This window comes from Rhamphochromis longiceps, linkage group LG23 (genome assembly GCF_057381845.1).
Source record: "Rhamphochromis longiceps isolate RC_006_pf linkage group LG23, R_longiceps_female_GT1.1, whole genome shotgun sequence".
NCBI classification, from domain to species: domain Eukaryota; kingdom Metazoa; phylum Chordata; class Actinopteri; order Cichliformes; family Cichlidae; genus Rhamphochromis; species Rhamphochromis longiceps.
This window is the reverse complement of record NC_140578.1, coordinates 15,768,477-15,829,424: the sequence shown is the minus strand read 5'-3', so window position 1 is coordinate 15,829,424 and position 60,948 is coordinate 15,768,477. Positions and strand designations below refer to the sequence as shown.

Here is a 60,948-nt window from a genome sequence, read left to right as displayed (position 1 = left end):
CTTATCCTGAAATTTCTACTTCACGTAGTCCACCTAACAGTGGAATTATACACACCGTGCACAAATGCCGGCAACAGCACTGGTCACTTGCGGATTTTCAAAAGTCTCATTTAAATTTAATGTGAAAAGGGCCCGTGGTATGCGCACACTTCCTGTTAACAGTCAGACTGATCGGTGTTTGAAAACGGCCTGTTTACATCAGCGTCACTGGTACCAGAATAAAACTAGCTGAAACAAGTAGCTGCACAGCTAAACTTGCACACAATCTAACTTTAATTCTTCAAGCTAATGAAAATGGAAACTTTTCCATTCTGGGATCATCTTCCACGTTTAACTGTGTAACACTTTACTCTGGTTTCTTTGGCTCGGCCCTCTGCAGGTTTTTTTCTTGCCTCCGGCAGCACAGACACTGAAACGTGATGCCGAATTTTCTCACTCTTTCAGTCTCAGACAGCTGAAGTTGAATCCAGTTAGAGATGTTTGCAGTCTTAAAATTGCCAAATGACACCTCGATAACTGTGTGTTTGAGTTGGAAATTCCTGTTGCTGTTAAGTTTCAAAAAACTGAAGGCAACAGAAAGTTTTGATCAGCGGGGTAAAAGAATCCTGACCCGTTTTAAAGCGTGTTATCAATGCCATGTGCCTGCATGGAGGCACAGAGGGGGAACTAGAGTGTGTCTATGTATTAAGAACTGCATTTAACCATGAGGCCTACTCCCAGCTGCAAGTGGAAATCGCTGAAACACATGAAGAAGAAAAAGCCTTCGCTTTGCTGCACTGTTTGGAAATCGTGGCGAGGACGCTGCTCTTCGTAACGGTTGGGTGTGCGTGTTTGTGTGTTCGAGTGTGTCTGTTTTGTGTGTCTGTCGTCCTCCTAAACCTGTAAATCCTCACCAAGCCCCCCTCCCGCCCCGCCCCTTCCCCCCGAAGATAGAAAATATAAAAACATTGAAACGAGAGTTCTGAAATTTAAAAAAAACTAAGTGCCATCCTATTTTTGTGGTGGAGATATGTCCGCACGATGAGATCCGACTAGTAACAAAGATCAACACTTTTTTCATACTTTTCATTTTGATGACGATGAGCATGGTTTAAAGATCGAAAAAAGCAAAACAGCTTCCAAATTTTGGTACATATACGGATCTGTAACTTCTTTTTTTTTTTTTTTTTTTTGTCTATCAGTTTTGTTTTTTGTTTTTTTTGTTTTTTGTTTTTGTTTTGTTTTTTTCTTTTTTCGCCGTGTCCCTCCTGCATCTCTTTAAGAGTCTGCGCAGACAGAGAGGGCCGCTTCCATCAGCACGTTTATCCATCTGTGTCTGTCCGTCTGTCTGTTCACCCCTGTGTCTGGACCTGCTGTGTCGGGTGCTTGCTTCCTGTTCCTGTTCCCTGCTTCCTGTTTGTCGGTGGGCGGGGCCGAAGTCGTAAGCGTGAGCAGTACGCAGGGCAGGGCAGGCAGGGACAGTCATTTGGCTATGTACACATTCATGGTCGGTCCATGGCTTCCAACAAACGGCAGCACTATTTCCGAAGGTCTAATACACACACCTGGAACAGAGCAGAGGTCCATCCGTTAGACTGAATCGATCACAAAAAATCATTAAAAAACAGTCGTGTGTGGACTTACAGATCCGTCTGATGCGCTGGCTCCCACTTTATCCCCCGCTGCATTCCAGCAAACCTCAAAGATTCCCCCTGTCCCTCTGTAACTGTGGACTAAAGCTCCCGTCTGCAGGCACAGTGCAAACAAGCATTATTTTAATCTAACTACTTGTTGTATTTCAGACCTTCGAACAGTACATACACCGTCCTCCTCCTACCTGTGTATTCCAGATGTGCACGCATTTGTCAAAGGAGCCGCTAGCCAGATGGCGACCATCAGGGCTGAAAGCCACGCTGTAGACGGGCTCCTGGTGTTTGGTCAGCGTGTGAATACAGATGCCTCTATCCACGTCCCAAAGACGGACGGTGGAATCAAATGATGCGCTGTGGAAGGAGGGGCAGGTTCATAAATATCTCACATTGAGGGGAAAATGTGAACTGCGGCTTTCACTTTGGCAGAAACTGTAACACGTTTCACTCTCCTGTGTTAATTTAAAACCCGAGTGCTTTGTAAAACTTGGAGTTGATTTAGCTCGGAAACAACACAGTTCCATATGGACAAGCTAATGCTGAGTCAAATATATGTTTATTATTAGCTAGTTAGCTCATTAGCTAGTTGCACAGCAGATGATTCTACACTGATGACGGATGTGAGGCAGTTCAAGTGTAGAGAATAAAGCACTAGTAAAGACTAGAGAAGCGTTATATAAACACCAGCCCATTTTAATTTGAATGTGTATACTTTTAGCTTTCTAAACTGAGTGTCAGAGGTGTTGCTCAGTCAGCAGCGACATGTAGATAAACCAGACAGTATTAAAAAGGCCGTGCACACAATGGATCAGCTGCCACAGGCAATAGCAGGCTGTTCAACACACCATCATTTCCATTTAAATCAATGTTTAAAATCAAGTCTTGTCAGAGCTGAAGTGTCCTGATGTGTCCTTAATTACTTCTTGGGTTTCTAACACACACACACACCTGGCTAGCATGAGGTTAGCGCTGGGATTGTTTGTTCCAGGGCCAGTGGGACTCCATTTGATGGTGTAGATTTCTTTGCTGTGTGCCTGCAGGTCGTGGACACAGGCGTCCTGCTTCATACTCCAGATCTGAAGAGAAGCAAAATCCCAAAGAAAGTTAAAAGCTTTCTATTTTAGTTGAACTAATTATTAAAATTTAACCATTGCATTCAAGAAGCCTACAGAACGTCTTAATGGTTAGAAAGTTACTGTAATGCCTGAATGCTGATTTATAGCTCAGCTGTTTCCTAAATGTTTTAATCTCTTGTCATCATCATCAAGTTCTTCATTTGGAAGTGAGGAGCTGCAGCGATGCGACTCACCTTCAGCGTCATATCATCTGAGCAGGAGGCTAGGAGGTTTCCTGTGGGATCCCACTTGATTGCATTTACTTCGTTCTGGAAGCAGAGAGGAGACGAAGGTTAGCTAAAGCATTATATATGTGAGCGGTGTGTTTTGCTTTGGGAAGATGCACATGAACACAAATCTACTCACTGTGTGTCCCTGGAATGTTTTAATGGGTCGGTCCTGCCCCAGTTTACAGACGTGGATGCACATGTCTGTACTACAGGAGGCGAACGTGTTGTTACTCTGCCAGTCCACGTCAAGTGCCGGAGCTGTGGGCGGATGGAGAGAGGAATATTAGACAGGAACAAAAAAATTTTTTTAGTTTTGTTGTGTGTCTCGTCTGTTTACCTGAGTGGAAAGGAAACTGTTGTTTGGCTTCTCCTGTATGGGCATCCCATATGATTGTTGTCTGTCAGGAGACATGTACACTTAGTGTGAGTGCAGTAAAATATTACCTCGTGAGACAATAACAAACTATTCTTAAAGTTATTTCTCATTGGAGCTGATTTACAGGTTTACCTTGTCTACGCCTGCGCTCAGGATAAAATTGCCTTTTTTGTTCCACTTAAGGGCAAAGATGGGACCTTTGTGCTGGCCGAGAGTACTGGCCAGGTTACCTGTGGAGCACAACAAGAGAACAACACGTGTCAGCTTTAAATGCAAAAAAGGATTTAAAGGCCTGAAAAGAAATACAGTGCAGGGGAAAAAAATAACTGCATTCTGTAAACCTGCCTCTAGATGGAAGCATTGTTCAAGGATGAACTAAAGCATGTGGCAAACTATTCACGTCACAATTCCCAAAGCATTCCAGCGATTACACCACATTAATAAGTGTGAATGTAACATCAATTAAAGCCATCTCACCATCTTTTGTCCATATTCTGGCAAAGCCGTCATAAGAGCCCGTCGCTAACAGTGTGCCCTCGCTCTGCCAGAGAGAGAGAGAGATGTTTCCATATAAATGAGAGCCTGATTTCGACACATTTACTGACCCAAGTCCTGTTCTTCAGTTACAGTATGTGTCCAAATATTTCAGATCGAATGAGCGTCAGCTGGTGTTATAACAGAGGTCTGTTTTCTCCATCAGCGTGGATGCTTTCCAGGAAATTTCCGACTCTGCCTTTGGCTCTGGTTTATGTCCCAGAGGCTGGACTGAAGGAAGAATGCATCGTCTGATAACTCCAACGGTTAAAATACTCAGCACACGCTGACAATTCAGGACTTTGCTCTTTATATCTACCTAAATGTTGTCATTTTATAAGACTGTTAAAAAAACAAAACTGTTCAGTACCTTCTTTGGAAATGCTTTAATAGGCCTCGAGGATTTCAACACCCTCGCCACAGTCTCAATATGGTGACTGATCTGGCTAGTAAGACTTCCTGGATTTTGTGACTGCTTAAAGTTTTGGTTGATAGAGTGGGTGTGGGCATGCTGTCTTGCTGGAGCATGGAGGCCAGGCCAAAGTGACTGGAGAAACATGCGCACATTAAAAAACCTGAGTTTACTCTGTAAAGTTCGGTCAGCTGCTGCCATCCTCTGCGATCACAAATAAAGACACATGGGGCAGTTCCGAAAGCACCAACACAGGCCTCCATGTTTTACTGATACTTCCTTTCTTTAAGTTCTAATTGAGCAGTCACTACAGAACAACAATATCCCACCTGAAGCTAATGCACTGCCATGGCAACATGCTGCTTTTGCCAGAGTCGACTGATGCAACGTAATAAAAATGCACTGGCGTGTCCTGGTTGAACAATAGCACTGACAGGCAGCTGACGATGCTTAGGTTTCATCTATGATGCTGATTGGCTAATCCCACTGCTCTCATTAAATGGCTGGGATTGTGACTGCATTACATATTACCTGATAAGTAGGCGAGGCTTAAATGCTCGACCCGAGGCAAATGCTCATAGGCAGAAACGTTCAAAAAACATGAGTGAATGAACCATCCATCTACTGCCACACAACAGTGGTGACAATCAGCCTATTTCGTAAAGTAGCAAAATGCACAGCAGGAGCCTTAAATTAAAGTTGATAGTGGATTATTTTTCTTTCACATATCTTTTTATATCTTATCTAACATCAAACGTTATTACTACCACACTCTTGGAGGGCACTGCTGACAGGACTGTGCGTGGAGTGCAGCCTGTGCTTAGCCTGCTTTTGTTTTAGGATGCATATCTCGTGCTGAGGTGTTCACAACAATAAGCGTTAGCAACAAAAGTGTGTCTCTGATTCTTCAAAAAGGGGTTTAAAAATGACACCAAACTACCAGAATCCTTTTAGAAAACACATCAAGCAGCCCTTTGAAATTCGAAAATATCCCACAAACTTCTCGAGGTTACAGATTGTGACTTAATCCACACGAGCAGGGTGATTCGTGTTACATTCGGTGTGTTTGTGTGCCTGTGTGTACTCACATTCCAGTCTAGTGAGGTGACGTCTTTGTTGCTGGGGACATCTTGTCCTCCCTCTCGTATGCAATGCCTCAGGACCAGCTGTGTGGAGCTGCTTGTACTGTTCTCACTCAGGTTCCAAATACGAGCCGTCGAATCGCCAGACCTGAGACACACACACACACACACACACACACACATCAGACTGCCATCTGAAAAAGTAACCTACAACATTGCTTTGTACAAATGATATGTAAGGATGTGCTATAAAGATCTCTGTAATAAATCTGAAGCATCACTTTATTGCTCATGTATGGGCAGAACATCTGCGTTAAGTGTTGATGTGATCTTGACTGAAATTAAAATAGGGTTGTGCTGCACTTTCATGTAATACCAAGTTGTACCACCAGATGGTGCACTGAGACAACCAGGCAAGTCCTAAGACTACATTCAGGTCAAACTGGCACTAAGCATTAATTCATGTTTAGTCTCTTTTTTCAGCTTGTTTGCTTCATGACTTGAACATTAACGTTGTACAAAAGTGGAAGCAAGGCTCACCCTGATGCCAGCAGATCGCTGACTGGGTTCCAGGCACAAATAAAGACTTCTGACTCATGGCCCCTCAAGACCATGGCTTTGTTCTGAGGGATCTCTACATCGCCGTCCACTTCCATCAGGTCAGCATGATTATCTGAACACAGAGTTGATGGATCAGGCATGAAAAACCACAAAATTCAATGAGTGAATACATAAAAAATGTAATAATATTCCATCATTTTAATTAATAACATAAATACAAGTCTCTGTTAAAAGAATTCCCCAATCCCAAAAATCATACGAATCATTTCGCTCACTTGCTAAGGCATGGGCTCCATTCTCCTCCCCATTGGCAGTATTCTCTCCGTTCTTGGCATTGCCAGCGATAGTGCCCCCAGTGGTCGACGCCGGCGCTGAAGCTGCAGCCTGCTGCTGGGCCATTTTGTCCCGGTAAGCCTGCTGCCTCGTCTGAACGACATCCGGCATCACCGCATCGATCAGGGACAGGGACTCAATGGGCCGGCCGTCAAATAGCGTGCCGTCCTGCGGAGCCAGAGAAGAAATCGGGTTGGAGCGGAAACACAGAGGAAGACAAGAAGCTGGTGAAAGAAGCTGACAGGCTTCTGTCTATATTACATTTACAGATTCCCTTTGATATCAGATTAATATGGGAATGACATCCTGATAGTCCGTTTAAGAAAGACTTGAATTATTATCTGATGTTAAAGGGTCTTTGTTTGTGTCCCACCTCATTTATGCTGACTTCAGCCTCCACGTACTGCAGGCCCTTCTGGATGATGCTGATCAGGGCAGCAGGGGGAACCAGAGCACCATTGATGTTGGACTGGCTAATGTGGCTCTCTATGCCAAAGGTAAATGCTGAGTGGGAGAACCCTAAAGAGGAGAAGAAAAGAATATTAGTAAATAATACTCCCTTCGATTTCAACACAGTGAAGAACTACAAGTTGTGGCGGTTTTTTCAGTCTTAATTGCCTTTTAACACTTTTTTTATAAAAGTCAACCCTTTTTTCCTTAAGTTTTTGTGGTGATGAAAGTTACTGACCCTCCGCAGAGTCGACGTATTAATGAAGAAAATGCTCGACCTCTGACTTGTTAGTAACATGTTTGTGAAGTCGTTGCTGTTGGAGAACAAGAACTGCTGCGTCACAACCGCATGACCCCCTGACCTCTGTCAATCTGCAGGTAACATCTAGACCTAAATAGTGGACTGACCTACTGCTGAGATGCTGCGTTCACGGGAACTGGTCAGACATACAAGGCTTTGTTTATGGCTGCCACTGACATGTAGGCATAAAAGTGCTTTTGTACAAACATGGTGACATTTAAAAGGTATCCCATAAACAAATGGAATGATCTAATCCAGACATCTCCGTCTTTCTGTTCTGATGTACATCCTCTCATTAAGATATAAACGGTAATAGAAATGTTAATATTGACCATTTATGTTTGAGTAAATTTTAGCTACCTGTGTGTGGAGAAACAGGACAAAAGCTTTGACTGAAGTTAAATCTCATAACCATCAGCTCTCTTGTAATGATGATTTATCTTCATTCATTGTTGGACTATAAATACAGAACAAGAAGTTTTGGCTCAGGGTATCAGTTATCCATATATCTGCTGGCTGCAACGTTGGCCCCCAAGGCAAAATCTGAGAACACAAATCCAGAAATACTTGCCAACTAATTTCATCACCGCCCATATTTGCTTAAATGTAAGAAGCTGTGGATATTTTTCTGTTATCATGTGATTATTGTTAAGCTCATCCCTCATTTGGACAGCTGGTCACCCTTTTAATTTTAGAGCTGGTCGAATTACTTCTCCTTCTCTTAATAATATTTCTCAAAACCTCTGATTCATTAGTTGTAGATCCACAGCTGAGACGACTCTCATCTGTGTACACAACGAGTCTGATCTCAACAGGTCCCACTCTTTGCAGCCAAAGTTTTCCTCATCACTCGGCAGCAGAGCAGTTTTGTTTAAGTCTGCCTTTGTCTACATCCTCAAAGTGTTGCCTTCCAACAGATCGACTCCAGTTCAAATATATCTGATCAACCATCTAAATGATCATCCTTATGATGGTCCATAACTAATCTGTCATTTCTGCTGTGATGTCTGTAAAACGGTTATTCCAGATAACTTCTGCCTTTACTTCAAGTCAGGACCAAACTTATATAAAACGAAATGCAAATGGCTCTTAATGATCTTACTATCTACCACATTGCCAATTAACACTAAGGCAGCATTAAGGGTTAAAACCAGTCCAAATTATTTCCGCACCAATTGAATGATGAGTGCCTGTTTTCCCCGGTGTTAAAGTTCAACGTCCAGGCATTCAAAAAAAGAGGATTTAGAAGAGGTGGAAGTTAGCGGTAAGTTAGCTAGCCGTTTAACATCTAGAGCTACGTACCAGGTACTACGTACCTGAGTGACTAAATACCAGCAAAGTTTGGGCGGTGGGCGAAGTTGGGCTAGTTGACCTGGTGGCTAGCTAGTGCTGTGGTTAGACCCATATAAACACACTGGCACAAGGAAGACACTGCATGAAGGTTAAATTGTTCTCAATAATGGACAGTGACAAACACCATCATAGAACAGGAAGAAGATATACACAGATAAAACTTCAACCAACAGCACATCTGGTCCGTCTGCAGCACGAGGTCATTAGCATGTTGCTATGTAGTTTGGTTTAGTTGCCATTTAGACAAAAAACAAAAATTGCAAAGTGACACTATTCAGTTAGTGTGTATTTGGTGTTTGGGACACCAAACTGGGGGCTCATCGTATAGACTTGCTGCACATAAGCAGTAAAAACAAACTGTAGTGGCGCAGAATGTGAGGTGACCATTTTTTGTCTCTTTTTTGACAGACAAAAGCTGCACATTAAAAACTGTGATCGATACATCGCTTAACAAGCTAAGGGCCTCCTTAACCTTCACCGCTTTTCTCCTGGTTTCTCCTTGTTTCCCTAAATCCATACAACACAGGTGGTAGGCATGATGTTATTTCGACCCATCTGATTAAGCGATGGACAGACACCGGTCCGGCTGTATGATTCATTCTGACTGTGTGATGACGTCTGTCTAAAACGCTGCGGACAGCCTGTGCTGTTTGTCCTCTTTTAAGCACTCTTGTTTACAATGGCGTCATTATATTCTGCTTTTAAACAACAAGCAGCACCACACTGACCGTGTTGTGTATACAAAGTGACAAAGATGACCCAACAACCTGACAGGCAGCTCGGGCATCTGCTGACTACCCTACCGCCTATAGTACGACAAGGAAAGAAAGAAACTGATTTCTCGTCTTATAAATGTAATGAAAACAGATCCTGAAAAAAAGGATTAAATTCCACCCAAACAAATAAATGATTATATATCTTAGAAGAGACGATTTTTAGAAATATCACAAACTGTCTTCTTGCTCAATTTGTGTTTAATTCAGTCCCTTCTTTAAAAAAAACAACAAAAAAACATGATAAATTGTTGATGATAATTACTTTTTTATAACAAACTTTTAAAGAGTACTGTTGATTCATACAGCTCATTTTAATCATCATTAGTGAATAAAAACACACATTTGTTGTGATGAAAACTAAGTCTGTTAATGAAAACTATAATGAGCCATGTTGGTAGAAAAGCAAAGAACTATTACAAAAACGATAAAGCTTTTCATGAAGAGGAGAAGAACTGGAGCTGGATACCTGACTCCTGTAGGTATCTGTAGACCAGGAAGTTGACCTCATCACTGCTAATGCTCATCTTTACTCCTGTTACACCATGAGGTCAGCACACACACACCTAGCCTGGAAAACAGAGAGAGGTTCATCAGTGAAGGGGAAATCTCACCAGTTATTTAAGCTCAAACACAAAGTCAGTTTACAGCTGATGTTACTGTGGAAAAAGGAAATTACTGTAGAGCTTGCGCATGTACAGAGCTTTAAACTGGACCTCCTCGATCACACTTAATCACGTCACTGGTAGCAAAGTACATAGCCTACAGCTGCCTCAGTGCACAACATGATCACATGACCCTCGTCTTGCAGGACCTCAGATAAAACAAAGTAAGAAAGAAAGTTTAGCACCAGCAATTTGATTACATTTTAAAAAGCAACAATCACATTGAGGCACTGATTCATGTATTTACTGAGAAATAGAATAGAATAGAATAATCCTTTAATTGTCCCACAAGGGGAAATTTGGTTGTAACAGCAGCCAAAAAGACACATATACAAACAAACAGTACACAGAACAGAAACATACACAAATTTTTTTTCACATATTTACATTAAGGACAGTGGTTACTATATACAGAGAGTACTGTACAGTTATTAAATTAAAATAACTACAGGTAAGAGGCAGAAAGCGTGTCTACATGCCTGTGAGTCAAGACATCTGATGGAGTGTCATTGTTTTACTGTTTGTCTGCATTTTAGTCACTCTGGTCGTGCTATGCTCATGAGCACTCTAAGTGGCTTTTACTGTTTAATATTTTATCTGATTATGTCATTGTTTGATCATTTATGTGCTTCTGACTTTGCTCTGTGCTTAGATCCCTCTACGTTTACGCTTCTTGTTTGTGCCATCAGCCTGCCAGGGATGAAGAGTAGCCTGTATGGCTAAATGTATGGCACACTGACATCATTAATTAAAACAAGCACAAAATTGACAAAAATAAAATAAAGGCTGCAGCTTATATCTTAACAACAGGCAGATTAAACACATGCTATTGCATTGGTGCTAACTAAAGCCAGACCATGCTGGCTGTACGTTAATATGTGTTACAATTACTTCTCAGTTGGTGTTTTATTCACAGTGTGCCCACACCCCAAGCTGCTCTGTTCCCTCTGACCACATATTTAACATCTGATGCAGTCATCTGGGCACCGGCCCACTACAAACTACTCGACTGAAAAACACGAGCGGGAAGGAAATCAGCAGGACAGAAACACTTCTGCTGGTAGGACTCCTTTCGTGTGTGCGCCCAAGCACATGTCACATGATTTGACGTTGCCTTTGTGTGTGAACTAATATGGCTGGGAACCGCAAGTTTAACAACTGCGGGGTTAACAAGTGCAGAGAGCCGATTCCAAACAAGGACCAGTTCAAAGCCTGTTTCCCCCAGAGAGTAATCAGGCCTGGAGCTCCTCGCCTGCAGCACCCCCACCCGCCTCCCAGCAGGAGTCTCTCTGTGCATTTAATGGTAGTTAAGTGATTGAAACTCTCCTGGGTACTGTGGACACATTTCTTTTCAGAGGATTTTAACCTTGCGTCATCTGGAACAGCTCAACATCTCCGTACACTGAGCAGTGGTCTTAGCATTGCTGGATGCTGAGCTGAGGGAGGGGGGAGAAGTTTCCTTTAATGACCACCTGATAAACCGGTCGCAGCGACGAAAAATAAGACACAATTACACACTACAACTGTGAAACATCAGTATTGTAGTTAGGGCTGCCACGATTTGTCGACTAGTCACGATTACGTCGACTATCAAAATCGTCGACGACTAATTTAATAGTCGACGCGTCGTTTGAAGCTTTGTAAGATCACAAAAGACGCAGGAATAATAGCAGGATTTAAGAGTGTAATAACGGACTGAAACAGAAGATGGCAGCATTGCATGTACAAGGATGTCAGCTACCGTTAAACCCCGAAGAAGAAGAAGCAGCAGCTGTGTCCCAGAATTCATAGCGCGGCCCAGCGCAGTTTCCAACAATGGCGGCAGCTAGTTAGTTTTAATATTACTCTTATTATTCTTTCTGGGTCACAAAATAAACGTTTAACATATTTTCAGGCGAGAATGTAGCTGTGTAAACCTCAAATATCTGCTCAGTTTATCAGGACACCACATATTTTCAAAAGCGCTCCGACGTTTTCGGAGACATCTGTTACCCACTAGCTCGTTAGCGAGCCGGGGGCTAGGCTCACTAGCGCCGTGAGAACACCGGACTCCCGGCAAATCGTTTTCAAACCCACCGCCGTCTTTCGCTACTCAGGTTAAATATATATGAGTCACTTAGATAACTTAAAATGTTATTGTTTGGATTTTTTTTTTTTAGTATTTTATTTGTTCCTGAGTAAATCAGTTTGTCTGAGATTAAAGTTATAGTTTTTACACAGCTGAATAAACGTCAAGCAGACAACTGATTATCAGAAGTGTGAGATGCTCCAGAATATACTCCAGTGTCCTGTTATATTTTAGATAGCAAGGAGTTTATTAAACTTCACCGAAACAATCCGCAAATTTCATTAAAATTTAATAAACTATCATCTTGTCTTTATTTTTAGTTAGCACAGACCTTAAACACTTAAAGCTGTAAGCTAATGATAGTTATATAAGAAGAAATTATATATATAAGAAATTGATGAGATTGCAACAGCAGCCACAAGCACTGATAATCTTCCATTTTATTTATTGGGAACAGCAGGACGATATTGGACTATGTGAATTTTTTGTTTTTGTTCAGTTCCCCCCCTTCTCAAAAACGAGCTGAGTAACGTGTACTTCAACAACTTTCTGGATATGTGGCCAGTACTGGCTGCCAGGTGCAAGTCCTCACTCTCCTGCAGCAAATCCACTTCTCTCTCTGTCTGAACTGTTCACTGTGTGACAGTGAGTACCTGTAAATGAGCAGTCTGCACATGTGCAATGTTAAACCGAGGCTGTGCACTGTGTGAGAGGAAAATAAGACATTCTGTCACATGTAAATGCAGCTGACTAACAGCTCTACCCTTCAACATGTGTGTGGTGAGTCTGTCAGGCAGCGTTGCGGTTCCAAAACGAGATGCTTGAAAATTTCTGCGGTTATTGAACTAAAAAGTACGCGCCCTTCCCGAGATACACCATTTCACTGACAATTTCTGCTGAAGCTCCACAAAATGGTATTTGAGAATCTGGTGTAACGACAAAGTAAGGCGAGTCAGTTGCATCAGCTTCACTGGAGAACAGGGGTGCCATGGCTGAGCTGTCTGGGGATGTGTTCATAACCCAGGAGACAGCAGATGAAGAAGAGGTGGTGTTGTTCTCTGGCATGTTGGCTCAGCGATACTTATCTGTGCCTGGACCCTCTGTCTCCAAAGAGAGAGAATTGTGTTTTCCACAGAGACAACTGTCAGCAAACAGATTGTTTTGAGGGGGCAGATAAACTCCAGGCAGACAAAATAATGGAAACCATCTCAGAGTTGAGCTTTTCAGCATAATTACAAAAGTAGCAACACTTTGTTGGGGCTGAAATGAGCCGTTCCTGCTGCAGCCCCATGAAACGGCACTACCACAGACACACTGTGTTAAATTAGACCTCTTATTATAATTAAATCATATGCAGCTGTCAGACTGCTTTCACTTCCACTTTACTACAGTGTTATACTGCAAGCTAACTTCTCAAACAAGCCACACCCATGTACTTTGCGGTTGGCCTTCTTGACGTAACGTGTGACAACCAGCCTCTGAAAAATACAACAATGACACAAAAATAAACTGCTCTGTGCAAGATCCTTAAAAAGTAATTTTACTGCTTCCACTACTGATCACATCTCTAGTTACACCACTACACTCAAGCTATTTTGTAACCATGTATCGGAAAGTCGTGGACAAAATACTGGTAAAAAAAAAAAAAAAAAACCCTGAATATATTATATAATTTGATATGATGTAGCACAATCCAAAAGAACAACCTACAACGGTAGGAAAAAATGAGCAAATTCATGACAGCCTACTCAAGACTGCACTGAAACCGACTCAGCTGGTGATATTTAGGGTTGCGAATTGAATGGATCTGTTTCTCTTTAAAGGATTTTTTGTGACGTTTGTCAACTCGACTCTGAGTTTAATCATCTTGTGAAGCTCAATTGCTAAATGGAGCCACACAGTGAATCCTTCTTACTTTGTTTCTTTTAAGGACACACGAGCTGTGCACACCCTCGTCTTGGGCTTTAGAGTAATTAAACTGAAGAAATTAAAGTAGTTTACCAGGTCTGTGCATCCTGTATTCAGAAAGTATTCATTTGTCCAGTAAACTGTTAACAAGCTAGAAAATTATAAAGTGACAAAACAAGGTGGCAAGCCCTCATTCTACCCGACAGCACCTTGCTATATGTCTATTTAGGTAGCTACTTCCATCTCTCTCAGTCTCTCCACCTATTAAAGATACCAGTGCACCATTTTAACTGAGAAAGGATCAATACAAAGCAGCGCAGTCAGTCTGTAGCATATTATACAAATAAATCTCACCCAGTGCTAATTTAAAGCAACTGCTTCTTCACTGAAATGCAACTTTGAGGTCAACTGCTTCAGCAGCAGCACACTTTAATTAGGCCTAAATAACTACATCACATTTGTATAGTGACCCAGGAACTAAAAAGTTCTATTGCCATAAGTCATGTAGTTCTAGAGTGGGATACGTGAAAGGCAAAAGCACCTTTGGTTTATTTGACAACTGTAGCTGCCCAACACTGAAAAACTATGATCTTATAAGAGCACAGTATGATTGTTCCAATACATTCCTCAAAAACAGGAGGACGCTCATATCAGCCATCTCCGGACAGAATTGTTGCCTATTTGACAAAAACTAATTGATATACGTTGAATCTACATTATGTGGTATTAAAGCTTACAGTTACTGGTAATGTGTGGTGCTCACATTAAGACTGGAGCTGCAGCCAGGAGCCTCGATCAATAACCATGAAAGCAGAGTATAATTTCAGCCACCTGCTGCTGTGCTTCTTTAACGGGGAACCTGTAGACGGTCCTGTCAGAGATCATTCAGACCTTTTGCTCAAATCCCTCCTGACAGCAGTGCTGTTAGTTTGTAAACAGTGAGCTGTAGTTCTCTCTACCACCACTCCACTGCAGTGGCGCTGTGGAGCCATGAGCGGTAGCCAGGAGCCTCTGTGTTGACAGTGTGGGAGAGTAAAGGGGGGGATGGGAGAGGAGAAGGGAATCTCTGGCTCTACATTTTTTCCCTTCGCCTCTCTCCCTCTGTCTCTCTGTCTCTGTGCTGCCAGTGGCAGACTGGCCTGTACAGTAAATGCTAGATCTGGTTACTGCTCAAGGAGAGAGGGGGAGGGTAGGAGACACACACTCACGCACAATCAGACAATCAATAATCCCACCCACCCAACAAACAACAACAACAACAAAAATCAGGACAGGACTATTACTGCTGCATGTGACCTGTGCCATGACCATGAAGTTGCTCCAGAGGAAGCAAGACTGAAATCACACCAACAAGAATAAAGGGGCAGGTGGGCATGTGGGGCTGACCTTCACAATATGAAATCAATATCGCTAATAAATTAGATTTGCTTTGGTTCATCAGCTGACATCCATCCATCCACAAGGCCCCAATCAATAAGAAGGAATTCACTTCAACTGCCTTTTAATCATGTTTTATTTGAGATTGCATCTCCTACATTATGAAGAAAACACTTTATTTTAAGATGCTTATCATAAAAAAATGACTTCAATAGTGTAAAATACAACCAAACAGTTACTAAAAAATAACATAAAACCTTTTTATTTTCAACACTAACACAAACAACAAATGTTACTCTCTGGTAACAATGAAGTAGGACTGCAAGTTTTAAGACTGCACTACTGGTGCCCCTTTTCAACACAGTTTGTGTCTATCACAGGATACTGTGCTACACCACACACACTGCAATCCCATGGACTGCAGATAGCAATCTTCACACAAAATTTCCTCTCTGAGCAGTGCAGAACATTTCTAAATACTCAGGTCAATAAACTGCTTGCATCATCACTCAAGTTAAAAGTAATTAAAAAATGTTTTGTTGTGCCACTTACTACTCAGCTGTTTAGTCAAATGAATGACAAATTCCTAGCTGATTGCCCAGACTGATGAATGAAAAGTTTGTGAAAATATTCTACAGAGTAGTAACCGCTCGCAGTCCAAACATTTCACCCCTAAAGAATTGTGGCAACGATGTCCTTTTCAGTTCCACATCCTGAACAAGTGACAGAGAAAGCGTCAAGGTTGTGTTGTTTACCACTGAGCTCATGCGACTGGAAAAATCTACAGGCCTGTTGGTGAGTGTCGAGTTCATCACTGGTTGAAATTTGCTAGATCAGTGGTGGAACACCCACACTATGAAATGATAATGATGCAATGTGTTGTGTTATTCAGTAAGACCAGAAACTAGCTGTTTAGCCAAAAAAAAGTCATTCGGAAAGTGTTTACAGAGGTGACGCAGCGAGAGCAGAGGATAGTTTTCTGGTAGACTTCATGCAACTGTTCCAGACAAACACCAAGGGGAGAAGGAAGAACTAGCACTAAAACTGAAAAACAAAAACAGAAATTCCCAAATTCTAACTCTGTGTTAAAGCACTGCATGTTTAATAAAATATCCTGTGTTGGCACAGTTACAGCCCTTTCTAAACTTGATGGACAACAACTGCTATGGTACCGAGACATTTCCCCTCTAGAACATTTGTTTCAAAAGCTCACGTATGTATCAATCCAGTCTTTAAGTGATGACGTGACGAATCCTGTTTCTGGGCCCAAAGTAGTCTGTAATATGGCTTTTGTAATCTTAACATGTTTAATGTTTTGTATCTTCTTCTATTTAATTTCAAAAAGCCCCTAAAAACAGCCTGTGATCACTGTCGGCCTCACTCGGCTTTTATTACCGTTATTGATTTTAAAGCTCAGTTTTTAAAACCTTAGGATGTAACTACAGCCCAGCCCATGCAGCAGTATATGAATGACTAACCTCGTATTTTGGATGGATTATCTCAGTTGTTCTCCTGGCTGAAGTTCGTTTACTTTTATCGAGTGGAAAAAAGCTAGCGTGTTTATATTATGCTAACATAGCTGTGTCGCTGGCGGTCACGTAGCACATTGTTATATAGCAGCTAGCCAAATTTCAGTAACCCTACAAACGTCACTGCTGTTTAGTTTTCTGTCTCCATTTATGTCGGAAGTGATAACAGAGCTGTACGTCTTAATTTATTTCCAAAATCCCTCAGTCAGGACATGCTATATTTTATTTAAATGGAAGCTAGCGAGCTAACGTCCTGCTAATTTCTAACTCCGTTAAATGTCATAAATACCGTTTTCATGGATGTCTCGATGTTAAACTTACAACAACTGTCAGTGATGCCACAATGATAGTTTGATTTAGAGACCTGCAGCAGAGTTTGAGTCCAGACAAGGCTAGTGACGTCAGACTTAAAGACCGGATAAGCAGCATTAGAAGGGAAAAAAAGGAATCGTCGCTTTTCATTACAGTGGTATTACGTGCAGTAAAGTGTGACATTAGTGGTATGGTTACAGCACAGCATTCTGTCACATTGCCTGTCATTTTCTCCGTATTTTATGAGGATTGGTAGGATATGAACAGCCACAGGCTGTGTGAACAAAAGGAGCCGCTGGCCTTACTGGAACAGTCTGAACACTCTATTTTGCTAAAGTATGTGCCAGAGGAGCCTTTATAAAATGGCAGGTGCATGCAATGAAACTGAACTTCAAACAAACTGCCACTGCACACCTTGTCTCTCCCACTCTGTGACAATAATATACACCATTTAGGTTTGGTGTTCTCTAAAGGTATTTCTGCATCATGCGTAAAGGAGACCCAAGCTGTGATGTCTGCTGCTCTGATTCTACTCTGCACCAGTGCAGATAAAATGGGGCTCATTCCTATTTAAAGCTTCTCTCTCTGTCTCTGAGACCTGACGGTTTGGCTCTATTTTCAGAGCAGCAGAAAGAAAATTCAGGCAGTGGGGGATGGGATGATTTAAAGGAAACCATATTTCAAATCATCTCTCACTGTATAACGTGTCCAATTCTTCTGAAACCAGACAGAGTCACACATGAAAATCTGTTTCTCTCCTATTGTGCTGCCACAATGACACACTGAAAGCAAAGGCAAGACAAAGGTTACAGTCAGTCTCGAGCGATTCAGAATACATGTAGATGTACATGTAGAACTGCGCCACCAAAAATATTAGCAGCAACAACATCGCAAAAGACGGCGTTTAAAGGCTCAAACACATTTCCGTGTTTGTATTTTTATTCTGGGGCTAGACTAACACATCTGCAATATTCATAGCTTAAAACCCTTAAAGATAAATAAATAAATAAAACGCATTTCCATCCTCGGTGCAGAACAAACTATTAGTTCTTAGTGCTTTTAGACCACCATCCTGATTTGCCCACTCTGTGCCAGCTTCGGTGGTTAAACAAATAATCTGCTTGTTAAGTGAAGACACATCAACATCAAAGCGTCTCCTGGATGAGGCTCTCTTCTTTTTAAAATCCTGGAGTGCTTAGTTTCTTGAGTTTTTGTTTGTTTGTTTTTTAGCAAACACAAGACCATTCAGCTGTTCTCGGCCTTTACAGCTCTTCATTAGCACTAGTCATGTGTAACATGCTCAAATATGGTTTGAAAAAAAACTCCCGATACTCACGAACACTATAGGGCTGCATTGTTAAGAAAAGAATCACTCTCCAGCCAACCACAGCTTTTATGGCTGCTAGTATTTATTTTTCACTTTCTGGTTACTACTCAATATTAAAGCTCGATTTAGACTTCTGCAGGAAATTTACATCCTAACTTGTGTAATAACCAGAAACTCCTTTTATCCCTACACAGTAAGGCTGCCACGATTGCGTCGACTATCAAAATCGTTGTCGAATATTAAAATCGTCGACGCGTCGTTTGAAGCTTTCTAAGATCCCAAAAGACGCAGGAATAAGTAGTAGGATTTAAGAGTGTAATAACGGACTGAAACAGAAGATGGCAGCACTGCATGTACAAGGACGCCAGCTGCCGTTAAACACCAAAGAAGAAGAAACTGTGTCCCAGAATTCATAGCGCGGCCCTGCTCAGTTTTCAACAATGGCGGCAGCTAGTTAGTTTAAATATTACTCTTATTATTCTTTCATGGTCATAAAATAAACATTTAACATATTTTGTAGCTGTGTAAACCTCAAATGTCTGCTCAGTTTATCAAGACACCACATATTTTCAAAAGCGCTCCGACGTTTTCGGAGACGTCTGTTACCCACCAGCTCGATAGCTAGCCGGGGGCAAGGCCCACTAGAGCCCGTGAGAACGCCGGACTCCCGGCCAATCGTTTTCAAACCCACCGCCGTCTTTCGCTACTCAGGTTAAACGTGATATATGAGTCACTTAGATAACTTAAAAACTGTTATTGTTTGGCTTTTTTCAGTATTTTATTTGTTCCTGAGTAAATCCTCAGACAACTGATTATCAGAAGTGTGAGATCCTCGAGAATATACCCCGGTGTCCTGTTATATTTTAGACTGTTAGCAAACGGCTGAGTTTATTAAACTTCACCAAAACAATCTGCAGATTTCATTAAAATTTAATAAACTATCATCTTGTCTTTATTTTTAGTTAGCACATACGTTAAACACTTAAAGCTGTAAGCTAATGATAGTTATATAAGAGCAGATGCTGCTGGTGCAATAAGCTTTATGTTTTACGTCCAAAGGATGCATGATCTGATTAGTTGACTAATCGCAAAAATAATCGGTGACTAGTCGACTATCAAAGTAATCATTTGTGGCAGCCCTACTATACAGCAACCATCTATGCCTTTCGCACACACGGCTCTTGCTCTCAGACATGCCTGGGCTTGTGAGCACTAGGTATTGTAAACACATGACGTTGCTTTAGCAATGACATACAAATATGACACTTTCATATCATGTAAAAATATATATTATTATCATCATCATGATCATGAACAATATGACATGGCACAGCCCTTATGCTTCTTTGCAAGAGAGACCTTTGTGCCTATGTTGCTGATCATGATCTATGCACATAACTCAACTAGTGGGCCTTGCTAGCACATGCTATATTCATGTTGGCACCATTTGCAGAGATAACCAGCAAAGCTAGCTCATCCACCTCCTCCACGGCTGATGTAATTCCAACTGCCACACTCTCAAATGTCTCTTATGAGGGCAACTCTGGGATTAAAACAATGAAAAGGACACTCCTGCAAGCTGTCACCAGACAGATGAGCACCGCTGACGACAAACCACCACACCGACTCGCAATGACGCTTAGCCCAACGTGTAGGGGTGAATCTGGAAGATCACTCTCCTGCCAAAAACAGCATAGTGAAAATGTAAATGTGGTTCATAGCCTGAGTTTAAGGTGGGTTTAAATTTGCAAACATCTGTGTAGACCTGTGATTTTTTTTAATACATAAATATATTTTTTCTCCTAAGATGTACTACTTTTGATTCTATGTTTAAACCACAGCTGGGGCATTGGAGGCTTCAGAATCACCAAAAAAGGACCCTCGTGTGGAAGCAGCTGCACAAAACACAAGAGCACCTTTATGAATGCATTTAACCAAAGACAGCAGGAGCACGAAGAGCCCGGTGCAGCAAGCAGCTCGAGCCATGTCCTCAACAGTCTTTGGTTTCCTGAGTTTACTTCAGCTTCCTCGAAATTCCTCTGTGCCCCCCTGCACCAGCATAGAAAGCGAGAGGCTGTTTGCATGGTCTCTAACAACAAGGACGAGAAAATACGTGCCAACCACAGAGAAAGCGGAAATGTTTCTTTAATGAGAAAGAATCTGCAGCTTATGGAACAAAACTCATCATTTCTCTTACTTATCTGGAAATTCCGGTTCCTACTTTCACTAAAGATTTATTTTAAAAAAATTACTACCCCCTTTATTTCTATGTTACTAAAGCTCTTGTTTAAGATGCTCACTCACACACAAGGAGTCCCAGCCCCTTCTGCACAGCGAGGAAAGCACCTTATTAATTAACGCTGGTCTCGGACAGATACTAAATACTCCATCATTATCAGTGCATCCCAAGGTAGTTGTGTATGATGCAATGACAACAGAAATGAATCATAATCTGCTTGTGGCTCTCCCCTCCCCCTCTCCTGGGTTACTGGTCGCTTAGAGTGACAGATTGCATTGGCAAGCCCAGCTCAGCCTCACATGGCCAGTGAGAGGTCAGAGAGGCTAGCTGTCTGTCGGTGACAGATGGTAGCATGTAGTCTCTGCCAGCTAGCCTCGCTTGACGGGCAGTTAAACCTGCTATGGGCAGCTCGTGTCCATCTGAATGCATGAGGTCAGTGAGGGCCACTGAATCAGCGGTGGTTATCTCACAGCGAGCTGCCGTGATGACTAAGATTAGAAGACCTCGCCCAAGTCAGAATCCAAATCACATTTTGAGAATCTCTTTAGAAGGTCAGGTCTGATCTACTTATCTGGAACCAGTCCTGGTTACAGCCTGCTTTGCAATACCCATAATCATGTTGGACACGGGACTGGACGAATGCTAATGAGAGCATTTGGGTTCTACTGTCGGATATTTACCTGATGGTGGGCATTACTTTACTGATATACCATGAAAACATTCAGTTTCTCATATAAAGCGATCCCCATTCAGTTCCTCGTAATCAGTTAGCAAATATATCATATTGGTGTTTTGGGAGTTTTTTCAGGTTTTACACTGGAGCTGCCCTTCTTTGCACACACAATGACACCTGACATTACATATTAAGCCTTTTGTTTTCTGTTGTTTTTAATGGATTTACTATAGTAAGCCATTAATCCGCATACCCTAAGAAGCAGGCAGGCATCTATTTCCAGTAACATACTGTGAGATCAGAGGTACTGACTCTAACAAACAAGTTGAGTCTATTTACTGACAGGTGAGGTTAACAGGTGACCACAGGTCAGGTGTGAAATCGTGGGTTAGAACATGATGTAACGACAAAGAGTCCCCATTACGTGTATAAGCAACCAAGTATAACTCATTGATCTGTAAATGCAAAATAGTGAATACAGGGAAAACAAATGTGGCTTATTCTAAACACTGTTAGCAGAATTCAAACTCTCTAACCTGGGTTATATTAGGGTGATTTGTTTTTCACATTGCCTGAACTGAACTGATAAAACCTGGTTGTATCAGAGAGACTTACTTTGAAAGCAAAGGAAGGCTACATCTGTAAATATATAACAATCATTTATGTCCTGATTTCTTAAAAGAAACAGAGGTAGGGCAAGAATATTATCACAGGCCTCGACACACCGATACACGTCAACATCTTTCATCTAAGAAAGCATTTGACTTGTAACCTTTTGTTGTGTGATGCAACATTTGACAGTTGTACACAGATGCTGATAGAGATCTGGATCAGTATTATCAGCAAAAGTAGTGCCATTGAGAACTTGACCACATGTGGTTACGCTGTTGGAGTGAATTTGGTAGCTTAAAAAAAATTTAGCATGCATCTAGATGTGGTATTTGGTGCAAGACGACTAATGACGTGCTTAAGTTGGGAAATATTGCAGCAGCTGGACTAGCCGGACATTTTTGCAATATCTATTAAAGGTCTGTTGTGATGTGTTTTCTCTACTCTTGTACTTAGGCTTCAGGATTATGCATTACTCGATGACTGTAGAAGGGGAACAAAGCTCTCAAAGGCTGAAAGCTAGCATGAATTAACTTCACACAGTGACTCTAAAACATGTCTGAAAACTCTGCAAATCAATGTTCTTTTGAAAAAGGAATAACTTTTAAAAAATATAGGGAGATAATAACTAGCTGTCTCCTGGAATCTCCAGCTCCCTCTATTCCTGCAGAAGTCAGCACTGTGAACACCAACACGATGCTACTAATGTAAAACATGAAGGTCTATATTTATCAATTTGTCCAACTAGCAAACATAAGATATGTAGAATATTTCTTTTGGCAGGTGGTTGAGCGTGCCTGAACGAGCAGATGCACTCGCCAATGCTTTGGCATTCACCAACTTTTATTATTTGCAGTTTTCAGAGATAAGATAAGATAAGATACCTTTATTAGTCCCACAAGGGGAAATTTCATGTTAAGGCTGCCGACCTATTGCAGATATATGATTTAGTGAGCATTTTAACAAGAAGCAGAATGCCAAAGAAGTGTTTAAAGGAGCTACTGCGGAGACTAGGGTTTAGTTGGCAGTGATATTATGGCTTGTCCACACTGCTCTCTAACATTCCTGAAGCAGACAACCCAACATTCACTCAAACTTCATGCAATTATGGGCCAGCCGTGTGAATGTAAAAGAGGAGACAGAAGTTTTTCTCTTTCCAACCCTCTTTCTTCCCCATTTTTTACTCAACTATGTGTCACAGTTCATGAGTACAGCTCAATACATCTCTATCAATGTCTGTCTGGAAGCATGCTCCATTATCTGCATTTTAGGAAGCGTCTTCACTAGGGATGGGTATCGTTTAGGTTTTATCCGATACCGGTGCCAAATCGGTACTTTTGAAACGGTGCTGGTGCTTAAACGGTGCTCGAACCGGTGCTTAAAGAATGGAGAACACAAACTTTGTCCAAAACACCTCTCATGTTCAGCTGTTTTTTTTTTGTAAAAAGATAACAATGTGTGCCTTTTCTGCAGCTATGTGGCATATATGGTATCACTCTTGGCTGGAAGCAGTGCTTAAACAATGGACAAACCACAAACTTAAACCCTCTCATGTTTAACTGTTTCCCACTTTTTCTTTGGTCATTTTAGCCTTTTTGGCCAGGGTGAAGGGAGTATCTGCCATCAAACAAGAAGACAGCCGCATGTAGCTATGATGATGTTTGCTAGTTCACCTTACATGCATTAATGTAATAACGTGGTTAGCCTACTCAACGTAAATTACACACGAACAACATGAAGCTACTCATGCAGAGAAGAACGGCTGCTGCTGCCATCATCATCATACGTCATCATTTCTGCTACACTGGCAGGGCTAGGGGCCAGGACTCTGTTCTTCGGGTTTTTGGGGGATGTTGCTCCGGGTCCGATAACTGGCAACCCACCCGACGTGCACGGTGTGAGGTCTCGCAGCAAGCTATCAAATACGGCGCATTTCTCGGCTTTTAAAAAAACCACTATGCGTCGCCAGCTGTTTAATCGGATTCTTGGTGTTACCTCCTTTGACAGTATCACAGTATCAGCTTAAAGCACTTGTTGCAGGCTGCTGAGTTTGCATATTTTACTGTGAAGTACAGCCAGACTTTTGACCGCTTCGCCTTGAACATTTTTAATCTGTAGCTCTGCTCTAACAGAACGTACGTACCTGGCCCCGCCTACTATCCTCGGAAACGTAAAATGATTGGCTAGAAGTGTATCACAGCTCAGGAAAAAAAAGCACCCAAATAAAGCACCGAAATGTGCGCTGCTTTTCGGTCTGGTTACTACCGTTTATGTCAGAACCGGTGCCATCATGGCACCGGACACCGGTACCCATCCCTAGTCTTCACTCTCTGTGATGACTGCTTTTCAATCAGCCTTCTGGTGTGGCCATTCAGAAAGACCATACACTCACTTGAACTGGACAGTAGATTTAAAGAACCTAGAATATTTGAACCCAGTCCTATTTATTGTATATTTGCCATGTACATTGTGGAAGAAAGACAGAGAATATCTGCCCAATATAACTGTCTGCCTCTTCAATGAGCCTCTATTGTGGACCATGTAGAGCTGATATGGCTCAAAAATGCATTTCTGGAAAAGAGAGGACCAATTTAAATGCTGCTGTTGGCAGTCCTCCTTCTGTGCAGCCTCTTTAAGTTTGCCACAGTGGCACATTAGCTTGCAGCAGATCTCTGGACAGAAGAATCAATACCAACTGCAATCAAAGATAGTCGAATTGGAGTTCACCCAACTGCTGGATGAGTTCTTGGGGGGGAAGCAGCTGAAAGCTACGGTGGACATCACAAAGGCTACCTAGCCAGTGGGCCGGCTCATAAAGAAAACACGAGGCCAGTAGGTCCAAGCCAAGCTGGTATGCTTTGGTGGCCATTATTATACCTGGGTGGCCTACCCAACTAAAGACTACGTGTGGGGAAATCTACCTAGAGAAGTTGTATTTGTTCAAATTTAGCTGAAATGATACAACGATAAAATTCAAGTCACCATTGTAGTAATTCTCTTCTGTGTAGCCAAAGCTGTATTTTATTGCACAGTCCTTACAGAGATATAAACCACTGAGGGAGATGTCTACAGATGAAAAAAAAAGAGTTGTGGCGAAACTAATCTCACCTTCTATCCGCCATGCATGATCTGTATTCGGCTATCTCGCTTTATATCTTTTCATTCAACTCTGATTTTTCTGCTCTCTCACTAAACGAGGGTTTGAGCTTCAGGGTTAACCAGAGACACATCCTTTGCAGGAGGTAGGGCTGCTCGATTATGGCAAAAATGATAATCACGATTATTTTCACTGAAATTGAGATCACGATTATTTGACGATATTTATTTAACCCTTTAAGATCTACCATAGAACCAAGTCCGCCAGAGCTTATAATATTTTTTTTACATGCTGTAGTGCCATTTGTGGGAGCATTTCAAGTTGCTATACATCAATACAACTGTTATAGCCCATATTTTAAAAATGTGTATGTATTAAGTCTATAGTAACTACATTAATTGCAAAAAAGTGCAATAAACTACAAAAAAATTGAAAATCGTTTTTGTTTTTTTTACATATATTTCTACTTGGAGAAATTTAAGAGGCTTATCCCTCAAAACTTTAAATACAAAAAAGTTGCAAAAAATAGTTTACAACAACAGGAAATTTATTTTGAGTGTCTTCATAGTTTTATTTTTGGAGATACAGCAATTTTTATATACACTGCAGGAAAAACAAAAAAACAATCCTATGATGCAAATTTGCAAAGAATGTGCATGTGCATCAAAATAAACTATTTCCAGCAGTGCAATTCGAGTTCTAAGGCCTACAAGTAAAAAACTACATTTTCCGCGAAAATGACGTCACTTGCGATAGTTCGCGTTGACGTCTTTTTCAATGTGGGAAGTGTTAAGAACAGCTGATCGGATCGGCAAAGCGTGTTTCTGGAATATTATGTTTTTGTTCCTGCAAGCGCTTTTTATGCAATTTTTGCAAAGCTATATGTGGAAGGAAACCGTGACCTAGGACAAGCTGATGGCATAAGATGTAAGTACAACTCCTCCGGTTTCATATGGAAAAAAATTTATTGTGCTAGCTTAGCGGTTCAGGTTCTACAGGGATTTAAAAATAGTTATACAAAACGAGCATGCTGCTCTGACCGGCTTTAAAGGGTTAACAATAACAATGTATTGAATAATGACTTTAAAAAATAATATAAAATAGTGTGCAAATACTGATAACAGTGCAAATGTTTGCAATAAAAGAAATAAATGAAAAATGTAAACTTTGCAGTGTTGCTCTGTGGTGCAGCTACGACACCATAGCAAAGTTTACACACTGTGTCTACTTGATCCACGTCTGACTCCACGAACCCATAATGTTTCCACACCACTGAAGTTTTTTTTTTTTTTTACCTCTCTTTTCAACCAACGGCAGTCCACTCCTCTCCAAATAACTTCTGCTTAGCTTTCCGAGCTTCCCTCGGGTCCTCTTAATTGTTGTGACGCGTGTTCGAAATGCAGAGCAGTGCGCTTGATTTGCCACACGGAGCAGCGCGAGAGTAAAGCATGAGGGAGGGGCTAATAATCGGCTCAGTCATTTTTAATGATCGTTGAAAGCCCAGATCGTAATCGTGATTAAAATTCGATTAATTGAGCAGCCCTAGCAGGAGGTGTGGAATTTTGCAGTCCCTTCAGGACACACTAATGGACAAGTCTCTGAAATATTTGTGGTGTGATTTCAGAAATGGGGGCACATTCTGGAAGAGTAGCTCTCGCGCTGGTTTCTAGGCAAAGTGATACACACGATCAATACAGTGGGCTGAATCATTTTAGAACAAAGGCTTTCTTCTCCTGTTACATACAACAGCCTTGTGAGAGCAACACAGTGTTCTGCACAAGTGCATTAATAAAAACACAAAACACAAGCTAAAATCAGAAGCCGGGTTTTCTAAAGACTCGTCAAAATTCAGAAGAGAAATGACATCCTGACAAAATTCTCCTAAAACCAGACACGGATGTCGTATCGCCTCGCTCCTGGGGTGACAAAAAGTATTTTAAATGTGAGAAACAATACTGGCATTCAGAGTGAAATTAAAGTTGTTAGTAAAAGGTTTCTGCAGGGCATAAACAAATTGGGTGTGTAGTTTGGCACCACTGAGTTACATGTCATCCTCAGCACAAAAAACAAAAAAACACTCCAACATGCTCCCCTGACATCACCGCCTTCCTCAAGCAGTTCAACCGCTGCACGTTACATCACACCAGAAAACACTATTTGCAAAATGACTTGCTTCTTGGTTTCTGATATGAAAATGTAAACTCTGTACCAGTGCTTATAGGCTCTTTATGTAAATAACACACTCACTGGGTGACTAAGAGCTCCAGTGCCGAGTTGTAGCATCATGAATAAAACAAATAAGCAGAGCTGAGGGCTCTACAGTGGAGAAAACAAAGCCTTCCAGCGAGGCTGACCTGACATTAACGTAGCTAACTGTTAAAGTGGGTGAGAGGAGTTTTTAGCAAGTCAGAGCAAAACATTGCGATTCAACCTGAAAACCGAACCAACAATGTCAGAAAGTTAGCACAAAATCACTTGCCATGTGAACTTAAACAAGCACAACCAAGAACCTGGATGTGAGTCCTATCTAGCAACAGTGCGTTTTTGGGCAGGGTTCACAGGAAACCTGCTGGATTCTTCAATGGTACAAAACAGGAAGAGGGGTCTGTTCCTCCAGTGGAACTCAAACAGACGCTTTCACACTTTCTGACTTTCACAAGTGGTTAAAGACCAAAAATAAACTCAGTGCAACAGGAAAACAGTGGGGGAACAATGACACTTGTGTGCGACTAACTGCCAGTAAGCCTTGGGGAAATTTGAAACCTGTTTGTTCAGTCCAGATGAATCACACTGGACTCATGAAGTGGTCTCGGTACAGTCATAAAAATAAAGTAATTTTTGGATTCCAGTATAACATACAGGAATCAGGGCTCCAAAACTGAGGCCATACTGAACCACATCGCATGCTGCTAGCAGCTAGCCAAAGAAAAAACTAGTATAACTGATGTCTGCAGTCTGATTACACCTGCGAGGAAAGTACTGCAGTACAGGATTAACAGGTTAGTGAGCTGTGTTGAGTTTTCAGTGTCACAAATGTGGCTTTACCAGGTTAGGCTGACATTATGGCAAGAGTTTCAGACTTTTTCTCTGCGACATGCTGCAAGTGCAATATAGATACTCGGCTGAAGGAAACTGTTTGATATATGCAAGCCATTCGGTTGTATCTTAGTAATATTGCAGAAGGAAGCCGTGCTGCATAGTTATGCAGCAAATGTAAAAATCCTACTTTGCTGCCAGTTCTGGTTTTAACCACTGGAACTGTATCTAACAGGACACAAATAGTCTATTTGTAGCCCATTTACCAGCAAAAATATGAATCAATAAAATTTATTTAATTTTCACTTTGTAAAAAAGTGATTTCCCACTCTCCTTTGCTAAGCTGTGCAGCCGTGTCAAAGCTTATAATAATACTGGTTTTTAATGATGTCTGACTGAAGAAGGCACCACTTAATTGGACCTTTGCAAACAGAAGAATTAAATGGCGCACCATTACAGCTCACGTTCATTACAGCCAGATTCGTGCCCTGCCCCCCCCCCCGTATTCCTGTCACCAATGCACTCTTAAAAAGAAAACTTAAGAAAAAGAATCAAAAGATACATTTAACAACCCCATTTCAGAGCCTGAAGCCAAAAACCTGAGTTCACAAAGAAAATTAATAGCAACCAACATAATACTCATGTCTGGCTGCAGTTTTAGGTCTTGCTGAGCACACGAAAGTCTCGCTATGTTGACCTTGATAGTACAACCCTCAGGATCAGTGTGCGTCATATCACAATCTTTCCTCTTGTTCCCTTCTGCTTTTATGATCTAATCAGATGAAAACAAAAGATCAAAAATAACCTTTAAGAAAACAGAAACAAAACTAACAACATTACCAATCCATCCACTCCTTTCAACCAGCCATTTGAGAAGTACTTCAAACACATGCTTTTTGTTTTTTATAAGAATCTTGCTAAAATAGAATTATTATCCATTAAATATATGCTTTTGCACTCTTGTGCAATTAGTTTGAATCGTGCAACATGCCACTGGTGTAGAATTACCTCCATCTGCGTCTATACAACTAGAATACATGGCACATGAAAAAGAAAATCATCATGCCTGCCTAAAACGTAATTTCTAAGAGGGAAAATACATATGAGCAAGAATATTACATTCTACAAAACCCAAAATCAATAAGGAAGTGATGACAATTCAAAAGCTATTATTGTGAAAACCACTGTCTTGGTTTATTTTTTGGGGGGGGGGTTTTCCAGTCCTATTAGAGTTGGGGATATTTAAGATCCAGGATCTGAAACTTGCATAAGCTATGCAGATAGAAACATGTTCAAATGCAGCCTGGCTGTAGATCACTCACCACAGCAGTAAGTCTGTTTGCACCACCAGTGTACTCAGTCAGGACCTTGTACCATGTGCTCAGAACCTGCAACAAGAAGCAGTTACAAACTCAGTTAATGGTCTCTGAATGGAGGTGAGGTTTTCAACCATGCAATTAGAAAACAACATATATCACAGCATGTGTTCGACATTTAAAACATAAGTTTTAGAATTCACTGCAAAGTGTCTATACACGGCCTGTACAAGCATCATGTGACACATTTCTAAAAGGCATCAAAAGTGAAGTGGAGGGTTTATTTATGGGAGTGAACACATCTTAAATTTGAATTATTTATCAGTTCACACAACCTTCTGTAAGTGTGGAAACTGCACATTTACTGCACTTGAAAGGAGCTCATGAAGAGAAATAAAGAACTACATTTGCATCTTTCAAATTTGAAATATTTTCATGAGGGATAATAATGCAGGAACATGCCTCTGAATCTACCTTGGATCTATTAAATGCACCCCTTCAAGTTTTTGACCCGAACCTGATGCAGAGCCAATTGGACAATGTTATATACTGTGTTATGCTGCATACTAGCAAATGCACGTGGACATTTCTTAGGGTTCACAATTTTTACTAACCTTTAATTTTTCACTACTTTTTTAAAAAACAACAACAAAAAAAACCTTTAATAAAAAAAACACACAAAATAGAAAAAAAGATCCATTGCACTATTAGGATGCATGAGCATCCAATGTAACACACGCAATGTCTCATATTATTTATTGCTTTCCACTGATTTGTGGTGGTGGTGCATATCTGCACATGTGGGCATGCAGAAGGAGGCACAAATTAATAATCAAATAATTCTAATAGTTTCTAATTTAGAAATTATGTGATCCAGCAAATAGTCTGCAGCTGGCAGCTGTAATTTATGTTTTGCTCTGGTAAACTGGGCATAGCGACACGTGATCCAGTTCTCAACAAGCTGCAGGTTCTGGCTGGAGTTCTCTGCTAGCTGTGCATTCCCAGATGAGAACGACGACTACCTTTGCCAACTGTGGTCCAAGACAGTAGGACTGGAGTCCACCGAATCCAAGACCAGATGCAGGTAAATCATACTAAGGAGCGCCACAACACCAACTTAGCCACCAAGCAGGCTAGTTATTACCACCAACTGAACTTTCAAAATAAGACTGAAGGGATTGTTGAGCAGTAAATTTACTCCTGGTATCATTTCTCATAATTTATCAGAAAGACAAACAGAGAATGTTAACAGTGCTGGTTTTAACTTTTTTCAGAAAATAAAATCAACGCAGCATTACTGGATTTGCTAACATCAAAACTCCATAGTTCACCCTTTAAACAGATTTCGTTGCATGCATCACTTCCCAGAAACAGCCAGCACCCGTCTGCCGGTGTGAGAGGAAATATTTTCACCGTCTGCACCCACATTGGTAAAAACCATCAAAATGTAAAATGATACCTCGCTAATGCAATGAACTGAACATGAAAAAAAAAAGCTCACTGTGTCAGCCAGCAGCACATGGCAACTGAATGGCTTTACCATGTGACTGACACTCATTCAGACATCTGAACAATGGCTCACCTCTTTAGTCTGAGTGCAGATGGAGACAACAGCACACCAGGGGAGCCTGCTCGCTGCCCACATTTCCAATGTAAAGTATTTAATGTTCAATTTTTAGAAACTGGGATTCGGCCCTGTGGTAATTATGAAAGCTGCAGACTGAGGTGATGCTTGACTGTTACTGGATTGCATAATTCTGTGTGCTGCAAATCACTGAACATTAAGATTTGTCTTTTCAAGCTCCTCCTCCCAGCTTGCTGCTTCCTCCCCTGTTTTCTTTGACCTTAATTCCCTCTGTGCCTTTCTCCTTTTAGTCATTGTTTCCATTGATTCATCTGACTCTGCTAGCTCTATAAAGTGATGGTGAGGTTGTAGTAGAGCCGCAGAGCAAAAACAGCGATAACCTAAGAACAAAGAAATTGAGTGGGAGTAGCTGGGTTTGACTAGAATGTCACAACACCAAAATTATCCGTTTAATACAATTTCAACATAAATATGTTAGTACAGAATCTATAGGAACACCACAGAATACCTGAAATATCAGGAAAAGAAAAGGAATAATGGGTTAGACAACACAGCACTTAAAATTCTTCTTTTTTAATTCACTTTAAAATGTCAGTTTTAAGTTTAACTGCCTACATAGATTGTATACTGCTTTTGAAAGACTGGTCTCATTAACCAGAATTTTAAATTAGATGCAAAACTATAAAGTCCAGACCTTAACCTGTATTGAGTCATCTGTGTTTTCATCCATGTGGGTGTCTCTGTGACGATGAACCCTAACCCAAACAGTAATAATGAGATTACTCTGTATTAGGTCAAGCTCACAGTTTCATTAAAAGCTTTTACATGATACACAGTAATACAATGTCCCTGGTTTATGCCATTTAATAACAGGATTATTTAAAATTACATCATTATTATTGTTGATTAAAAGAATATTGTTACAAAATCAACCGCACTCCTGTTACATAAGCCATTTTCACACATCAAAGCTGGACAGTTTTAGAAAAATCAGGTTGGGACATCATCCAAAGCTGCCCTTTCATACATGTAACACGCAACAGGAAATAGTCTGCCTCAGATACACTCTCACCACTGGAAATACTCTGGTTTTGGCCCGGGATGGCACTAGGGTAGTGCAGAGATTACCACCATTTCCTTGCTCTTCTCCAGACAGATTCTCTAGGCCTGCGCCCAAAGATTTGGCTTTGGGTATATTGAATTATTGTGTGGGTTTTAGATTGTTTTTTCTTTCAGTTTTGAGATTCAAATTTTCCTCTTCTTTTTTTTTGCTTCTGAACTTGGGCACCATTGTGGGATTTTTTGCTGTCTACCCTGGTTGACCTGTTTATACATGTCCAACTGTCCAAAGACTCTTCCCACCTCCCGTTTTTCACCTTCCACTTGACAGATTGTCTTGTTACTGCTAGTCAAGCCTTCAGGGCATTTCATTGTGTAACTTGTTTTCTAGTCTTTGGGTTTCTTGTGCAGGACATTTAGACATTTTTTCTGTATTCTCTGACTACCTTTCTGTATATAACCCCTGCCCAGACTAAGGACTGGTTTTCTGGATTTTATTCTTCCTCCATGTGTTCTATATCCCTTTACTCCTGTGACTTTCACATGCCTTGACATCCCTCTCACTCACAGCAGTAATTATCAAGCGTCAAGTCCATTAATTACCTATTAATAAACTCTTTGTTAAAGTAGTGGTACAAATAAAACTGACAATAGTACAACTTTTGAGCGCAAGGGTTGCAACACTTTTCTAGTATCAGCATACCACGCAACACTAATGGCTTATCAGTGATGTGTTTAACAGTGATATGTTCAGTGCTATAACGACTGTGTGGGCCACTCCTTCCTACTATGCATTTCTGGCTAAATCTACTGGAAAAGAGTTGAACAACTCAAAGAAAGAAACTCCGCTGGCAAATAGTGTTTTATGGCAGCGCAATGCAGGGACGCTACGCACAAGTATGAATGCTCCCACTTTTTAGACTACACCACAGGCTCTACTAGATCCACTACAGTAGAAATTAAGATTTAGAGGAAGTTCAGTCAGATACGGAAAATATAACATTAGCATAATTGGTATGAACTTGCTTTGTATTACACGCCACAGTTCCGCAATCCAAACGTTATCAAAATTTCAGTTTCCACCTAAGAGCCTTTACCAATGCCGTCGAGAAAGAAATGCTATGATAATACCAAATGCTGAGCCTAGAAATCAGGCTGAGGAATCTGAAATATAAATTGTGTGACTTCATTTACAAGCTAAGCCATGTTTTTCCAAGTCCTCTGACATTATGCACACATATTCCATCTGGTCCAGAAATGTTAAGTATAAACCCTCAAGAGTGAGCTCCAACAATTGTGATGGAGGTGCTAAAAAAAAAAAGCCACAGCGGCCTTTCTATTAAACACAGCACGGTGTGTGCTGTTGTGTGCTTTTGTTGCTGACAGCTTTGTTGCTGTGAAAGAAAAGAGCGCCGATGTTCCAGTCCCAGTATGCCAGTTCTACTATATACCGTATGGAAGCTTACAGATGGCGACAACACTGCCAGCGATTCATATTACTGTCACTACCGTGGCTACTGTTATTTTTGCAGGGCAGTATGACACAGCATGAAGCTTGTGTCTTTATTGGCAGTTTCATTTTGATTTGCCACAGGACAGTGCACTTCCACTGATCAATCACAGGCTGAACTGCCAGCCTTGTATCTAGATGTAGCTATAGTGGTAATGCTAATGCAATACTGGGCTGTGAGGCAATTTTGGAATGGATACCACTCTGGGATTGCAGTGCGCTTGTGCTGACTTAAAAACAAAAAAAAAAAACAAAAACAAACAAACAATTTTTTCTCATATACAATTATTACAAACAGAGAATGCCAGGATATTTCTTCTTTTATATTAACCTGGTCCATTCATTTCAATAAAATTGGAGGAATCCACCAAACAGGATCAATAATTCACCTAACGTTGTTTATGTGTGCGTGAAGCTGACAGGAAAGCTGTGGAAGGATTCTCCTGGTCACTCACAGAAGCCTAAAAAGCTTATGTGGGATTCAGTTACTCACAGAATTGGATTGCATTTGTGGTGTTAGCAGAAGGGCCGGATGTGTGAAAGGGAACGCAAGTATGCTTTCTTACAACAGAACAATAATGACCTGTCCTGCTGCTGGACAGTAACTCCACTGTGTGGGAGAGTAGTCCTTCTGATGCTCTGCAGCCACATGAACCAGCTCTGCTGGGTCTGGTTCAGGGTGGCCAATTGATGGCATTTTAATTTCCAATGTTTATGAGAACACAATAATACATTTTTTTTAAAAATACTAGGGCTGAACGATTATGGAAAATAATCTAATTGCGATTTTTTGCCCCAATATTGCGATTGCGATGCGATATGCGATTATTTTTTAAGGTCTTTGTCTTCTGTATTATTAAACAAAGACAAGCAATACATCATATAGTATGGCCAATACTATATTACATTAATTTTAAACTGTTCTTTCCTGGAAGACAGACCTCTGTTATGATGACATGAGGTGATGCATGAATTGATGACTGACATTTTTATTTAACTTCTTCAATCACAACAGTATATTTGAACATACACAATAGTTTATTTTTAGCTTACAAACATCTGAGCTAGAGCTGGGCGATATATCGAGTTTTTAAAACATATCGATATATTTTTATACGAGATATAAGATGTGACAATATCGTTTATATCGATATAGTCTATGTTACGTTATAATTATACTTGTGGAGCCGCAAGTTTGCCTCTCTTTCGTCCACTTTCGTCTTTACGCAACGTTACTCGGCCTCGCCTCTCCTTCACTGAACACAACTCCCCCTCCTCCCCCATCGCTTCACCTGCAGGAAGCGACAAGATGGACACGGCAAATCTCCGTTAACGAGTTACTGCGCATCGCCCGTGCGTGGGGCTGGACGGCGTCAATGTGTTAGCTAGCTAACCACGCTAACGAGCTAACCACGCTAACGCCATGCAGCCCAGAGGGGCTGCACGGACTAAAATCCTTTCATTTTCTCAAAAGTTGACAGCGCGCCTTATGTATGAATTCTGGTTGTGCTTGATGGCCGCGCACCGATCTTATGTGGAACACGGCGCTCAGCAATCTGTCAAAAAATGTTTTAGTATGACTTTGGTAAGCTACGGAGCTGCACCGCTTGATGGATTGTCGGAGCATTACGGCTGAGCCTCGCGGAGTGATACGTACTGTGCTTCAACGTAATATTACCCTACTGTGTATAAGGACCATAAATGGCACCTGTTATGAGACGTGGTTGCGAAGTGGATTTCAAACTCCAGGCTGTCAGTCACGCAGTAGAAGTTGGGAACAGAGCAGCTGTGAAATCTGTCTTTGTTATTGTGCTCAGCGTCTTTTAGTTTACATTTTGACTGCACAATTGTGAGCTTTTTGTTATGCACAAAAACAACATTGTTTTCTTTTATTTATGGAGCATTATTATTTAATAAATGCTCATAATTTATTTTTGAGTAAATTTTATGTACATCTGCTCTATGTTAATAAAAGTACCTGTGTGACATCTGGGACACAGCTTTGACTAAGAACTCTCTTTTTGTTCTTACTTTATGGCTTTAAAAAAATATATCGAGATATATCTTATATCGCCATCCAGCTAAAAAATATCGAGATATGAATTTTGGGTCATATCGCCCAGCCCTAATCTGAGCATAAAGTGCTGACAAGGAACCCTGGTGTAAACATTAAAATGAAAGTCAGTACAATGTGCAGATTGCAGAAATATACATAAAAAAAATCAGTGGCTTTACCACACTCAGTTTTTCGACATCTGTGAACTACTAGACAGTCATTCAATTAAAAAATAGTTTAAAGGCGTGAAATTGGACGGTCTAGCCTTCTGATTAGCCAATCAGAAGGCTAGTTCTGATTAGCGTCACCGCTGTCTCGGTGGAGTTTAATAAACTCGGCCGTCTGCTTCTTGCTATCTAAAATATAACCAGACACTGGCGTAAATTCTCGACTGTCTCATACTTCTGTTTAATAAGTTTTCTGTTTGACGTTTAGTCAGCTGTGTGAAAACCAAGGAGGAACCCACCCGGGGGATTAATAAAGTTTTATTTTATCTAATCTAATAACTTTAATCTCAGCCAAACCGATTTACTCACGAACAAACAAAACACTGAAAAAAGCCCAACAATAACATTTTTAGGTTGTCTAAGTGACTTATATATTACGTTTAACCCGAGCAGCGAAACTCCGCGGTGATCTGAAAATGATGTGCCGGGAGTTGTGCCGTTCTCGGCCGCATCAGTAACCCTCGAGCTCCCGGCTAGCTGTCGAGCTGGTGGGTAGCAGACGCCTCTGAAAACGTCGAAGCACTTTTGCAAATATGGGATATCTTGATAAACCGAGCAGATATTTGATGTTTACACAACTACTTTCTCGCCTGAAAATATTTTAAAAGTTTATTTTGTGACCCAGAAAGATTAGTATGAGTAATTTTAAAACTTAGTAGCGGCCGCCATTGCTGGAAACTGGAGTTTGGCTGGGCCGCGCTATGAATTCTGGGATATGGTAGTAATTTGGACAGCCTTATAATCGCAGTATAATCGCAGCCTTTGCGGTTAGAAAATTGCACTTGATCATGTCGCGATATTATCGCAAATGCGATATATCGTTCAGCCCTAAAAAATACTGTCTTTTTTTGCACAGCTTTTTGTCATAAAGCGTCCCTGTTTCCTTGCAGGGGACCCTCGGCCCAAAGATAATTTAAACTAAAGTCATACTGACTTAGTACAGTCTAAGGCCACACACTGGATATGTGAATATGAAGGTCACAGGTTACTACAGAAATATAATTAACACTAGGGCTGCCACAAACGATTATTTTGATAGTCGACTAGTCACCAATTATTTTTGCGATTAGTCGACCAATCAGATCATGCATCATGGATGTAAAATGTACAGCTTATTGCACCAGCATGCATCTGCTCTTATATAACTATCATTAGCTTACAGCTTGAAGTGTTTATGGTATGTGCTAACTAAAAATAAAGACAAGATGATAGTTTATTAAATTTTAATGAAATCTGCAGATTGTTTCGGTGAAGTTTAATAAACTCAGCCGTCTGCTCCTTGCTATCTAAAATATAACAGGACACCGGAGTATATTCTCGAGCATCTCACACTTCTGATAATCAGCTGTCTGCTTGACGTTTATTCAGCTGTGTAAAAACTATAACTTTAATCTCAGCCAAACCGATTTACTCAGGAACAAATAAAATACTTAAAAAAAGCCAAACAATATGGTGGGTTTGAAAATTTGCCAGGAGTCCGGTGTTCTCACGGGCGCTAGTGACCTAGCCCCCGGCTAGCTATCGAGCTGGTGGGTAACAGACATCTCCGAAAACGTCGGAGTGCTTTTGAAAATATGTGGTGTCTTGATAAACTGAGCAGATATTTGAGGTTTCCACAGCTACATTCTTGCCTGAAAATATGTTAAACGTTTATTTTGTGACCCAGAAAGAATAATAAGAGTAATATTAAAACTAACTAGCTGCCGCCATTGTTGGAAACTGAGCTGGGCTGCGCTATGAATTCTGGGACACAGCTCCTTCTTCTTCTTCGGGGTTTAATGGCAGCTGGCATCCTTGTACATGCAGTGCTGCCATCTTCTGTTTCAGTCCGTTATTACACTCTTAAATCCTACTACTTATTGCTGCGTCTTTTGGGATCTTAGAAAGCTTCAAACTATGCGTCGACGATTTTAATAGTCGACTAATCGTGGCAGCCCTAATTAACACCATAAAAAAATACACCTAACTGCTAACTGCACACCTCTTAGACCTGCATCAATTTATTAGTGATTTGCTGAAATATCGGCATCGGCATTCATAACAGCCAAGAAATGGAAATTTAAAAAAAATAAAAAACCCTCAACTACCTTACAACTGTTAACACAGCACGGTTTGTCCAAAAGAGAACTCTGTCCAACGTTAGCACCACACATTTGGAATGCAACAAACACAACAACGACCTGATCGGAGCAGAGACAGGCGGTGGGATTTTCATGTATTTAAAAGAAAAAAAAAAGAGACTGGCCAAATATCTGATTTTAAGATCAAAATGTAAGTATCGGTCTGTAAAAAAAAAAATCCACCACCACTGTCTTTTCTGTTTCTTTTTGCTGATTTTGTTGCATCCCTAGTTCAAAGGTCATTTATTAACCTTTTAATATCCCTTCTCTCCAATACCATGCTCTGAAATCCACGTCATGTACAGCAAAAAAAAAAAACATAACCCAAAAATGGGCCGCAGGCCTTTCACTCAACAACAGTGCTGCATCATAAACAGGGGTCATATGCCCAAGTCCTTGTTAATACCACTAATCCGTGATGAGATCGGTTTTCTTTTGTCTGATCCAAGGCCATATGAGACAAGCTCAACCAACTGCAGATCCTTCAGATTTATGCCAGAATCACAGATAAAAACATCAACTACTAAAACAATGCTAAGCCCGGACAATCCCTGATAATAATGCAATGCAATATATCACAGCACAGGATCCCATGACATTTAGCTGGGCTTAAACACACCTCAGCTTTCTCCTTCTCTCCTCAAGTACAGAGGAGGGCCAAACCCTGGACAGAGCAAACCAGAATCACAGGGAGCTTGTTAGAGTCTGGGACACGCTGTGGGTCATTTTGGGCCTCTTGGGAATTATGGAAATTCATATTTCAGTAAAGCTGGTGTGTGTAAAATGACATCCTTGTGATCTGGATACTCGTAATAAGTTTAGTGTTTGACCTCAGACGTTAGCAGCACAAATTTAAGGTTATTAAATTTGTGCTGGTCAGCTCCAGACAAAAATACAGTGAATTCTTCTATAAAATAACAATAAATAATTAGGAGAGAGCAGAGTGAGTGATCTGAAGAAAAGAAAATGGATGGAAGGTTAAAGAGCAAAGTTGGAATTTACAATTTAGGATTTCTCCTAGTCTCACAAATAATTTCAGGGAGGCCAACTTAGCGGGCTGCTGTTTGGTCACAGTATTTTCTATTTTACTCCATACCTGAATCCCACAACAGGTGAGCAGCAAAAACGAAACACTGTAGAGATGTTTCAGAGCATCTTTCTGGTTTTAACCCGAGAAGATACTCAAAGATGATCACTGCTACAGCTGCTCTGCCTGAGGCAGCATACCTGTTTGGATCCTCTAATGACAGACCAGGACCAAACAGATGTGGCTGAGGCTTCCACACAGTGTATCACTTCAGCTGGACGAGATGTGCTTACATATGAGATTTACTCAATATGCCCTGTGTCTTCTTTGCTTCACAATATCTGTTTGGTCCGAAATTAACATCATGTCCACTAAAGGCCGAACCCAAAGCTAGCTTAAGCTGTAGTTTTTGGTGATTAAAATGATCACCCTAATGAAAAATAAAGACAAGTGTAAACAAACAAACAAAAATAAAGTAAAAATTCAAATGGAGCCATGGCTAATAAAACCTTGTTTTTGTTCTGTTTTCTTCAAGATTCTACATTAAATCATCATCATGCTATGTCGACCACAGGAGATGCAAAAGTATGATGCAGTCTGCAGTTTTTCGCTTATGCAGAAGACACATCAGATAAGAAAACACACTCAGCACGAAGAAGGGCACACATAAGAAGATATGAAAGAGTAAGTCGCCGTTCATATCGTTACGTATTATTGGACACTCTGGCACTGCACAAGCAGAATCCCTGATTTGAACATGCCCAGTATTTTCTGTTTCAGAGCAAAGGGAAGTTTTTATTGTGCAGTCTTTAAAACTTCTGCCAGACTTGCTTCATCACCAAATAAATCCATCAGGCATCTTTACATGTGAACGCGTTTCACTAATGCTACTTTTTCACCTTGGTGTGTTGAGAAGCGTGGCTTTTGCAGCTAACCAGATCATAAGTATTTAGGCAGCATTAATAAAGGAGGTAATATTTCTCTAAAGCCATCCTTTGGATCATAACCCAGTTCCTGGACCTTGGGTTCATGTTTATTTGATTCAAAAAGGGAAAATCCACATTAATACACATGAGAACAAAGTTCCATTATATAAATATGCCCAATTTAGCCATATGGGCCAAATTCCTGCAGTCCCTGAGAGGCTAATGGCATTTACAGATAGTAAAGCAAAGCAATGTAAAAAAACGTCCATTTACAGATAAGAGCCAGAAGCATTTGACTGATGAAACAAACACAAACCAGATAAAATATTAATCCAAGCCACACCCAAGCACATGAACACAAATAGAAACACTTTACGGTAATAAATCAATGACTTGTAGTTGTTGATGATTGGCTCATGAACAAAAAAAGAACATTACTACTTCCATTTCTCTTATTACTTGACTGAGCCTTTAAAGCAGATCGTGCTTTAATCTGGCATTCATTAATAGCCATTAATGCAGGTGTAACGTGTTTAATGTTCGAAAGCCACACAAAAAATAATAATTAAAAAAAAACTTGAGAAACAATCCACTAACTTCTAATCAAATCAAATCAAATCACTTTTTATTGTCACATCACATGTGCAGGCACACTGGCACAGCACATGCGAGTGAAATTCTTGTGTGCGAGCCCCACAAGCAACAGAGATGTGCAAACACAACAACACAAACGAGCAAAATACAAGAATGGCCAACCTGAAACTAATAAATATATGTACAATATATAATAGTGTATGCATTTCTGGATGTGTATACTAAATATTTTCCTACGTGTGTGTGTGTGTGTGTGTGTGTGTGTGTGTGTGTGTGTGTGTGTGTGTGTGTACACATTTTTACAAATTAAATAGTAAAAAAATAAAATAAAATAATAATAATAAAATATATAAAATATACAGAGTTGAAAATGTGCAAAACAAGTGGCATTTATATACAGTGTGGAGTGCATAATGTTGAAGTTCCAGTAGTGAAGCTGAGGTGTCTATGACGTGTTCAGCAGTCTGATGGCCTGATGGAAAAAGCTGTCTCTCAGTCTGCTGGTACGGGACCGGATGCTGCAGAACCTCCTTCCTGATGGAAGCAGTCTGAACAGTTTATGGCTGGGGTGACTGGAGTCCTTGATGATCCTCCCCGCTCTAACTTGCTCTTTGCTGCAGTGAAAAAGCATTAAAACTGCAGTGTATAAAACTGACCTGTAAATTTTCTGTACTATCGGTTTGCTCCAGTTTTATTAAGGCCAACCTCATTTCTCAGATTCCAGCAATGCTAAGCATTCACTACGACACCAGTGATAACATCAAACACGCTTGCCAAAAAAAAAAAAGTAGTGTAACAGGCTGAACAGTCAGTCAAGCAGTTCCTGCAACATGATAAAATCTGCACCCACAGTGCAGCTGCGGCGTGGCGTTCCTGTGTTGGCGGGTTAACCCGGGACCTGGAAGGCGTGGAATGCCCCAGTGGCCCTTTGTCTTTTCTTTCTGCTGACACTGTGACAGCAGCTGTGCTGGGGCGTTCCTGTGAGCCAATTAGCAAAGTGAGCATTCCATTCACAGTTTAACATCTCTTCGGATCCATGTGGTTCAATCAGAGGCTCATGTCATGGAGTTGGTCCTTTGCAAAAATACTGTCTTAATGTTAGATCTGTCAGAAAAGCACCTGCTGTTTGACAGAGCTCTCCAAGAAGCCAAGTAGAAAAGCCATCTCTGCTGGGAGGCCTCAGCCTCATTTATTAAACCTAAATGAACATTCAAGATAAATGAGTATCTGAAATATAGCACATTAGGGTAGGAAGGTGAATGAGTCTATCAGTGTCAGAGGGGTCAGGTTGTAGAGACCATGCTGTATGTCTTCATGAATATGATTGCACTGGATGAGTCAGCTGATGAATGAGCTGGTAAGCGCCAAGTAAAATTAGCAACTAATGCCACTAATGGTAGGATATTTATATCCTAGCAATATTACATTCACATCATGTTTTTTTTTATATTTTAACCAGTTGCAATGGCTAACATGGGTCACGCTAACTCATAGAGATGAGATCCAAATTTTTAAAAATGCCACATTTTTCAACTACAGCTCTATAGCAGAAGATTAATCCGTGAGATTAACACTAGCTGTATAAACTCAGTAATTTCTGAAGGCAGGCTTTCTAAATTAAGCTGGAAAAAAGAGATAAAAGAAAAGATAGACCACCTCCTCAATAGACTCAATAGGGTGAATGCAGCATGTCGTGTAGAACAGCTTTGAGTGTTCAGTAAGAGTAGCAAATGGATTTATGAATACCAGTCGATTTACAACATTTAAGATGGATGAAGCTACCATTATGTTGCCCATCATGTCTCTTGTTGCCATGCTCCACCATATCTCCTGGAGATGAGCTTTTAGATTCAGCTAAGAATCTAAAAAAAAAAACTACTAGACTTTCAGTCAACAACACTCGAGCGCATGTCTGCTCCAGCCAGATCATTTTTGTGTTTACTTTCAGACTTTAGGTAATTAAAATGATTAATATAAAGCTACACAGTTTCAAGCAACTCATTGTTTCCCAAAACAGTTTCGCTATCAAATCCAAAGTCTGCATGACCCACAGCAGCTAAACTAAAGGTTGCAACAGACCAAAATTATCCTTACTTCAGTGTTGCACTCTTCCTGGTTGTACTTGTAATGGCAAGGAATAGACCAATCTTTGTGAAAGTTCAACTGAAACAGTGAACATACCAAAGCTCTGCTAATAACTTTCCTGCATTTCCTAGATAGGACTTTATCACAGCTGCGATCGGAACCCTTTCTATACTTTTCCCCAAATTATAGTCAGCCCTGAGCTCACATTCCTTATCAGTCTAGCAAAAAAAGACCTGAAAGCCTCTGCATACCCTTCACTTAAAAGTATAAACCATGTGTTTGTCCCGCCAGCTGGCTGTGTTTGCCATGCATCAAGAACTTAAGGCCACAGACATCTGTTTGCACAATTTACAAGAAACTGCAGCTGGCATGTGTACTGATTCTTCAATGCTGTTTTAACAGAAAGAAAATTTAAGTAGCTGTAAATAAAATAACTGAATCTGATATTAAATACAATTTTGAAATGATACTGGCACATATGGAAAAATCAATCAAAGCACAATTTTTCCGCACATCAAAACTAGGAATGAATTCAACGATAGGTCTCCGTTTAATGATAGTGGGCATCTTTTGTTGTTTTATTTTGCCACTTCAGTGGACTCAGAGATTCCAGTACAATAAATTATTTATATCTAAAGCACCACTGGCGGCAGTGCCTCCTTTTCTTTTTGTTGTGTTACACAGAAGCCCTGGTTGTAGATGTCGTCTTGCTCTTGTTCTCAAAACAAAGGTGGTGCTAAATTGTGGTCTGTAACATGCACTAAGGCATAAGACTTTCATGCAGTTTTTTAAAACACAGTAAGCAATTTTTATCAGTATTGTTGCAACATGAAGTCAGATTGTGCTTAGGCCTAAGTTCAGCTAGGACAATCTCATATGGAGAAGGTACTATTAGAAGAAAATCAAGGTCTCATTAAGAGGTATAAAAACTCTTTCTTGTTTGCCTAAATACAAACTAAAAGTTACTTTCTTTTTCGATGTCAAGCAGCCACCATGTTATTACTGATCTCTAGTTTTTGTTAGAGCATGCAGTACATTCCAAACTAACAAAACATAAAATTATAAAATCCCAATCTTTCGTCATAAACAGCACAGTGGAATAGTTCATTACTAACAGGGTATTATTAGTCATATCATACTCTACTGGAATATATCACAAGATCCAGCAGTCCTACTCATGAGGTAAATGAAATTGTGGATTGGGACTTTCCCCAGAGTTTGGACGGAAGCTGCAGGCCATACATAATCACCCTGGGTCACTGCAGCAGAGGGGAAAGGGAGCTGCAGGCCTGTAAACTTCAAAGCCTTTTGAGTAAAGAGGGGGAGGGGCCGCTGAGCACCAAGCATTCTTCACAATGTTGAACTTGACCCCTGAGGTTGCCACACACACCATGTGACTGCTGTCAACTGTGTGTGTGTGTGTGTGTGTGTGTGTGTGTGTGTGTGTGTGTGTGTGTGTGTGTGTGTGTGTGTGTGTGTGTGTGTGTGTGTGGTGCAGATCTGCGTGGATGCGCATGTAGCATGACTGTGTGTGTGAGAGAGAGAGAGCGTTTTGAATACAGTCCTCAAAGATAATAAGCACACCTAACTCCTGGACCTTCAAACTTACAATTTAAACCAATTAAATAACAGGTTTGAACTATTTGGTAAATATAGCTAACCACTGTATTGGAGGATAATTTCTGTGATCAGATCAAATACCATACAAAACACAAGCCTGCCAAAGGAGAAAAACTCCACTTAGAATCAAATTACATTACACAAAGGCCCATTTCCTTTGTTACCCTGTCAGCTCTAACAAGCAGGAAGTTTTGTGTTATTCATTTGTTTTTTGTGCCACAAGCACAAAGGTACTAAATTACCTCAAGTATGTAAATAGCACAGTGTTACTGTAAATCTTTATTTCCACATCCACAACAACGTTTTTAAGTGTTAATAGAACAAAAGAACAATGTTACGACTTTACACAATTGTGACAAATATCTGAGCAACATGTTCAGCTGCCTCTCCAGAGAGTCTCTCATCCAGGTTTGCCATCTTGGACTGTAGCCATGGTGATACTCCTCGTTTCCCTCTACAGTGAGCTGTCTATACGAGCACGTGAACTGGAAATGGGGGAAAATCTGACATATGTTGACCCTAAAGCCAGAGGTTTTAATGCCACAAAGATCGCTATCATTTTAACCCGCTATTATCACCATGGTAACTTTCACACTTTCACTGAATCTTCTTTTTTCTGACGCCATTCAAGAATGACAAACATATATGACCGGCAATGCCACAGGATGTTGCTGACAGCAGCACTCAGTGGATGACTGAGCTGAGGTTAATGTCACACCATTAACAGCTCAAGTCCTTTTGAACCCAACAGTCAAAGAAGTAAATAATGAACTTTTATGGCCGTGATGCATCATGTTAAAAGCATAAACTAATTGTTACTGTCCAACATTATTTATAGACCACCCAAATCTTGTATTTATCTGTGTTTAACTCACAGTTTTAGTGACGTACTGATCTAATTTACGTAAAGCCCCTTATGTTATACAACAACTATCTGTGGTAAATTTCCAGGTCAATTCAATCAAGTCAATTAAAATTACGTTTCCGACATCCCAGAAATTATACACACAAACCCTGTACTCATTGAGGAAATAAGACCTACTTATTGTTTAGTTATGGCAGGTATGTACACGATCCAGGGTAGTTCCATATTTGTGCGTCTCTCCATCTCGTGTCAGGCCATTATCTAACCAAGGAAGACATTTTCACTCACTGCACTTTAGTCCATTTTGTCTTTCCCTTTTCAATTCACAACACTGATGACGGGCACTGGTTACATAACTGTACTACTCCACCACCACGCTTCCTCTGTGATTTATTAAGGCCAAGCAATAAATGTGTCCTGTGTAGATAACATGACTCAGCTGCCTGCTCTGTAGCAAAACCTTATTCTTCTGTCCTATGCTCAGCATGTGCTCTACTATATCAATGACAAACAGGCAAATTCAGTCCATATTAAAAACATCCACACAATATTTCAAAGATCACGACTTGAACTTGAAGCTTTCCTTTGTTGTCCTATTTTATACTCTGGTGTTAGACACAATAGGGTCAGTCATAAACGTCGTGCTCACAAGACAATCAGAGAAATGAACCAGTATGTGAATGTTCAACAACCTTGGCAGTTTAGAAACAGTTACCAAGGCAATTAGCTGTCACAGTCCAACGGGATTTCGACACATCTCTGCCTGTTTACTGAAATGTTGTGCTTCAGCTCAGGAAATTGTAAAATTTACAGGAAGTTGATTACAGCCACTCAAACAATAATAATAATAATAATGTATACTTATTTGCTCCCCGTGGCAAAATTACTTGTTTTTCTCTGCATTTGACCCATTCAAATGCAGTGAAGCAGTGGGCAGCCACTAAGCAGGCGCCCAGGGAGCAGTGTGTAGGGACGGTACCTTGCACAGGGGTACCTCAGGGTAGCTGTTCAGTGGATTCGAACCCCCAACCTTCCGATCATGGGGCGACCACTCTACCTACTGAGCTATCCCTGCCCCCAAAGCTTTCTATCATGCCATAGCTAATCTATCAAAAAACTCAAGTACTGATGAATCCAAAGTTAAGCATGTTATCAGTTAAGATAATGTTTTAAAGATCATTCTAGCTTCTTCTAGTGCGTGTTTTAGAAGCTATATTACCTCATCGATAAATAGTGGTAGCGTGAAAGGAAATGTGAAAGTAGAAAAACACGACACAACCTCCATCATGTTGCCGTTTCAAGTTTCACAGTTACCAACAGGCAATGTTTTTCCTGGTTTAAACACTCCTTGGTCCACATATAGTTAAGACAAAGAGTCTTTGTTACTGTAGCTGACACACATTTAGGCATTTTCCTGTTATTCTATGACCATTTCACAAAAATGTAATTTAAACCCCACAATAAATTATACACTGCTTAAAGGTATTTTATAAATGACAGTTCTGGTGGTTTTCCTGTAGTTAAATGCCAAAACCTCCCTGATGGTTTTGAATATGACATTTTTGTAGGGAAAAAGCCAATAGTGTTGAGCTGCTGGATAATACCAAGCAAGCCAATTGTAGCTCATTCCCCCCTTTAATGCAGTACATTAATATTATCATTAAAATATTAAACCTAATCTTCCAATGTAAAGCTTCATGTTGATGTGAATGTCACCCACCTCTTACATCACGGGCATATGTGGGCGCATCCACACCATGGACATAAAAGATGCTGAACTGCTTTAAACTTACATTCTACTGATTAACTGCAATCCTTCTAGCGACCCTTGTGGTTGCAAAAAGACTAAGTTATACAGAAGTTCGATCCCTCAAATCCCTCAGCTCAGTAAACACTATCCTGATGACTTTATGGCCTCAAGCGCTACGTCTGAGTCCTACTGAATAAAACATTAAGTTCATTGTGTAAATTACAGTTACTCAGAAATGAAGATTATCCTGGACATACTCATTATCTAACAACTTCTCAACTGCAAGTTGGTAGCCAAAGAGTGCAGTTTCACAGTCTGATCCGCCAGCCGCTCCTCACTTTTGGCTTCCACACACACAGCTCACCCTGAGGCTTCATAACGGGACTTCCACCTATTATACCATCCCTGTGTGTGAGAGAGCGCAGGCACACACACACACAAACAAGTTCATGCTCACAACTTTGTCCTCTGTGAAATTAATGTGAATATGTGGAGCTTCTACACCGATCCCTCATCATCCACTAATGGTCACACTTATGTTCACTAATTACAGCAGGGAACCTCTCCCGCTCCCTGATATAGACTATGTTCATTCTCTTCAAGCTAGAAGTGGCAAATAAACTCCCCACTCTTTCTCTTTCACTTGTTTTTGGGCAACCTACAGTTGGCTGGACACTGGCAACTTTACAGGGAGGCAAAAGGACAATCAGACTACAAAGAAGATTGCTTTAATTGCTTTACCACTGCAAAGTTGCCAATTTCAGGTTAAGTATTTATAGATGCGGATTTCTGCTGAAGACAATATGCGTCACGTTTGCATGAGGGTAAACAATGAGGGCAATGTTTCTGAAGACAATGTTTCTCACTGTCTTAGTTCGAGAGGATCATTGCAGCATTAAAAAAAGCATGTTTTATGTATACAGAGGAAAAAGTGCTTCTACATCTTTGGAGAGAGCAGACACGCACATGGTGAAACACAAAATAGACACAGTACAGAAACTAGCATCATTTCTGTTAAGCTCCAATTTACACTTGTGTGTTTGTATGCGTTCTAGACGTGAGACAGAACTATATTTTAAACATCTATAAATACAGTAAAAATAGGTGATTCAGACATTATGAGCCTTTCAAAGATCAGTTTCCTTCCCATTCCATCTCCTACCTACATGCAGGATTATTATTTTAATCTCTGTGGATGTCTGTTCAGAGTCTATTCAGGTGTGACTTACGATGCAAAACACTACAACGGGTGCAAAAAAGGAGCAGAGGGGAGGCCAGCACATGCTGTGTATGAGCTCTTCTTTCTTTTGTCTTTTTTTAACCAAAAAACCCACATAACATGTTCAGCGGTGATCCCAATTTTAACGATCAACACAAAGCTTTAGGTTTTGGTGGGTTTCTCTTGTTGTGTGGTTCAGTTCTTTAAAAACACAACTGAACTGATACAACCAGAGGAAAGAGGAGTAGCTCTGATCATAACAGCACATAAACCAAGATAAAAGCGCATATCTGAGATTGCTGTGAACTCAACAGTGACACTTCCACAGAGAGTAAAAGTCACACCAAGCTACTGTACAGGACAAAGTGATTTGTCTTTATACGCTGAGCTGAAAGAGACATACAGTAGCACAATTTTAGTATCTATATCTTCACGTTTATAGATTTGATAGTTATAGCTGTAAAAATAGCTGTCACTGTCTTGTCGGGTGACACACTGATTTTTCATTTATAGTACTATGTATGGTACGTCTCTGTAGGTAGATGGGCAGTATGTAGCTGCCACCTGACTGCGAACATGCTACCACTGCTAAACCATAATTTCCCCATTATAGTCATCTGTAGGGCTGCTCGATTATGGCAAAAATGATAATCACGATTATTTTCACTGAAATTGAGATCACGATTATTTGACGATATTTATTTAACCCTTTAAGACCTACTATAGAACCAAGTCCACCAGAGCTTATATTATTTTTTTTACATGCTGTAGTGCCATTTGTGGGAGCATTTCAAGTTGCTATACATCAATACAACTGTTATAGCCCATATTTTAATAATATGTATGCATTAAGTCCATAGTAATTACATAAATTGCAAAAAAGTGCAATAAACTACAAAAAAAATTGAAAATCGCTTTTGTTTTGTTTACATATATTTCTACTTGGAGAAATTTAAGAGGTTTATCCCTCAAAACTTTAAATACAATAAAGTTGCAAAAAATAGTTTACAACAACAGGAAATTTATTTTGAGTGTCTTCATAGTTTTATTTTGGAGATACAGCAATTTTTATATACTGCAGGAAAAACAAAAAACAATCCTATGATGCAAATTTGCAAAGAAAACAGCATGTGCATCATTTCACTGTGGGAAGTGTTACGAACAGCTGATAGGAACGGCAAAGCGTGTTTCTGGAATATTATGTTTTTGTTCCTGCAAGCGCTTTTTATGCAATTTTTGCAAAGCTATATGTGGAACGAAACCGTGACCGAGGACAAGCTGATGGCATAAGATGTAAGTACAACTCCTCCGGTTTCATATGCAAAACAAATTATTGCGCTAGCTTACACGGTTCAGGTTCTACAGGGATTTAAAAATAGTTACGCAAAACGGAGCGTGCTGCTCTGACCGGCTTTAAAGGGTTAACAATGACTTTAAAAAAATAATATAAAATAGTGTGCAACACCACTGAAGTTTGTTTTTTTTTAAACTCTCTTTTCAACCAACGGCAGTCACTCTCCAAATAACTTCTGCTTAGCTTTCCGAGCTTCCCTCGGGTCCTCTTAATCAGCGGTCTCCAACCTTTTTTGCGCCACGGACCGGTTTATGCCCGACAATATTTTCACGGACCGGCCTTTAAGGTGTCGCGGATAAATTAGGGAGGGGCTAATAATCGGCTCAGTCATTTTTAATGATCGTTGAAAGCCCAGATCGTAATCGTGATTAAAATTCGATTAATTGAGCAGCCCTAGTCATCTGTGCACTAGGACAAACAAAGGATGTGTTGCTTAATAGCAGTCAAAAATTGCACTATGACACCATAAAAACTGACAGAGAGCTCACTGCTGACATATGCATATCCAGCCCAACAATGTGAGATTAGATAGCAGACTTTGTAGTCGTCAATGATTCCTGATTAAAGAAAAAAATACTGAATAACTGTGAGGTCACACAACTGGCTTTGTGTCATTGTCATTTCTGGGGATGAACCCATAACAACAGATATAACGAGAGTGAAAGTAAATAAAAAAGCCTTGTAAACGAGCCTTGAACTTGTAAACTAACTTGACCACAGTGTGAAATACCTCAGAACAGCTCACCCGTTGCTGTTAGCTTCATCTATGCCACGTTAGTTCTCCACTAGAACTGAACTGAAAAGAACAGATAAGCTAACAGATCGGCAGGTTGCTCCCGATATCCGATCCAGCACTTTCAGTTAGGATTATACTGACATCTAAAAATCAGCTCTCATGCATTCATAAATGGTGACCTCCTGGTCACAAAAACAGGAGACACATTAAATAGCTGACACATAGAGCAAACCTCAAGTTTATTCTTCTGGAGCACACTTACTGTATGGATAGCCCTAAGGGTGGTAAACGCTGTAGATGCACGTGAATAAGGACACAAGTATATGTTTCAGCTGATGCTAACAGCCCATATTAGTAGGGCTGAATGATATATCGCATTTGCGATAATATCGCGACATGATCAAGTGCAATTTTCTAACCGCAAAGGCTGCGATTATACTCTGGACATGTCCAAATTCATGGGCTGCATCCTCCTGAGGCCGCATTTGTAGACCGATTACGTCACAGCGACGCGCCGAAGGCTGTCCAAATTACTACCATATCCCAGAATTCATAGCGCGGCCCAGCCAAACTCCAGTTTCCAACAATGGCGGCCGCTACTAAGTTTTAAAATTACTCATACTAATCTTTCTGGGTCACAAAATAAACTTTTAACATATTTTCAGGCGAGAAAGTAGTTGTGTAAACATCAAATATCTGCTCGGTTTATCAAGATATCCCATATTTGCAAAAGTGCTTCGACGTTTTCAGAGGCGTCTGCTACCCACCAGCTCGACAGCTAGCCGGGAGCTCGAGGGTTACTGATGCGGCCGAGAACGGCAAAACTCCCGGCACATCATTTTCAGATCACCGCGGAGTTTCGCTGCTCGGGTTAAACGTAATATATAAGTCACTTAGACAACCTAAAAATGTTATTGTTGGGCTTTTTTCAGTGTTTTGTTTGTTCGTGAGTAAATCGGTTTGGCTGAGATTAAAGTTATTAGATTAGATAAAATAAAACTTTATTAATCCCCCGGGTGGGTTCCTCCTTGGTTTTCACACAGCTGACTAAACGTCAAACAGAAAACTTATTAAACAGAAGTATGAGACAGTCGAGAATTTACACCAGTGTCTGGTTATATTTTAGATAGCAAGAAGCAGACGGCCGAGTTTATTAAACTCCACCGAGACAGCGGTGACGCTAATCAGAACTAGACCGTCCAATTTCACGCCTTTAAATTTTAAAGGCGTGTTTGTGTGTGTGTTTATACAATTGCTATTATGTTTGCACTTTATGTGTAATGTTACTGACTGCAGAGATCAGTAAGATGTGTGTATTTTTTATTTATTAGTTTTATTTATTTAATATTATTTTTTAATTGAATGACTGTCTAGTAGTTCACAGATGTCGAAAAACTGAGTGTGGTAAAGCCACTGATTTTGTTTATGTATATTTCTGCAATCTGCACATTGTACTGACTTTCATTTTAATGTTTACACCAGGGTTCCTTGTCAGCACTTTATGCTCAGATGTTTGTAAGCTAAAAATAAACTATTGTGTATGTTCAAATATACTGTTGTGATTGAAGAAGTTAAATAAAAATGTCAGTCATCAATTCATGCATCACCTCATGTCATCATAACAGAGGTCTGTCTTCCAGGAAAGAACAGTTTAAAATTAATGTAATATAGTATTGGCCATACTATATGATGTATTGCTTGTCTTTGTTTAATAATACAGAAGACAAAGACCTTAAAAAATAATCGCATATCGCATCGCAATCGCAATATTGGGGCAAAAAATCGCAATTAGATTATTTTCCATAATCGTTCAGCCCTACATATTAGCCTATCGGAATATATCTGTTTCTGCGTCACTTTATTTAACTCTCTGCATTGTCTGCAGCACATGTAGCAGAGTATGCCCTGTAGGCAATTTTAAACTCTTACGCACTGTGAATATGAAGCACAGACACCTTGCCTGACCTTAAAACCCACAAAGACAAAAAAAAGCAATGACCTGAGATGACATGTTTTATGGTGTGGTTGGTCCTTAGCTTCAAAGAGTTGATAATTATCAGCTATGAAACCCAATAAGAGCTGCCCTTAATAAAATGAGGGCTGCTTAAGCCCGAGTTTATGTGTGAATACTGGACTCAAGACTGTGTGTGTTACATAACATACTTTAAATATTCGTTACAATGTTTAAAGAACTAAAATCCCATGAAAGGACCAGGTCAATTAAAAAAATAATGACAAATGAATTTAAAAATATCGATATATATTAAAGCCTACAAATATCTTAACCCAGTTAGCCTGTGAAATGTAACTGAGGCTAAACAGTCTCTATTGCCAGCCTTTTCCTTGCTAGATAGTGAAGGCTTATCTGGGACTGGTACATTGTGTCATTGAGTTGAGCTTTGCAAGGTTGGCAAGTGGCCCTCCTGTGTGTGTGTGTGTGTGTGTGTGTGTGTGTGTGTGTGTGTGTGTGTGTGTGTGTGTGTGTGTCTGTCTGTCTGTCTGTGTGTATTCGACCCTCCCCCATATCGTCCATGGCTTTGGAACAACCAGCTCCACAGCTCTGTAATAAGCTTTCAATCAAAGTGGCACAAAGGTAACAAAGTAAATAACATGATGAAATACTATGACCTGAACTTTGTCACAATTATGAATCCAAGGTATGCTACAGACAAAAAAATAAACAAGAGCCTGTAAAGCACAACACAACAGACTGGCACAACTGCTAACTGGGCTCAAACAGTTTCAGTTTTGATTCATAACCCTTCATGGTTTTATAGACACACTGCGTTATTTAACAAGTACAAAGTGCGTTGAAACACACAAATTGTCCAAGTTAAGTAAGAGAAAACAGAATAAATTAAACCATAACTGGCGAAAATAGTTACTTCACAATAATAAAACTTAAGTGACAAAGTAAAAAGTTTGATGTCATATTCAATCTAATTTATTGTGGGTTGAATCCAATATAAATTATCTTAGAAATGTATATTCTAATGACTTGGGTTTAAATAATACAAAAAATATATTACACTGGTTTTAATTCAAAGCTAGTAGGAGTTGCAGGAAGGAAGGGCGCGCTCACAAACACAAACCACGCGCGAGAACTGCTTTCGAACACATGCACACGACACGCGCGCGCCTACTCACGCGCTGAGGCTGCCCATCCCCCACACTCGAGAAAAATTATAAAAATAAACGTCCGAAACAGCGCAATAACCCGGCGAAACCTCGCGTTCACAGCCACGAGTGATCGATCTACGCGAGGTTATCATTTATAACGGCAATAATCAAGTGGAAAGACGGTAAACACTCACCAAAAGCTCCAAATCACACAAGGGGGGTGCCTTCTCCTCTGTGCTCCTAATATGGAATCTCCTCCACCACCGTTGTTTTCTAGCTCTAATTACACCTCGAAAAAAGCGTTATAACTGCCTTCAGACCCGGCCAAGCGGGGCTAGGAATCCCCAATGACCGATGTGTTTTGGAAACACGGGCATATATAGTGATAAATCCCCTTAAAAATGAGCTGGATGTACAGTTGGGTCTAGATTGTAGGTTTGCTCGCTAGTAGAGAAAAGAGCCAAACGGTTCAGTAGCAGCCAACGGCTTCAGACTGAAACACAGAGCATCTGACCTGCCAGGCGAAAATGAGCTAGGCCTGAGCTCCTCTCTCTGCAGGAAGCACACTCCAGTCACATAAACATCAAAATGGGTGTCGCAGTATGGAGAAGGATGGTGTAGTTAGGCTGGGGGTAAGCGGTAACTCCTCAAAAACAACTCAGAAATATTAGGTTAAAATTAATTATCCGTTTATGTTGCTCAGTAGTAGACTGTTATTACTACGTAGCTATTTTTGGAGTGTAGCTGTAGGCATGCTGTTATGCACATGAAAAATATACTGTAGCTCACATTTTAGTTATTTATGGAACTATGCAAAAAAAACCGATGTAAAAAAAAAATACGATTCTTTTATGCGATAACAATTAAAATTTTCAGGCAACATTTTAGGAACAAAATGTACTTTTGTTGTTTGGAACTAAGCCTTCCAATGCTGGCTCGCACACCACATGCTAACTATCTTAATTATTAGTAAAAGCAGGGCTATCGGAGTCGGTTGATGATAGGCAACGTAAATATAACCAATATCACCAGCTCCACATGCACATATTTATAGCTCACAAGAACAGAACTAGAGTGTGCAGGAATGTCACGCTGTGAATGAACAATCAACTCCCTGGTGCATACCAAAATGTACACGTCCATGACCATGCGAAGGTTAGCTTAGATCTGAGTGATGTAAATTTTATGTAAATAAGCACAAGGCGACATTCAGTCTTCTGCGTGCTTGGAAATTTATTTGTTACGGTGTGAATAGATCTGGGCAGAACCACTACAAGAAAGTGCACCAAATACACATGTATCATTTGGAAAAAACAAAACTTTTAGCCCTAACACAATTTAAATAGATATTTTTGTTTTAATTGCACCACTGTAGATGTTTTACAGGAAGATCAAAACTTCTAGTCTCTACAGTTCTGGTCTCTAGTGGCCATTCCAGGAAGTGGAATTTTTGACACTTAAGCTCAGCCCACAGAGTTTAGCTAATATATCCTAGTGGCCAGTTGTGGGATTGCACACAATATTAAAACCCTGCAGTTGAAAATAACTTCCCACATAAACCACAAAGTAAATTAATTTAACAGGTAATTTAAAAATGCTTGTTGTTTACTTCCTATATAATGATTTTGTGATGTAAGAAGAAAACTGAATAAATCACACAACAAGCAGCCCACATGATAACAAATACAGCTGGTAACATTTATTAATTTCACCCCATTATTTTTAACGCAACATCAAGTATTATTCAGGATAATACATAGACGTACTGAGGTGAACGGTGTTATGTGACCACATGTGTTCACAGTAGCATTCATGAGGTGACAGAGAAGTGTGTGGTGGTGGCTTTCTCATGTAAATTCATCCTATAAGGAGAGGCATGAGCAGACGCAAACTGATGTGTATTCTGCAGACATAAACTGTGAAAAACAGACAGCAACTCATGTATGTATTACCCCAAAGCATATGCTCATCAGCATGCACACACGCACACAGATAAGGCTCAGCTGAGACAAAGAGACACACAGACAGAAAGCCCTGGGGTGCTGTGTAGTGTGAGCTTTAGTGTGGCTATAACAAGAAGAGTGGGGGATGGGTAATGACCTTTATACAGGGTGAGGGGGAACGTCAGTGTTTTTTCTTCACCCTCCCTTTCACATGCCTGGAGAGTTTTGTAGTACAAGAGGGGCCCTGCAAGTCTGATGGTGCAATTATTTTCACACTGTTCTCCCTTGAAGACTTTGATGACTTTTCTTGTATTTGTTTTAGGAGGAAATGAAGCTATCCCACCAGTGGTACATCACGGCATCTCTGCCCCATAGCGGCTGAACAAATCAGGGGGGTACAATGATTTAGAAACAGCTCCACTGTGGCAAACTGTGAAGTGAGTACCACGGGGGCAAAGCAGACCACTATTAGGGTAATGGCTTTCTGGAAAACCACATCACATTATCTCTATGCAGTACTCTGCCTCAGTGTTTTCTTCTTCTCTGTGCCTTCTACAGTAAGCACCCAACCACCTCCACTTCTAATGAGTGAGTTATGAAAGTATGGTATTCATGCTACAGGAATTCAGGGATTCTTCTAGAAAACCTTTCAACAACCTAAGACAGCTTATCATCATCATTCAGTTTTTAAACAAGCCTCAACGTTGTCTAGACGTCTGGCAACGTCATCTTCAACATATTTTTTAGAGCTTATTTCCTTGTTCCCTTTTTACATAATCTGTTAAAACTTGTTTTCATGTGAATGTGAAGAAGCAGAAAACAAGCTTTTTTTTAAAGCCTACTGTAATTGAACTATCACAAAGAGGTTTTTGAGTATTTAGCCAGATGTTTATGCATGTCCGCGTGCAGAAATTCCACTACAAACATGGCAGGTACAGTCAAAATGAAGATCAGATATGCTAAGACTGGGGTGGTCTAGCCTGTGACCAGTGAACAAATGGCAACAGAAGAGGTAAGCATGGCTTTGTCCTACTTTACACCCCTGTCATATAGCTTTGTGCATTTTCTGTTGTGTATAAGTATATTTTCCACAGTGGGTGTAGCCTGAGAATTCAATGGATCTTATTTGAAAATGATTAGGCTGTCAGAGCTCTTGCATTCATGGGCAGTTAAAAAAATTGTTCTATAAATATGCTCATATTTACCTTCTTGTCAAAATTTGAGGAAGCATGTAAGCACCACTTTAATACCTTTATGTTTTATGCGAAACAACAACAACAGTTGGGGTGACAGAAACACAACAAGTAGTGTAAATAGTGTAAACAACCAGCAGACATTTTGACATGTCACAGTACGAAAAGTAATCAAATTAAAGTGCTGAAATCTATTTAGTGGCTTCAGATAGAAAGAAAAGCATGTGTCAGCGCATATGGAAATGCGCACAAGAGGAATTGTGGTTGCAAGGTGATCAGATAAAATGATGCTTCGAGGCGGCCTGGCTCACATAGTGATGGGACCTCAGTGAGGTGTGAATGCAGTACATACAGCCTGACAGCATTCTTAAGAATATATTCCACGGAGTGAGTTGAAAAGCTACGAAACCTCCTCTCTTCATGCAAGCTTAAGCAGTCTTTACAAAAGCTGCATGTAGAGGAAGAAACTTTAGCAAACCTCCCTGTACAAAAAGGTGTTCAATAATGACTGTGTCCTTGAACTCAGAGGAGCGCAGAATGGAGCTGAAGTGAACGCTGGTGAAAATGAAAGCTTCCACCAAATTGATGCCAGTATTTAAAAAATAAAAATCCACGTGTTGATGTGTCTTCAAGTAGAGCAGCTCCACTGTTAGGTTATTAATAACTGTGTGATCTGTGCATGCATACTTCCGCCCTGATGTTTAGCATTGACAGAGTGTTGCATGTAGATTGAATTTATTGTGTTATGAACTGCAGCAATGAGTAGGAGAGGTATAGCAGATGTGAACAAAGCAATACCAATGTCCCATTTAATATTTGTCCCTACCAACATATAACATGGAATTTCTGTCATTCACTGTGTTCGATGGCAGCTCAGCTACAACAGCAAAAGGAATTACCTGGAGTGGAACAGTGTGAGTTACACCTAGTGACACTGGAATAATCCTTTGAAAAAAGATGCTTTAGAAAATCTCTGCTGTGGTATGAACTTTATTTTCAGTGCTCGTTAACCCAAAAAAAAAAGGGAAGTAGCTTAACCTGCAAGAATGTCTTATATGTGTATATATAAAGCATCATTAGCTGTGCCAGGGAGGATTGAAAGCCTAGTTGCCATTGCAACTGTAAGTCTGAGAGAGTCTGAATGTGTAGTTCTTTTCATCCCAAATCCAGCTTCAAAAAGGTTTTTGATCAATTTCTTTTTCTTTTCTTTTTTTTTACTCCTGACATCACTCCAACTCTCAGCTGGAAAATGGTGAATTACACTCCACTCCTAATGCACTTTTTTGGTCATGTCTCCTTTAATGAAGTTAAATATCAAGACATCTCTTTCCTCCCAGTTTTTTGGGGCTTCTATCAGGTCTAATTGGACATACACCTCAAATAGACCTGCAGGTAAATGCTTCCCAGACTGGGAACAGGACACCTGACACTGATCATGTGTCTTTCCATTCTGTCTCTTTAATAGGTTTACCTCTGGCAACATAATAGTTGGTATGGATTTTATTGGCTTTTAGCTGCTACAGCAAATATTTGTTCTAAAACCAGCTATTATTATAAGCTCAAGCTTCCCTTGGCTTTATAATATGATTCAGGTCTTTGTTTAAATGATGAAAGCTTCACTTTACTCAACAGTGACCCTGTTTGCTAGAACTTGCCTGTATATACAACTAAAACATGTCAATAACATTTAGGTGCTACATAATCATTGGCCATAACATGTTAAGATATTGGTGTTGAGACAATACAAAGCCACACATTTATTCATGTTTCCTGACTTGTTAAAGGGAATCTTAATCTGCTTGTATTTACATTTCATTTTAAAATCTACTGGCGTTTTTGATGCATAGGAAGGCATCAAGGAGACAGGGCTGTAGCTAGTTAGTCAATAAACCTGTGCTTTTTTGTGAGCCTGTTAGAAGTTTTTAGACTTATTATGCTGAATTAAACCAGCTAAAAGAAACTAAAATACAAAAAATTAAAGAGGAGCTGCAGAGTCAGATGAGAACTCTGCAAATTCCTCACTCTGAGCAATGTGTATACACAGATGCAGTGCCAGTACTGGTGTCCAGAGATGGGCAGTAACGCGTTACTTACTTATGCTGATGACACACAGCTCTACCCGTCCACTAAGCCTAATTCCACTCTCCCATTAGGTTAGGTTACGTACTAAAAATGTTTAGGATAAATTCGTAAATTCTCTCTGTGTATTTACAATTCTTGAATCTCTCCTTCCTCTCAGGTTAGGAGTTTAGGTGTTGTTTTCTAGCACCTTAAATTTTGACACATCAATAATATCACTCAGTCTGCATTTTTCCAGTCACGTAAAATCAGTTGGCTACGCCGTTTCTTACAGCTAACTGCACTGCTATTCTTGTACATGCTCTGGCTACACTCATATTGATTATTGTAATTCTATCCTCTCTGGCTTACCACACAAACTTCTCAATAGGCTTCAGCTGCTTCAAAATGTAGCTGCTCATAATGTTACTAGAAGCCATTCCCTAGAACATATTACTCGTTTCCTTTCAAGTCTTTCCATACTCTCACACCTTCATATCTCTTTGATCTTCTGCACATTGCCACTCCTTTCCATACTCTGAGATCCTCCTCTTATCTTACTCTCATTATACTACCCGCTTGCCATCATAGGCTTTAGCACTTCCATCTGATTGGCCACTTGTCTTTGGATCTCTCCCCCGCATCACATTTACAATATTGATTTCTTCTCCGTCTTTAAAGTCAGTCTTAAAAGACATCTTTTTAAGCTTGCCTATTCTATTTGATGCTGTTTTTTTTTTAATTCTATACTTTATTGACTTATTTTATGCATACTGTGATTTTGGTATTCAGTTGCTTGTAAGGTGTCCTTCAGTGCCCCGAAACGTAGTGAATGTGGGAGGAGCTACCAAAAGGATTTCAAGAATGATAAGCATATGGATCCCACAGATTCACAATTATTTTCTTCCCATAGAAATGACTTCAACTTCTGCTACTAAGTTCTAGACATCATTTTGGTTCTCAGACCAGTGAAAATGTGGACTGGTTCTTAAAAAGAACTGAGGCAGAACTGGCTTTACACCCGCACCATGCTGGTGGAAAAGAGGCAATAGGCTTAAACATATGTTCCATGTTTGTGTAACTGTAACCTTGTGTACAGATGTTTGCATTGGTTTCACGTTTGTGTTCTCACCTTCCATTGTCTCGTTTCTCCCCGCCCTCTCTCTGACTGGAGAACTCATACATACTGTATAACCTCAAAGCAAACATGCCCTTCCTTCTGCCACATTTTTCAGCCAGGCACATCCAACAACAACAGCATCGGCCTTTAAAAACCCATAGCAACGTTAGACTATATCCACTTCAAAGTAGTAGTAATACGTCATTCCACCTCTGGCATATTTAGTGCTTTGACAATGACAAGGTCTCAACAAAGTGTGGCTCTATAATATGTCTTCATAGACCATACAGTAATGGCTGTTCTCTACCTACTGGGCTATAATTTACCCTTCATGGTAGAGACTGGGACTGCATGGTTGGCTTTTGCTCTTAAGTGATTAAATTATTTAGCAGAGCAGAGATGGAGACAGAGAAAAACAGATACTGCATGACTATTTCTGGTGTGTGTGTGTGTGTGTGTGTGTGTGTGTGTGTGTGTGTGTGTGTGTGTGTGTGTGTGTGTGTGTGTGTGTGTGTGTGAGAGAGAGAGAGAGAGAGAGAAGAAACATTGGAAGACATGTCTTTCATGCATTTGCTTGTATGTGTGTTTATGTGTGCTAATGACACACAAAGTGTCCACACTGTGTGTTCTTCCTCATCAGGCTGATAAGACAAATGGAAGCCGGTCAGTCTAATATCCTCATCGATCTCAGCTCACCTCTTTACACATTAACATTTACAACTAGGAAATCCAGCTCAGACAGCTAAAGACTCTCCTGAGTGAAAGGAAGTTGAAAATGTAGGGAAGTTATCTGAGAAGCTGGAGGAGGAGAAGATATGAATAGGGTGTGCAAATAAACCTGACAAAATTTAAAAAAAAATAATTTTGTATATGCATTCTCATAAACTTATAATTAATTAATTAAAAACACATAAGAGCACACTGATTTGTGGAAGCTACCGTATTATCCCACCATACTGAATACAGATAAGGGCATTGCTGTTCCCACATGCGTAGTATCCTAAAGGTAAAGGAGGAGGGAACTCGTAGGGATTTCCTAATCATGGAGGCAAATTTTACTTCAGATTCAACTTGCAAAGGATCATACCTATGTTGCATCATCTGAGAAAGGGTTCCCTTCACCAAAGAAGGAAAAACACTAAGGAAAGAGAGCGTGTGACCGTCATGTGGATAAATGTCATCATCTTCCTCATTGCCTCAAGCCTCATCTCCTGAACTGAAGGCAGTGCTCTAACGCAAGAAAATGTAAGTGTTTATTTATCTCTAATATTGTCACAATTACTTATTCAATTCACTTACTGTGAATAGATTAGACATACGACAAATCTCTGGACAGCTAACAATGGCCTGTTACAAGCTAACATTATGTTAGCTAATATTAGTGTCCTAAAAAGGAAACTTTCTCTCTGATGAACAGTCTGATTATTTTCGCACATCGTATGAGAGTCTGAGGCCAATAATATCAGATCCACTTTAA

At 40.3% G+C, this 60,948-nt stretch overlaps 1 protein-coding gene across 1 annotated transcript; it reads right to left on the bottom strand.

The window, feature by feature from the left end:
- Positions 1-1,149: 1,149 nt before the first annotated feature.
- On the bottom strand, positions 1,150-53,655 carry tbl1xr1a (TBL1X/Y related 1a). Its single transcript, XM_085398531.1, has 16 exons — positions 53,352-53,655; positions 29,311-29,376; positions 9,618-9,719; positions 6,645-6,790; positions 6,214-6,439; positions 5,918-6,050; positions 5,384-5,525; positions 3,827-3,890; positions 3,482-3,579; positions 3,311-3,371; positions 3,110-3,231; positions 2,938-3,012; positions 2,577-2,704; positions 1,817-1,982; positions 1,624-1,725; positions 1,150-1,544 (listed from the first exon to the last, which is right to left on the bottom strand). Exons 3-16 carry the CDS (start codon positions 9,673-9,675, stop codon positions 1,518-1,520), a joined length of 1,548 nt encoding a protein of 515 aa, XP_085254657.1. The 5' UTR covers positions 9,676-9,719; positions 29,311-29,376; positions 53,352-53,655; the 3' UTR covers positions 1,150-1,517.
- Between the last annotated feature and the right edge of the window lie 7,293 nt (positions 53,656-60,948).

Coding starts and splice junctions, on each gene's coding strand:
- tbl1xr1a (XM_085398531.1), bottom strand. CDS start 9,675: ATGAGCATTAGCAGTGATGAGGTCAACTTCCTGGTCTACAGATACCTA. Junction 5,526..5,917: donor AGCGATCTGCTGGCATCAGG/GTGAGCCTTGCT, acceptor TGTGTGTCTCAG/GTCTGGCGATTCGACGGCTC. Junction 3,891..5,383: donor TCACCTCACTAGACTGGAAT/GTGAGTACACAC, acceptor TCTCTCTGGCAG/AGCGAGGGCACACTGTTAGC.